The sequence below is a fragment of the Schistocerca cancellata genome, chromosome 2 (assembly GCF_023864275.1).
Source record: "Schistocerca cancellata isolate TAMUIC-IGC-003103 chromosome 2, iqSchCanc2.1, whole genome shotgun sequence".
Taxonomy (NCBI): Eukaryota; Metazoa; Arthropoda; class Insecta; order Orthoptera; family Acrididae; genus Schistocerca; species Schistocerca cancellata.
Genome location: NC_064627.1, coordinates 377,372,779 through 377,444,867, shown reverse-complemented (window position 1 = coordinate 377,444,867; position 72,089 = coordinate 377,372,779). Strand labels below are relative to the sequence as shown.

At 42.5% G+C, this 72,089-nt stretch overlaps 1 non-coding gene across 1 annotated transcript; it reads right to left on the bottom strand.

Moving 5' to 3' along the window:
* Positions 1–61,249: 61,249 nt before the first annotated feature.
* On the bottom strand, positions 61,250–61,324 carry Trnal-caa (transfer RNA leucine (anticodon CAA)). Its single transcript has one exon. It is a non-coding gene; the product is annotated as a tRNA-Leu (tRNA).
* Between the last annotated feature and the right edge of the window lie 10,765 nt (positions 61,325–72,089).

Sequence of the window (72,089 nt, the reverse complement as noted above, 5' to 3'; positions counted from 1 at the left end):
ATGTGATGTGCTAGCAACCAGGTTAATTTTCAGTGAACAGTGTTGTTAGTTTCAAACAGTTATTTTCTTCCAAGCAATGCGATAGTTTATTTGTTTTTGTGGATATTCCAAGTCAAACATTGCACTTCATATCACACAACGTTCACAATTTACTTCGGCATTGAGTTTTAGTCACATTGTTTTCACAGAGCGACAGTCTTGTCGCAGAAAAGAAACACAAACCAGAGTGATATATCTCTGATCTCTGTTGACGCGAAAGACAGCAAGACAGCAATAACCTTTCATAACGTAGTACGCCACTTCACTGGTTGTTCGTTCAAGAGCTGTCCAGACGTGACCCAGAAGGATACATTTTCTCTGTAAGTGTAGGTCACTGTCCCTACTTCTGACCACATAATTACAAACATTGTCAGTTGACTCATTCATCAATGTCGTCTAAAGGGAATAAATCTTCCGTGCGGGGAGGCATAGCACATCTGACGGCGGCTGATCTCAGTTAGCGAGCTATTGTTTTATGACCAATAAAGGAATCGAAATTTCAGAGAGCAGAAACTGAAACGATCAAATATTGAAACCTTATTCAAACTCAAGCACAAGCATCACATTCTCGGTAGTCTTTGCCATAAATACGTTGCTTAACGGCAATTGAAAGTGCGCACTCGAAAATGTGATAGTAAATAGGAAGTGCGTATTAAGCAGCAATTACCATGCGATTCTGAACCTTCCGGCACACCGCCTTTGTAACCTTTTGCAGTTAATGGAGTTAACTGGCACTGATAACAAGATGCCTCACAAGTACTGAGAGGTATACAGCTACATTAAACAAATAACTATTTAAAAACAAAATTAGTTATAGAAGACTGCAACATAGAATCTGATTGGCGGAACGGTGGGATTTGATCAAACATAATATGCTTCCGAATGCATCTTAAGTCCTCTTTCGGGATTTAGCATATAATATTAGGTAGACATCTGTGAGTAATATTATCGCCCAATTCTTTTTTGCTTCGAAGCTCTTCGTGATAGCTAACAATTGCATTAAATATAATTCTGTTAAATACGGTCTCTGGATGTTACCACCAGACAGATATGTTTTGTGATTATTACATTAATTATAATAGAATCCGAAGTCGATTATAAATATATGTGTTCCATATTTATGAGATGGGCGTTGAGGACAGATGCACAAATCAGAGGTTGGAGTCTTTGGGAAGGACGTAATGGAGGTGACAAGCCGTCGACGTCATCCGACCTGTTCTGAAGTGTCTACACGTAAATGGGCCGTGCCGATGACGGTGAGGATTGTAAAATGTAGTGTTGTATTCGTGTTGTTACGGATGCTCAGACAAAATATTCGGCAACAAGAGGTTAAAATCAACAAGAAAGCACACGTTTTTGTAGGTGCAATTCACACGGGTTTTACTTCCTTTTTCTCCTTTCTTGATTATGTACTTTTTTTATAAATTAATGCTGTGCGTAATGCAATATTTTCAAAGATGTATTGGTACAGCTTAAAATTTGCCTCGGTGTTTGTACAACATTGCAATCCATTATGTTTCAGCACAATAAAAAGTTTAGCCAAAAATTTCTTGACTGGACTTGTGATACGTCCTGAGTACTGTAAAATATTACTAGGTGATTACTGTGATATTATTGATGTGTTGTTTAAGCACGTCCTCAGAAACAATCGTCTTTCCTGTAATTTAACGTTAATTTTGAAATAATAACAGAGTACATTCCGGAGTTAATGTTCATATTAAGCGTATTAAGTATGTTCTGCATGCTTGGAACGTCAATATAGTACTGGTTAACAATGGGCGCAAAGCACGGAACAATATAAATTTTATTGCACACCTTTTTTCATTGAGGCAGCCCGACGTGCATTTTAATGGTTGCAGAGTAGAGTGAGTTCTTATCACACTACACATAATGTAGTCAACAAATCTGGAATGATAATCTGGATACATGTGATAAGTATTTGATGGTGGGCTTGTAAGCATACACCTGAGTTGTTCTTTTATTATTACTCATCGCACGGTATCTACAGCTTTGCTGTGGGACCTAAAGCGTTTGATTAATCAGTCACACCCAGAAGAATTTGATTGGAACAATCAATTATGATCGTGAATGAAAACCGTGTTTCAGTCGCCTTGTTTCAGATAATAATGCATGGAAGTTAGACTAGGCCTTAATGTCTCGTCGCCAGCGGCAACAGAGAAGGAACCCACGTTCGAATATTAATAGAATAGGGAAGAATATTAGATACCTTTAGAAGGTGCAATGAAGTCACGTAGTTATTTGTTGTATGTTTACCGGAAATCTATCGGATGATGATGAAGGTAAAATCTTCTGGGTTGTTAGGCTACGTCATATTTCTTCTACACTGCCAGAAGAAAAATTAGTACACCTGGAAAGACAAAATCGCATTTGATCTGATGACGGCGTATGCCATGTGGGGGGATAGTAAATGTACTGATAATAGTTTCGAAGCCGACCACCAACAAATAGCTTAGTTGCATAGCTAACAGAGTGCCATCTGTGCCTACCATTTCATAGCCCTTTAATCGGAAATGCTAACAGCCGGAAGGCTCACAGATTAGTGCAGACGTGTGAAGCACGCTGGCAACTATGCCACGGAGACGCACTCGTGCTTCCTACAGCCAACTGATCTAATTTGAAAGGGATGAAATTGTAGTAATGCGAGAGGCGGGATCGTCCTTAACTGCCACACAAGTTGGACGTTCTGCGCCATATGTGCAACGACGCCGGTATCAGTGGTCATGTGACTATACTCACACCACTGGACGATGTTCTGGGCGACCAAGTAGCGAAGATGCCCTCCAGGATTCTAGTGTTGTAAGGGCAGCGGTGGCAGGTAGCACAACTACCACAGCACAGGTAAGAGGGCTTGTGAGCCCAGCCGTATCAAAACGAATTGTTGCGAGCCGGTCGTTAGCATTGAGACCGCGGTCACGCACACCTCTAGCCCGTCTTCCACTCACGCCCAGCATTGACGTACACGGCACTACTGGTGCCAACAGGGAATCACTTGGAACATGGAAAGCAGATTCTGCCTGCAACCAAGTGATCGCTCTTTGTACCGACGTTATAGACCTGTCCTAGACACCCTGGCCGTACCAAAAGCCTTATGATATGCGTTGTGCTAAGCTTTTCTGTTTCTGGAATGAGTGCTAACCAGTGCTCCGTATATGCAGAATGTTGTTAGGCCTTTTTTTTTTTTTTTTTTTTTTTTTGCTTTACTTGCAACATGAGGGTGCTATGTTGTTCCAGCAGGACAATACTCGTCTCACACCGCCCGTGAAACTCAACGTGCTCTGCAAGACGTGCGTCGACTTCCCTGCTTAGCATGATTTCGGTCTTGTCTCCTGTCAGGAGTTCGTGAAATGTGACAGAACAAGAAGTGACTCATGGCGACTTGTTAGCTAACAACTTTTATTGAACTCCGTGAACAGGTCGAGCAGGTACGGCGTAACATTTGCCAATACAGTATTCGCCACCCGTAAGATCGACTGAATGCCAGAGTCAGCGTCTGCATTGGTGCCCATGGAGGCTACAGCACGTACTAATGTGGGTGTTTTACCAGCACCGGAGAACCACTTGTGCTATCGACCTGTAAACTTAATCATTTCATGTACTCCATACGCGCTGTTTGAACAATAAATCTTGAGTGAATTGAAAACTTCTAAAAGGGCTGCTATTTTTTTTCGGATGTGTATGTGATCAACATTTCGACTCTTCTGCTGAAATCTTCTCAAACATTGTTAAATTAACTGTGGATCCTCAAGTTCCTGAAGCAGAGATCACAGTTAACTGTGGATCCACAAATTCCTGAAGAAGAGACCACAATAGGGTCGAAACATGGATGTAAAGGAGAAATATGACACGTCCTAACAACAAAGATGACCACTTCCACAAAAGCCTGCAGACTTACATATTGAACGCTGCTTCCATCCTGCAGCGTACAGACCGCCAACAGGAAATGAAACAAATACGTTACAGGATAATCTAATAAAGTAGCTGTACTAGAGGCAGAGCACCAAAACCCATGGATAAGCGCCTGGAAATTACACAGCGATTCCGGTATGTCCGCAGGTAGTATTGTCACATTCCTGCATCGTCATAAGTATCATCCGTACTATGTGTCACTGCATTAAGAACTTCATGGCGCCGATTTCCATAACCGTTTAGTGTTTTCTGAATTGGTACGTCAACAAATGCAAACGATCCACGACGTTCTTTGCCGAGGCACTACTTTCCAATGAGTCCACATTCACAAACCATGGTAGAGCTAACCAGCATAGCATGCATTACCGTAGTTTAGGCAATCCCCACTGGTTATGGCAAGCTGACCATCATTGTCCTTGGTCACTTAACGTATGGTGCAGCATTATAGGGAACAAACAAATTGGTCCGTATTTTATCGACGGCATGTTGAACGGACGCACATATCGAACGTTTTGGGAACAGGAACTACCGGTTTTACAGCAGGATATTGGCCTGGACGTTCGACAACGTATGTTGTGTCAGCACGATGTTTGCCCAGCGCATTGCGCAATTGTAGCACGGGAGGCGCTATACCATGTTAACACCGGTCGGTGGATCGACAGAGGTGGCCCTATTAAGATCGCTAGGTCGCAGGATTGGACGTCGCCGGGTTTCTTCTGTGGGGATATTTAAAAGATAAGATGTGCCAGCAAGTGCCACCAGACCATGAAGACATGGTCGGCCGCATCAGAAACGCCTATGCTGATATTCCCGCAGCAATGCTTCTGTCCTGCTATGAAACGTCCCCTTAGAAAACTTAATGAATTACTGTGCTGATAAAACTCTTAAGCTATTTGATTTTCAAACGGCTGCGCAGAACTGAACTTACTCAGACATTTCGCTCTTTACCTATTCTGATCAACACTAAACTGACACACAATATTTTTAGCGCAACACAATCTGACTTTCAATAATCCCTACAAAAGAATAGCCCTGACTAACATTAACCTATACCTTTCACAAATCACTTACCTGACAAAAATCTTCGTTACTCCAACTACTGCAATACAGCAAGCGCCACTACTGCCAGCTTAATAAAAGATTCAAACTACTGATAGACATAGTTAACAAATAAAGGATTTTGATAGAGAACATACAATGTATTTACCTTAAAAGTGTTCAAAAGTCATTACACACACACACACACACACACACACACACACACACATATATATATATATATATATATATATATATATATCAGTTCATGGCATCCAGTCTTACAAATGTACTGTCTCTGATAGACACACGTCCAGATCATCCTCTCTCGAAACTCCGCCATCTCTCTCCCCACATCCACCACTGCTGGCGGCTCACCTCCAACTGCGCAATGCTACGCGCTGTTAACAGCCAACTGCCCAAAACTACAATAGCAAATATTACTCCAACAATGCAAACCAACCACAGCCTTCACACAGCACAGTCAGTGATTTTCATATAGAGCGCTACGTGGCGTTACCAACATAAAAACCTAAACATCCTACTTACGCTGCTTACGGTGATCAGAATAGCGGTACTACATTTGAGCCGGCCGGTGTGGCAGAGCAGTTCTAGCCGCTTCAGTCTGGAACCGCACGACCGCTACGGTCGCAGGTAAGAATCCTGCCTCGCGCATGGATGTGTGTGATGTCCTTAGGTTAGTTACGTTTAAGTAGTTCTAAGTTCTAGGGGACTGATGACCTCAGATGTTAAGTCCCATAGTGATCAGAGCCATTTTGAACTACATTTGAACACTTACTTTAATTGTAAAACTATAGTAGTTTTCTCCTCTAGCCACCGACAGTGGTGCGTCGAGTAGTCCACTGTTCGATATGTCAAAGGAATAGAACTTCGTGAATGTGGTTTCCAATTAGAATATATGGAATTCTGGCGTGTCCTACCCTCGCAGCATAGGAGTCCCACGTGCAATTAGATATTCTAGGACCATTAAGCAGATTGTCCTAAATCACGATTATGTTCTCACTTCTATTCCTCTCATTACGGCGACATCTGTGGCGAAACATAGAAAACGCTTCAGACAAAAAGTATGTAGATTTTGCGCATAGAATGGTAATCTGCAATAAAAATCGGGGCTTCCCACTGAAGATTTCAAAGTTGTCCCCCGGTACCCACGCACGGACTCAAACATAAGAAACTAAGTATGGCAGAGATCTGTGAGGTCATTGAGCTATTCGCCTTGATACTGCCCCACAATTATTTCAGTTTTCTTAACAATATTTACAGACAGAAAGATGGGTTGGCACTGCGTAGCAGCCTAGATGGGATGTTAGTAGATATTTACGTAAATCACTTAGAGCAGACATTTTTTAAGCTAATAGTCACATCAACAGCGAAAGGATCTACTACAAAGATATGTTGATGATACAATTATACTTTTTGATACCACCAATGAGGAAATAGACACATTAGCAACAAAACTGAATAGCATGCATAAAAACATTAAATACACCGTTGAATATGAGACCAACAAAAGCATCAATTTCCTAGATGTAAAAATCATCACAAAAAAAACCATAAGCATCATTTTGAAATTTATAGAAGACCAACATCCTCTGAAATATGTATCAACAACTCATCTTGTCATCCAAACTAGCATAAGATGGCATATTTTAGATCCACACTGAACCGCTTACATAAAATTCCTCTTGAACCAGTTAAAAAAGAAAAAGAAATCAGTATCATTAAAACCATAGCCTCAAACAATGGCTACAGCCCTATCTTGATAAACATCACCAAAAAAAATCCAAAAACCGTCAGCCGACAAAACTGTGCATCAGACAACCATGCAACTTACACAAGACAGAGTAGAAAAGAGCAGAAAATATGTTGCACTATGTTTCTTAGGGAGCATATCCTATAAAATAAGCAACCTATTTAAAATCACAATCATTAAAATAATCTTCCACAAAAACAGCAAACTCCAGCAGTTGGCAGTTCACGACTTTAAAAATAACAACCCCACATACAAAAAATCTGGCATATACAGACTCAGTCCTCTACAGGGATGTTAGTATAAAGGTTTACTACGTCAAGTGACGCAAATCTGGCTGTCGGTGGAATGTAAACATGTTTAATTTTGTCAATGAGTTCATGTGTGTTCTTAATGGACCTAAATTTCACTTCACGCCAAAAGTGTAGCTGAAAATATTCAGCGAAACATTGAAACATGTTAACATTCCACTGTAAGTTTAATGAATGACCAAAATTAAAATCACTCATGTGATACAAATATTCAAGAGTGATAACATATAGGGAAATTAAGTGGAACTAGAAAACGAGGAATGTTATATGATTAAGGAATGTCAACTTGCTATTGATTGGTTGTTTACTAGAAAACCATGGTTTTTCTTCTAAAGAGTTTGCTTGCAACATACTTTCACTGCCCAAACCTGTATACTGCTCACAGATATCGAACGCATTTCAGCTAGAACTAACAAGGAACATTGTGGGTACATAAAGAAAAGACTGTGCGGTTGGTCACTGGTTTATTTGAACCAAAGTGTTGAAATATGTAAACTGCCAGAGATTCAAAGAAAGGCGCCATGCATCTAGCCAGAATGTGTTTTAAAACTTAAGAACAGTCTTCCAAGCAGAACTTATAAATATTCTGCACCTTCGAACAGGTCTTTACGGGATAGATACGTTCGAAGGTGAAGAATATTTATAAGTTCTGCTTGGAAGACTGTTCTTAAGTTTTACCCCATTCGAAACCGGAACAAGAAGAGACTGTATTGTATTACTTACTTACTTTCTTAGCAGCGTACAGATGTAGATATAGGTGAGCGCAGCTAGACGACAAGAGCAACACTCCATAGCGACCTAAGTATTACACAACACGTAGCTCAAGCAAGTACTAATGCATGTGCATGGGTGTTGGCAAAAGGAAGGCAACTGAGAAGAAACCTTGGGTAACAGAAAAAAAACTACAATCTTTGGCAAAAGAAGGGTCTACGAAAATGTGCGGGAAAAGATAGCATACAACAATATAACTCACTTAGCAAAGAAATAAATAGCATGGGGTAGCCAAGGTGAAGTGGCTACAGGAATAAACGGGAAGAAATCGAAAAGATGGCCTTGGAAGGACTGACTTGCATACAGAAAATACAGAGCAACTCCCGGTGAAATTAGACGCCAAAAAGTCAACGTTAAGAGCGGGAACTAAGTTTCACTGATAAACGCAAAGGAGGTCGTCGATGGTTGGAAAGAGAACAATGAGGAGCTTTACGAGGTGAAGACTTGTGTGATGATGTAATGGAGAAAAAATGGGAGCCAGTATTAGAGTCATAGCTTGGAAGACCGATGCGATTGAATGACGCAGAAGGAATAAATCACATTACTTCGTAATTGCTAAAGTCATTGCAAGAAGTGGCAACCAAATTCAAATGGCTCTGAGCACTTTGGGACTTAACATCTGAGGTCATCAGTCCCCTAGAACTTAGAACTAATTAAACCTAACTAACCTAAGGACATCACACACATCCGTGCCCGAGGCAGGATTCAAACCTGCGACCGTAGCCGTCGCGAGGTTCCAGATAGAAGCGCCTGGAACCGCTCGGCCACTGCGGCCGGCAAATTACTGTTCACGTTAATGTCTAATATGTATGAAACTGGCGACATACCACCAGCCTTTTGGAAAAATACCTTATACATTGCAAGAGAAGATAAATGTGGAAACTGTCGCACGAACAACTTAACTGTCCATTCATCCAAATCATGAATAACATGAATAAGACACAGAAGGTCTTTACATGATTATCAGTTTGGCATTAGCCTACAAAAAAGCGTTCGACAGTGTAGAATGGCGCAAAGAGTTCAAAAGTCTCAGGAAAAAGGAAAATGGCTATGTACAATATGAGGGAAAAAAGTAAGAATGAGACACGAAGAGCGAGGTACTCGGAATATAACAGGTATAAGGAGAACAGCAATATTCCGCTCCTTTCTGTTCACTCTATCAATGGCCGCAATAAAATAATGGTTCAAAATTCAAGGTGAAACGATGTCCATGACACGATTAGCTGATAACATTGCTGTTAAATGTAGACTCTACAAGCCCATCGCTAAACAAACATTTTATTGGATACTGGTTTCGACGTAGCTATGCTGTCATCACTGTGTCTTATTCTTTAAAATTTTTACGGCGTGCATGTCAAAAGGAACTTTGCATCGTAATTCCGAATAACACAGGCACTGCAATATCGTATTTATCCTTCGACACCTGGCAAGTGACTTTCAAGTAAAACGTCTCTCATGTACGGGAATGTAAATAGTGGAAGTACGAGTACAGGTTGATGACGTACAGTTGTCGACGTATGGAAGTTTGGGTCTGGCAGTGAGTCATGCACGGAAAGCCAAATGGTAAGACGATCGCTCACGACAAGCAGGTAAATTGAGTTCAAGTCCCGATTTGGGACAAATTTTCAGTCGCCATGTAGTTCTACAGCTGATAGTTGTCCAGATTCACATTGCAAATAAATTTAACATACAACGTGAACAGTAGATTTGTTGCCACTTTCTCCAATAACTGTAGAAATTCTGATGAGTTTTATCGATCCGTCTCATCTTATTCGATCTTAAGTGTTAGCTCTTTTAAAATGTGTTTCTAATACTGGACTCCCTACTTAATCTATATTGACTCCTCTTCCCTCTTCTTTCAAGTCATCAGACAAGTCTTCTCCATCACAAAGGCCTTCAATATACTCTTTTTACCCATCCGCTCTCTCCTACGCATTTAAAAGTGAAAAGTGTGTTTCGAATAGTCGCAGTAGTACGAGGTGCATTCAAGTTCTAAGGCCTCCGATTTTTTTTCTCCGGACTGGAAAGAGATAGAAACATGCGCATTGTTTTAAAATGAGGCCACGTTCATTGTCAATACGTCACAGAGATGGCAGCACCGTACGGCAGATGGAATTTTACCGCCAGCGGCGAGAATGAGAACTGTTTTAAATACTTAAAATGGCGACGTTTTCCTTACTTGAACAGCGTGCAAGCATTCGTTTTCTGAATTTGCGTGGTGTGAAACCAATTGAAATTCATCGACAGTTGAAGGAGACATGTGGTGATGGAGTTATGGATGTGTCGAAAGTGCGTTCATGGGTGCGATAGTTTAATGAAGGCAGAACGTCGTGTGACAACAAACCGAAACAACCTCGGGCTCGCACAAGCCGGTCTGACAACATGATCGAGAAAGTGGAGAGAATTGTTTTGGGGGATCGCCGAATGACTGTTGAACAGATCGCCTCCAGAGTTGGCATTTCTGTGGGTTCTGTGCACACAATCCTGCATGACGACCTGAAAATGCGAAAAGTGTCATCCAGGTGGGTGCCACGAATGCTGACGGACGACCACATGGCTGCCAGTGTGGCTTGTTGCCAAGCAATGTTGACGCGCAACGACAGCATGAATGGGACTTTCTTTTCGTCGGTTGTGACAATGGATGAGACGTGGAAGCCATTTTTCAATCCAGAAACAAAGTGCCAGTCAGCTCAATGGAAGCACACAGATTCACCGCCACCAAAAAAAAATTCAGGTAAACGCCAGTGCTGAAAAAATGAAGGTGTCCATGTTCTGGGACAGCGAGGGCGTAATCCTTACCCATTGCGTTCCAAAGAGCACTACGGTAACAGGTGCATCCTACGAAAATGTTTTGAAGAACAAATTCCTTCCTGGACTGCAACAAAAACGTCCGGGAAGGGCTGCGCGTGTGCTGTTTCACCAAGACAACGCACCCGCACATCGAGCTAACGTTACGCAACAGTTTCTTCGTGATAAGTACTTTGAAGTGATTCCTCATGCTCCCTACTCACCTGACCTGGCTCCTAGTGACTTTTGGCTTTTTCCAACAATGAAAGACACTCTCCGTGGCCGCACATTTACCAGCCGTGCTGCTATTGCCTCAGCGATTTTCCAGTGGTCAAAACAGACTCCTAAAGAAGCCTTCGCTGCTGCCATGGAATCATGGCGTCAGCGTTGTGAAAAATGTGTACGTCTGCAGGGCGATTACGTCGAGAAGTAACGCCAGTTTCATCGATTTCGGGTGAGTAGTTAATTAGAAAAAAAATCGGAGGCCTTAGAACTTGAATGCACCTCGTAAAGAAACGATGAATTATAACGTCATGCCTGATTTTGAAGTTTTATTAAGCACGATTTTAAACAGTAGCTCGTTTCTTACATTTGTAATTGTTTATGACTAATATCTCCTGAAGTATGTGGTGTTGGTATTTTCGGTGATATGTGTGTATACTGTGCGCCAAGCGTTGCAGACAGAGTCGGTAGTAAAAAAGTAATAAATTAAAACGTGTTGCGAGTTACTACAGCTTTAGTGCATGAACAGTGATAACATAGTAAGCGATGAACATTTTTCCTTTCATCTACTGACGGTAGGGGGGTAGGAGTGGGCGTGAGTTAGCGAGAAAAACTTTCTGAAAGTATTCAGATTATTTATGAAGTTTCTTGGAAGTCGCTAAGTATTTCATTCTGAAATACTGGATGAAATATTTCCAGGTATTGGCGCGCAGTCAGTTACCCCGCCTCAATACAAATACTGAATTTCTAACTGTTGTACTTATTGTGTAAACCTCCTAAAATAAGACTGCACTCTTAAGAATATTAGATTCTGACAGCATTTAAATTTCTGAATTCCTTCACTTCTCTCGTGTTGCGACATGCTCAGTTGCTAGGAAACCATCAAACTTTGCAGAAATGTAAAAATAATCGTCAGTATGCGTCTTCAACGTCGAACAAGACAGTAATGTTTTATGTAAGCAGTTCTTCATATTCACACGGTGAAATATAAGCTTACTGAGTGCAAGCTGGTATGCTAATGATGTGTGTACGGAACCAGTGGATAGAATATAATTGTGCGCAGGGAAGGGTACAGAATGGACCATAGAATGTTGTTGAAACACGGAATGAGAACCTTTCCGTTCACATGGCGATAGCGGAAAACGCAAGAAAATCTCCATCTATGAAGTAACAGGGACTGACATTGACATGGATTATTAGTAAATCCAAGGAGGTCATATCAAAAAGAAAATAAATTATCTTTCGACTCCAGACCTATCCAAAAATCATTCCTGAATATCCTTTTACTGCCCATATACCACTACTGTCTCAAGCAGAAGTAGATTATGGATCTCGTCATTTATGTTTTGAGTTACGAGTCTCGCTTCAAACGGTTAGGGGTGTAAACGTATTGTAGAATGAAGGACAAAACCTAAATGCTTGACAGTATACTCGACAAATGTCACGTGCACAAATTCCATGCGATATTGAATACGAATTGGGTTCTGGGTTTATGAGTATTGAACGCAGTCTGAATAGAAGCAGCTACATCACGGAGGATGAACATAAAATGCTACCCATCCTCGAATCTCTTGGGGATGCCATATTTCAGAAGGACATTCTCTGACTTCATATGACCAGCAATATGTGAGCTTGTGGGTGTTCAGCAGTGTCATTCGCATAATATAAGTAAGTACTTAACAATGAAGAGTAAAGAGAAAGGACGCTTATTTTGGCATACTAAAATAAATTAAAATGAGCCACAGTGCTGTGGATATAACTAACGATTAGACAAGTGGCCTGTATTATGTCGCACATTTTGAAAAGTTTTCAGGGCTCTGTGAGCCTTTCTTTCCATACTTCAATTTAGTACCCGAAAACAAAGCGAATGACTGGCGTTATGGGTAACGCAGTGAACACTTATTAGAGAGGAGAGAAAGTCACCGTTGTACTCGTTTTCTTTAGGCTAATTGTGACTGCGAGGGTTCCGGTTGATTGCTTTTCCTTCTAGGAAATTATCTGAAGATGTGTATCTCAACATAATGTTTTATTTTTAAGTACATCCACTGTCTTTTAATTCCTATGTTTTTGGTATTATCTCTATAAATTTTAGCTTGTTCTGCATCTCTTCAGTTTCGTAATTTTATATTATGATAACGTAAACTATGTCTGAGTCACATGGTAGGTTTCATTCAGCTAACTGGTTTTCGCACATAATAGCAGTTATCTTCAAATCCACACAACTATTACGGAGAAGCGCAAGTTGTCTGCAGGCAATGACGACTCATTCCTCCCGCTACTGTCAAGCTGCGCTTCGCAGAAATACTTGTATGGATCTGCAGTTTATCCAAGTAAAATACAGGGCTATTACAAATGATTGAAGCGATTTCATAAATTCACTGTAGCTCCATTCATTGACATATGGTCACGACACACTACAGATACGTAGAAAAACTCATAAAGTTTTGTTCGGCTGAAGCCGCACTTCAGGTTTCTGCCGTCAGAGCGCTCGAGAGCGCAGTGAGACAAAATGGCGACAGGAGCCGAGAAAGCGTATGTCGTGTTTGAAATGCACTCACATCAGTCAGTCATAACAGTCCAACGACACTTCAGGACGAAGTTCAACAAAGATCCACCAACTGCTAACTCCATTCGGCGATGGTATGCGCAGTTTAAAGCTTTTCGATGCCTCTGTAAGGGGAAATCAACGGGTCGACCTGCAGTGAGCGAAGAAACGGTTGAACGCGTGCGGGCAAGTTTCACGCGTTCCACCGCACTTCCATCATGATGTTCGGCATTTCTTAAACAGGAGATTGGAAAACCGATGGATTGGTCGTGGTGGAGATCATGATCAGCAATTCATGTCATGGCCTCCACGCTCTCCCGACTTAACCCCATGCGATTTCTTTCTGTGGGGTTATGTGAAAGATTCAGTGTTTAAACCTCCTCTACCAAGAAACGTGCCAGAACTGCGAGCCCGCATCAACGATGCTTTCGAACTCATTGATGGGGACATGCTGCTCCGAGTGTGGGAGGAACTTGATTATCGGCTTGATGTCTGCCGAATCACTAAAGGGGCACATATCGAACATTTGTGAATGCCTAAAAAAAACTTTTTGAGTTTTTGTATGTGTGTGCAAAGCGTTTTGAAAATATCTCAAATAATAAAGTTATTGTAGAGCTGTGAAATCGCTTCAATCATTTGTAATAATCCTGTATACCAAGTCACCCAGACAGAGTCTTGCTTCATTATAATTACATTGGCTATGGCTTCGAAAATTTAATGTGTCTTACTACAGTCCGGACTTACTTTGTAATCCATTGTAATGTTTTTTACTCTTATTTATACGAGGCCATTTTCAGAGATATAAGACACTTTTGACTATGTGGATCCTATCAGCCATTGTATTTTTGGATAAAGTAATTGACCTACATATTAAAATAGTTTGTGTTAGGAACCTCTACTTAAACTAAACATAGAAGTCTTTTTAAACCGTCGAATAAAGACATCTCACACTTTGGTAAAAGTTTTGCGCATCATGTATAAACAAATTAAAAAATGCAAGACGTCGTTAATTCCAGCGTAAGTGTGCATCAGGACAAGTTTTCTACTTATCTTAACCCACCTTCATTTTACCAGTAAATGAATACATCTGCGCTACAGGAATTGTAAGCCCTATATATCAGAAATCCAGGAAAAACTTTTCGTCCCATGAAAACATTTCGTAATCAATTTTTTTCGAAACACATACGGTTCTAAATGCTGTTGCGCTCACTGAGTTGTTTATAAACAGAGGTGCAGAGGCGGCTACGATATTCTCAAGTGTACGTCATGTCTTTTATTGAAATCTTACTTATAAAGAGAAATTAATCAATTAACTTGCTTGACCATTGACTTTGACCCAGATGAGGCAGGTACTGCATTTAAAACTCTCTATTGATTTTTGCCCAGATGCATACATTATAAAACTTTTTACCTGTGTACTACAAACAATTAGTGAAAAAAATTGACTAGAGGTGAATGTGTTGTATTCGTGGCTGCTGTAAGGAGAGAACGGATTGGGTACAGGATGAGTTGGCGGTCGAAGGTTTTCGTTTCTCCGATTCTCAGAGAACGCCAGGCAAAGCCGGAGAAAACAGCTACAACTCGCGATAAAGATTCCGTCCCTCGTGGCAGCTAAAATACAGTCGTCGTAAGATGTTGTATAAACACTTTCAGAATGAGAAGTTTGAACAACAGCGGTAGTATGAAATCTTATGACTATCAAACTGTTCGTTTAGGGAACGTCTTTAACACGCATATTGACGGCGAACTATTGCACGTCGTTCGTATCGTGATACTGGCGGATTCGCTCTGTATTGTTAATTTGCGAAGGAATCACTATGCACTGTATTGCTGAACACATTAATCGTTTCATGGAGGTCCGGGTATGAAACGCCGAATAAAAGTTCGTAAACGATACTTACCTTCTTTTCCACAAATCAAATTTTTTATTCTTGATAATTACGATTACAAGTTGTATCTCTTTTGCGCTTCAAAGTTACTTCTATAGGCAAACTTATCTGACCACAAAAAAAGAAAGAAAGAAGACGATGTTCAATCCGCATACCTTATCTTCGACAGTTACAAAAAGCGTAGATGCTCATTTTTTTTTTCATTCCAAGGAGCGTTATCGTCACAGCAAAGAGCGTTGTTGACTAAATCACGGAAGCGCATCATCGCTGGTACTTGCAGCCGGAATATTGCAATAATATTACATTAGGTAGGGACATTATATATTCTCTTTGCTAGCTTTCATTCCCGAAATTTACTTGTTCGTAAAAAGAGAGAGCAAACTGTATCAAGAGTAATAATGTTTGTGATAAACGCACTTACAATCAGACGAGTTTCATCATTTCTCCAGATGCAGCAGTGATTCAAATTATTTATTACAGCGCACGTAGCACCAATCTCCACCAATTGCTGCAATTCTTCGATGTAATAGCAAAGTGTGCGATAGGAGGGACACCCTTAAGCCTCTTTCCCAGTTATTGTAGCTCGTATACACGATTACATCCATTCACAAGCACAGAACATTTGTACGGTAGCATCGTAGTGGATTCGCTGGGAAACCATGATGAGTTCTGAAGGATCGAGGTGAACTTGCAAAAACAATTCAAATGCGCCACTAGAGCAATATGTTACCTAAAATTCATATAAATTTCGAAAATTAAATTCTTACGGCAAACAATGACAACACAGCACGATAGCAAAAATAGCTTGTAACTAAATATTTAGGAATAAATAAGGATTTTGCCTGAATTACATGTTCTAACATTCTGCGTGGTGTCTGTTTGTTCTACGTCGTGTCTTCCTACCACTTTCGCGGAACGACGCTCTGAGCGAGGTTTTTTAGGGAATTGACTAGTTTGAACATGGGACCTGTTGCTGGTAAGGAGACGCCAGACCACACATGACATGCAGAGTTCAGAAGAGTTCAGTGCGACTAGGGATCATGTAATCAAATACTTAATGATTTCAGCGTCAGCTCCACTGCACTCCCTGTAAAAGAATCTTAATACTAACTAAATTTCGTGGAAGGGGTTCAAGGCTTTCCTATTTTTATTTATCTGGTAAAATAACTTCCAAAAAGCAGTTAAGTTTACCACTGGAATTTTTGTTCTACTCACAAAACGTTATTTATAAATTGTACTATTGATAAAAGGAAATATTTTAATACAGGATGATAAAAACCAACTGTGTTCAACAAAAATGTGAACGAATTTTCCCTGAATGAGTTTCCAAGTTCTACAATGGATCGAAGGATGACCTATGCCATATCACATCTATAAACTAGGTTTAAATTAAGTTTCATAAAAGAGAAAACTATCAAAAATGGTCTACAGTGACCCTCAATTATCTTAAGTTACTTATTTAACTTGTCGTAAATTACAGTGGCTGATGTGGCTTCTCAATAATTGTATAACAGAAAAATCATCGCATTTCAGATTTTAACTTCAAGTAGAAAATGTGAATACCACGAAACTTAACTGACGATCGACACTAGTATTACGTAAAAAAAGGGGATGTAACAGATGAGACTTCTGCAGTTCTGAGTGAAGCCTTATGTGCTCTTATGCGGCATCGCGTGCGTTCATTACCTTGTCGGTGGTCAGGCAGCGTCAGGGGCGGCTCGCAGCGCAGCTCCACACACCTCGCCATCTCAGAAGCAACTCTCTCGAACTTATCCGTACTGTTTACCGAAGCTGGTATAAGAAAAAGGCATCTGGCTGTGTTTTCAACTCACCAATGCGCGTCTCAGTGTTAACCTTAAGCTCCACCTACAAAAATTCTGTCTATCCAATGAGAAATGTTATACTTTTCGTGGTGGGGCAATGTTTTTAATGTCTGCTACGTAACGCCTATAGTCTCACGCTAAAACTTACAGCTGGTGTGGCCCTTTTAGTGTTATCGTAAGATCTATACTGTTCTTCTGGAGGGCTCTATCTTTTATCATGGGCTGGGGGATGGACCTCTTGGCGGTCGGCCGGCCATGTGGGCCTTCTAGCCTACACGGCTCTGCTCTCGGCTTCTGATCTCGTTTCTCCCCTCGGAACTGCGTCTGTTTCATGGTGGGAAGGTATGACATGCATTTAGACGTTCTTGTGTTAGTCTGTGGTATTCCATTTGCTCACTCATTGATCGTATAACTTTGGTTAATTTAATGTCAGGGTTTATTCGGGGCTACGTGACATGTTGCCGAATTTGCTATGATGACAGGGTTTTCATGGAAGGTGTTGGATTTGCCTGACACCTTACAATGTCAATGTGAAAAAAGTAAATATAAAATAGTATTTCATCATGTAATTGGAATCTAGAACTAAACCAATAGTACTGCAAGTTTGTTAATAAAGGAAAGCCATCCTGCTGTGTTTGCTTTCCACGACGGTAATTAATATAAAAATATTTTATTTTCAATCATCTGCGTGTTTTGGCCTCTCCAAATTGTCAGGATTTTCGTATATCAAGCAAAGAAGAATGACAGTTTTAATTCGGATACATGAACTGGATTATCGGCTTGTCATTCTCGGTGTCTGTGCGTGAATTTTCTCGCTATATAATATATCTTACTGTTGCATACGTAGACCACTTTAGCGTGTCCATAACACGAGGAGCATGCATTCATTTGCATATTTCTCGTTCTTTTGTTACATGAAAATATAGGTTCACGTTCTGGTTTATTACGATTCACAAACCCTAAAAGGCCGCGAGGTGGAAACTCTGTCACCAAATTTCATCTGTACTGCGAACTCTCATAATGTCGTCCAACTTTTAGATTCAGTACAGATTTATTCCAGTCAGTCTTTAAATACGTTTATGGATCACACTTTTGTTTCACGCTATCGCCAGAGTCGACAAGGATACCGCTCCACATATAATGAACCGTATGCATGTTGGGTGTATCTGTTTTCATAATGTACTGGTTTAAAAATCACTGAATTACAATACGACGCAAGCATTTACCTAATCCGTACAGTCAATTTTACTTTTTCAAAATTACTGCTGCCTCAAATATTTCACATTAATTTCGAGCCTCGCCACTGGAAACTCACTCTGTTACTCATGCGGCACATTCTGTGAAGTGCCACTGTACATATCACACCTGTTGAACACATACCATGAGAACATGCAGAAGCACATGTTTTGCATGGTATCACGTGAAATGGATGGTTTTAATTGAAATGTAAATGTAAGAAATATGATGTAAAACGGTGTGAGGCTACCTTGTTTACCTCACGTAGCTGCACCTCCGTCTGATCTGGCTGAAATGTGGCTGTTGTAGGTAGGCTATTTTAAATGATGTGGTCTGCACCAGGGTTGCAGTTCAAACACTGCAACACCTCTTTACGTTGAATAAACGTATGTCTCATCCATCATACTTTATGCACAGATAAAAGGTCAGCTACATGCTACACTCAGTTTACGTCGTGTAATATGGTTGTCCGAGTGCAGTAACCTAACACTGACGTAATGAAACTGAATTGTTAACGTTTGGCAAATATATTGTTAACAGTCACTGAATAAAGTTCTCAAAACACTGTCCTTCAAGAAAGTCAATCCCACGTCCGGCCATCCTGCTTTAGGTTTTCCGTGATTTCCCTAAATCACTCCAGGCAAATGACGGAATGGTTCCTTTGAAAGGGCTCGGCCTATATCCTTCCCCGTCCATTCCTAATCAGATGAGACCGATGACCTCGCTGTTTGGTCTCTTCCCCCAAACAATCCAATCCAATCCAATCCAAGAAAGTCAGTGCACTATTCGGAAATAATGCAGTTCACAGTCTGATCCTATTGTGACAGCAAGCGTTATTGTAGTTCCAAAATGTTCCTTTTATAAGTTGCAATAATTAAAACTGCATTCACTTGTTGCTCTTTGGTACAGTTTTACAATTTACACTTAAAACTTTACACTACTGATTAACTGAAGAGTAGAGAGAGATTCTTCAGAATGTGACTTTTTAGATACAACAATAATTGCTGTTGAATTGTGTTATTTTGCGGAAATATTGATTCTCCTTCAGTTACAATGTTTTAATTGAGAATACTAATTATTCCGAACCTAAATGAGTGTGAATGTTACTATAACGCTTCCAAAATTAACTGTGTAAATGTTATAAATATTTATATGTCTTTTGTCTCTACTAAATATAAAAGTTAGTAATTGTGTATATGTTTCCATGTGAATAATTATAACGAAGTTTGAAGTTCCTGATATTTGTAATTATTACATTTCTTGGGTATATTAATTAAATTTATGAGATCAAATTAACCAAAACAGAAGTAAGTAGGCTAAGCATGAGTTAATATTGAAGACTTTAGGTACTGCTTTCTTGTCATAGAAATAATATTATTGAAGATATTTGCAAAAGATATATAAAAATTTTGTGGGAAGTAAAACGAAACAGGAGGAAAGATTCCACCTGATTTGTTACAACGGATAAAAAGGCGCCATATATTACATGCACCATCTGGAAGCAAAACCAGCAGAGCATTGAGAAAAACTGACGTCACATATGCTGGATAGTTAAAACGTATCGAATACTGTCAGCATCAGAATGTCGATCAAAGTCAGCTTTTTTACGAAGATTTTTCAGCGCGGCTGATGTAATATTATTTTATTCATCACAACAGTGGTTTAGCTCGTAGCCTGTATATCAAAATACTGGATCGGGGGGGGGGGGGGGGTTCCAGTCATTGGTTCCGGTGTATATCGAAATAACCCATGGAGCTTGTTTTGAGGCGTTCAGTCGAACTGACTGTACTATTACACTTCACTGTTTCTTCTGAACTGATCTAATCGCCATTGTATAACTGGATCAGTCATCGAAGTATTGTGGAGAAAAATAGAATTTACAGTTCATATGGACGCCTGTAAAGATATCGTCAATGTGTAAATCGTTGAAGCTATTGTAAGCGGCATACTTGCAAAGCATGATAATGAGTCTCGGATGCTTTAACTATGATACATTAACAACACTGACTGAAAACTGATGCCATAATTTGAAAGATATATTTATTACTCCTGTATTTTAAAATAACGTCCGTTATTTTACAATCGACATGATATTGCAGTTTGAAAGCCAAAAAAATAATAGCTAAACTGTCGTAAGAAACAGAAACACGTTGAATATCCTAGTCAGACTGTGCCCACAATAAGCCCACAAGTGGTAACTTTAAGAAGTGTCACTTGGAGGTAAATAAGGACGTGGGTTTACAAACACTCTATGTGAGGATACTATGGATAAGTGTTGCAACAACCATCCTACCTGCTGGTAACTCAGAGAGAACCCGCGTCCTGCTTAATAAAAATGAGCTCATGTAAGTCATAAATATTGAATTAGCAGACAGAACAGTGAGCCAAAGATATTCCGCATAGTTTTGTAGCTAACATCTTGGTTCTCCTTGAAAAGATAGTAATTTACGTGAATTGCAAAACAATGACCATAAATCTTGAAAAACTGACTTCGCTGAATAACATTGCGGCGTCCAATGGACTCCAAATACTTCAGCAACATTGCGTACTCCTTTACGCTGAGGAATGGACAATTTTTTACGGAATCTTTTAGATCTTCCCTGCGTAGTTAATGACTTTATAACTGGCGGGTATACAATCGGATTTTAGTGTGAAAAGCGCATGGTATTTAGATTATCCACTACGTTGCCACTGTCAGATTTGCTGAAGAGAAAAGCACCCTGTAGTGTACGGAGCCCTCTAGCGAGCGATTCCTAACTTTGTGATGCTGGTAATGCAAATGCCCAGTTGCAGCAGCCAACTTGTATATATTCCTTATGTATACACTGCCTCGTAAAAAAAAAAAAAAAAAAAAAAAAAAAAAATTATGACACACTCAGAAGGGCAGTAGGAAAAGAAATGAAACTTAAGGGGATCAGAAGGTAAGTGACGTTATTTCAATGATGAAAAAATCGACTCAAATTAACGAAGAATTTGGCAGTATGAGTCACTCAACGTGACGTTGTACCCGCTCTGGCTTGAATGCCTGTGTTTTGGTGGAATATGGGACAGTGTTGGCAAGCGGAGCAGTTTCTTTTTTTATCAATAGCGTAACCTCTTACCAAAATTGAAACAGTGTCATCTTTAGTCAATTTATATATACTACGAAAACGGATTCAAATTGATTTTTTAGTGAAAAAAAGAAAAACAAGTACCCGAAGTATCAGTACGTGTGCCGGCCGGTGTGGCTGTGCGGTTCTAGGCGCTTCAGTCTGGAACCGCGTGACCGCTACGGTCGCAGGTTCGAATCCTGCCGCGAGCATGGATGTGTGTAATGTCCTTAGGTTAGTTAGGTTTAAGTAGCTATAAGTTCTAGGGGACTGATGACCACAGATGTTAAGTCCCATAGTGCTCAGAGCCATTTTTATATCAGTACGTGTCATTACTTTTACCTGAGTCACTACAAAAGATCTTTAAGCTAGTAGATCACGAGGTTGGAAACTTCCAAAGCTATTAGTCAATAGCATTATTGAATCAACACGAACCAAAGCAATGGTAAAGCACGCTGGGCCAGGTTTCACTTGACGTCAGTTAACGCAAAATCAAATCGACCACGACGAAATACACTGTGTCCAGTCAATACATCAGTTAATTTGGAGTCATACATGTTCATGTTATACTTCTTTTCCACAGTCAACACTCTAATAATTTTAATACATTTTTGGTTCAACGTAAGGAAGATTGTATAACGTCAATATACACCAGGACTCCGGCTATGCCATTCTTAATTCTATACTTTGAGATGAAATACTCGCTCCATTTGTGATGAAATACACATATATTATGAGATGAAATACTCATATTAAATCTATGCCAAGATCATTTGAGGTACCAGGGGCACCTCCTGGGATACAACACACTGATCTTGCGCGAAAGGCTGGGATGCTTATGCGTAGTGCATATGAGACAGGTATATTCGATTAGGATCGATGTGCTAAAGCTGTTGTATGCTTCCCAAAGACAAGACGGCCCATAACTGTTGTAAACGGCCTTTGTTATCCTAGATACTGGCACTGAGATTGATTTTACTTTTTGGCTGTTACCACACATATTGTATACGGGACATATCAGGGAGAACTGCTGACCACAGGGGTTTTCAGTATCTCGAAGACAGCGCGTAGAGACTAGTGCCATGTGTGAACGAGCATTGTCTTCTTGGCAAATGTCACTATGTTGCTGTCGCATTAGAGGTAACACTTGAGGACTCAGAGTGTCAGTGACGCACCGTTGTGTTTCCGGCCTTCCCTCAGTCACTACCAGCCGTTACATCAATCATACCCGATTGCTCCCACACCACAACGCCAGCAGTAATACTGCTGTGCCTCTCCAAAGTACTGGAAGAATGGAACCTCTTCCCAGATCACCGCCATTCTCACCGAAGACGGTCATTCACGGTACTGCAGATCCGTGCTTCATAGCTGAACAGAATGCGACGTCACTAGTCAGCAGTCCATGCTTTCTGGTCACGACACCATTCCAAACGCGACCATTTGTTGTAATGTTAATGGCACCTTGATCGTAGGATGGTTGTTCCCCAGTCCGTCTGCTGCTGATCTGTGTAAAACGTGCGGAAAGACATAGAATTCTGCAGGGATATCGGTACTTGTTCTGAGATGGAGAGTGGAAATATGGAGGGGCTGTGACGTACATGGTACCCAGATGTGGTCGACCACAACCTTAACGACCAGTTTACCAGCGCTCAAGTTCCCATACAGTCCAACATCAGGCCTCTGTCACAGCCGAATACACCAGAAATCTGCATATTGTATTCGACCAAATGTCCAAATGGAGACTCACAATGAAGCCCCTTTCAATTTCTGCCAGGTTCTGATAACGCTGTCTTACGCGAGTACGGGGTATCTCCATGACCTTCACAGTGTTCATTCAACACCTGGCGTTGTTCACGTCCCCTTATATAGCTCGTTAGGGGTGGTAACAGTAATGAACACGACCTACGGCCATGCTACTTCCTGGAAGACTGTGTGCCGGATCGAGACTCGAAATGAGGACCTTTACTTTTCGTGGAGAAGTGTCCTACCGATTAAGCTACCAAAGCACGACTGACGACGCGTCCTCACAGCTTTACTTCTGCCATTACTATATCTCACGCCATCTAAACTTCACAAAAGCTCTCCTCAGCGACTTGCAGGACTAGTACTTCTGGAAGTATAGATATTGTGGACACGTGGCTTAGCGACAGCCTGTGGGATATTTCTAGAATGAGATTTTGACCGTGCAGGGAATGTACGCTGATATGAAACTTCATGTGAAATGCTGAGACACCTGTAATAATTCACATACACGTCGTGGTGCGTGTGCTTTATTTGTTTTGTCAGGTGGTCTATGCGATTGTCCACGGGTCTTCTTTGGTTTATTCCGCAGCCGCTTTAGTCCGTGCAGTAAAGTGGTAGTTTGCACGAAACAACAATCTCTGGAAACATGAAACACTATCCTCAAGCGTTTAGGAGAACGACGTAAGCTTTCATAGAAACAATAAAAGAAAATCACATTTTTTATGCTAATGGTTTCAATTTTTCTCATAATATTATTGTTTAATATTTATGTCCTTTTCATTGGTCTGAATCGATCGTGGAAAAATTTATTTCACGTTTAAGTTCATACCTCAAAAACATGGTGTTTGGATGGTTCCACAGGTATTGAGGCGATGAATATCGTTGCACGTGTCTTTTTGTTTGACACGAGGGAACAAAAGACACCGTTAGGCAGTAAAACGAATGAATACTGGCCATATGTTAGCTGGCATTGTAATTATGAGTAATGGTTTTATGTTTCCGATGGTTTTTCCTTATTTAATCGAGATTAGTGTTATTTTAAACTTTTCGGAGATTATATGTGCGTCGCCGGCCAGTGTGGCCGTGTGGTTCTAGGCGCTTCAGTCTGGAACCGCGTAACCGCTACGGTCGCAGGTTCGAATCCTGCCTCGGGCATGGATGTGTGTGATGTCCTTAGGTTAGTTAGGTTTAATTAGTTCTAAGTTCTAGGCGACTGATGACCTCAGAAGTTAAGTCGCAGAGTTCTCAGAGCCATTATATGTGCGTCATCTTAATTAACAAATTTATCTGAGGTATATGTATACTGTGAACTGTTATGAGTACATTACAACTTCCTTATACAAAGAAATAGTTTGTACATTTGTTTCTTTTGAAATGGAATAGGGCAGGAAGCTAAGTACTTCAGATTAGAATTTCTGTCTGAAGTCTCCGTAATTTAGTGGATGACTGTCTGAGAAGCCTAGACAGCCAGCGATAATACATAATATAGAACTTAGCTGAATTCACTAGATCTCTGGATTGTGTGCTAGCACTGAAATACGAAATCATTTATGTTCCGCTATGTAGAACACTGTGGTTATTTAAAGAGTATTTGGTTAAGTAGGTTTGATTCACAGCATATTAACAGCTTTTTCTTAAAGAAAACATCGAACTTATTCAAGAAAATTTGCTGGGTGGTTTGAGTTAAAGTGCAGCTACTCACATAGGTCCACCGTTGTCTGTATTTATCTCATTGCAGCGAAATTTAGTAGACATTCTAATGCTCTAATGCAGAACCGCTTTACACCGGATACAAATAGTTCCAGTTTTGACCATCAGCTGCAAATCTGGCGCTGTGAATGTAAGAAACACGATAAAAACGTTTCCACATGTAATGGGTTGGGTTCGGAATGTCTATAGGAAACGTCAAACAAGTGAGATGGGCCTAATGTTGATTTTACTATCATCCACCACTTACACAGTTTGTTCAACATGGATACTATAGACGTCGGTGATATACTGTACTGCGCCAGATCTGCAGTTGGTTGCCAAAATTGGAACTATTTTTTTTCCAGCGTACATCGATTTCACATTACCGTATTAGCATATTTAACAAGTTTCGCTGCCATGCGATAATTACAGCCCATACGGGACCTCAGTCAGTAGTCGCACTTTAATTATAGCCTCCTGGTATCTTGGCGAACTATTTTAAAACCAGAGATATCATTTCTAACGTCACTTCTCAAGTTTTTAGTGCTCAGAATATAAATACTTCTTCCACTGGACTTCGGGACATCCATGTAGATATGTTAAGAGGTAAAATTCTTCTGCAGAGACGTTATAAAATCTTAATAATACAATGGCTGACTTTTATCTTCACAATAAATTTAAGTTGCGATATTCACCTCCAACGAATGCAGTACCACGCCAAGCCGTAAAATATTCAAGAACTGCAACAAAATAGTCGTTAATTTGATCGTGACCAGAAGAAAATCTCATTAAATTTTTTCATATCACATTGGTTTCACTAAACAAACTATTTTTGAGGAAAATTATACACAGCTTCAGTCTTCTGTTGTCGGTGGACGGCCGTCGATAAGTTGAAAGTCTGTGCGAAGAACTGCCGTCAGCTCTTGACGATAACCGCGATGTTCATACCCACAACAAAATAAAAGAACACAAGAACGCTTTACACGTTTACTTTAAAAAGTTATTGTTATAAAAAGTACACAATATGTGACAGTCTGTACGATATATCCTGCTGGTGGTCAGTTGTTCAGTGGTTCAACACAGAAATGTGTGTCACAAGACATTTCATTGTGTAGGATTCAGCATGATTTTTGTTCTTCTATATTCCAAGGCAACTGCCTTTCCTCTATCCGTTCGTTCACCGACCACATCTACTTCCAGAACAACAACAACGGCCAGCGAGTAGTCTGCTTGCGTGTTGTAGGGACTTTTCCTCCGGAGACAGTTCAGGCGTCTAGATTCGCTAGTATACCGTATCTTTTAGAATCTTTACTGTCGCCATAGAACGATATGCCCGTTGACACGCTGATGTATACCAGGCGCTACCAGAGGTTTCAGCCTCGTCCACAAGTAGCACTCGCATTGTCTACTGTACCGCTGAAATCGCAGGTATTATGTTGCATCTGCAAGTCAATTGCTCGCCATGCGCTGCGAGATGTTATTCAACCTGCTGCTGTTTAAGATATTGGTTGACCATTAGGAAGCAGGCTACGCTGTTACTCGAGGTGAACAGCACGGGCTCTTCCAACGAGCAACTGAAGTGGCTCCACTACACTCTGGCCAACAGTTTCCTTGCAAGTTCTCTCGACAGCTACGACGCAGATTATGCTCACTCTCTGGGCTTGCCACCGTCCGCACCCAGCTCTCGTCGGTCCAAGCCAGCGGCTCACTCCTTCCGAGCTCGCCGGCTCCGTCCCGTTCAAGCCAGCCTATGGACCCTACATACACCACCGCGGCACTGCTACCGAAGACGATATTTAGCAGTCACACCAAGTCACGGTATAGCTCCAAAAAATGTTCAAATGTGTATGAAATCTTATGGGACTCAACTGCTAAGGTCGTCAGTTTCTAAGCTTACACACTACTTAACCTAAATTATTCTAAGGACAAACACACACACCCATGCCCGAGGGAGGACTCGAGCCTCCGCTGGGACCAGCCGCACAGTCCATGACTGCAGCGCCATAGACCGGTCGGCTAATACCGCACGGCTGGTACAGCTCCCTCAGCACCTTCGTTTTCTGCAACACGGACCTCGATGCCACTAGATTGGTACTGTTTCTGTGGAATTTAGACGGCGAAATTGTATTTAGTAGTGACTGGCGCGATCAGCACCACAAAAGACTCTTGACCGTCTTCTATCAGAAAAGCATGGTCCTTCTGTTGTCTATCGGAGTCAACATTATTTTGAACTTTGCTTTTATGTGTTATGCTAATACTTATGCACTACTTGTCATTCATTAATTATTTATTTCTATGCATACTATACATGACTCAAGTCTAGACATATCCATTGTAGCCAAAGAAACAAGAGACCATGTTCTTGGAAGTGCTTCGGTAACAAATCACTATAACCGGTTTCGGTTAATCCCAAAGTGTTGATTTCTGCTTAGTTTCCGCCCCGTACGAATGTAACCTTGTTTTCTCTCCTGTTACGACGCTGCTCAAGTATTTTGCATTTCCTTAGTTTGTTTAGCATGCTCTTACACTAACCGAGAAAAGCTTCTTGGTGCTTTTCTGTCAAAATGTGTTCCCAGATCAACAGTTATCCTCAGTTGAAATGCAGTCTTCGGTGCGCCAATGGTTAACTGTCTCAGCGTGAGTCTCATGCTGATGCTATTGTTATGTTGCTTATAGCATCGAGGTTTTTAACAACAGCTGATTCTGACACAATTTCTCGAAATTAATCGCTGACGGAAATACGATGTAGGTGAAACATTTCAGACTAATTGTAAGCCGTCTTTTCGATGGTGATCCCCAAAAATCGCTTTTTGAAAATCGTAATAAACAACTGTGGAAACTTTCATGTGGAGTTTCCACTGTTTCATACCATCGTTCCTTTACACACATACCGTGAACAAACTAGTGACACTATTTCTGAGCCATCTTTCTTTTAAGAAAAGCAAATGATGGATTTTGAACCAATAACAGTGCCACATTTCAATACCGTCTTCTAGCCGTCGCGTCTAGGAGACGTACCGTATTTGAAGGTCGAACAATTTGTTCTTTTTTTTGCCATAAGTCTTTTGACTGGTTTAATGCGGCCTACCATGAATTTCTCTCCCGTGCCCAAATTTCCACCTCAAAGCAGCACTTGCAGCTCAAATCCTCAATTATTTGCTCGATGTATTCCAATATCTATCTTCCTCTACAGTTTTCATCCTCCACAGCTCCCTCTAGTATCGTGCAAGTTCTTCCCTGATTTCTTAACACATGTCCTGTCATCATATCCCTTTTCTAGTCAATGTCTTCCATACATTCTTTTCCTCACCGACTACACAGGGAACCACGCCAGTTCTCCTAATTTTCAACATTCTTCTGAAGCACCTCGTCTCGAATGCTATGGTTCTCTTCTCTTCCAGTTTTCCCAGGGTCCATGTTTCACTACCACTCAGTACTTTGCTCCAAACATATATTCTCAAAAATCTGTTTCTCGAATTAAGGCCTATGTTTGGCAGCAGTAGACTTTTCTTGGCCAGGAATGCCCTCCTTGCAAGTGCCAGTCTGCTATGTATGTCTTCCTTGCTCCATCCATCACGGGGCATTTTGTTCCCTAGCAAGCAGAATTCCTTAACTTCGTCTACTTAGTGATTAGAAATCCTGATGTTAAGTTCATCGCTGTTCTTATTGCCACTCATTTTCATTACCTTCGTGTTTCTTCGTTTACTGACAGTCTACACTCCTGGAAATTGAAATAAGAACACCGTGAATTCATTGTCCCAGGAAGGGGAAACTTTATTGACACATTCCTGGGGTCAGATACATCACATGATCACACTGACAGAGCCACAGGCACATAGACACAGGCAACAGAGCATGCACAATGTCGGCACTAGTACAGTGTACATCCACCTTTCGCAGCAATGCAGGCTGCTATTCTCCCATGAAGACGATCGTAGAAATGCTGGATGTAGTCCTGTGGAACGGCTTCCCATGCCATTTCCACCTGGCGCCTCAGTTGGACCAGCGTTCGTGCTGGACGTGCAGACTGCGTGAGACGACGCTTCATCCAGTCCCAAACATGCTCAATGGGGGATAGATCCGGAGATCTTGCTGGCCAGGGTAGTTGACTTACGCCTTCTAGAGCACGTTGGGTGGCACGGGATACATGCGGACGTGCATTGTCCTGTTGGAACAGCAAGTTCCCTTGCCGGTCTAGGAATGGTAGAACGATGAGTTCGATGACGGTTTGGATGTACCGTGCACTATTCAGTGTCCCCTCGACGATCACCAGTGGTGTACGGCCAGTGTAGGAGATCGCTCCCCACACCATGATGCCGGGTGTTGGCCCTGTGTGCCTCGGTCGTATGCAGTCCTGATTGTGGCGCTCACCTGCACGGCGCCAAACACGCATACGACCATCATTGGCACCAAGGCAGAAGCGACTCTCATCGCTGAAGACGACACGTCTCCATTCGTCCCTCCATTCACGCCTGTCGCGACACCACTGGAGGCGGGCTGCACGATGTTGGGGCGTGAGCGGAAGACGGCCTAACGGTGTACGGGACCGTAGCCCAGCTTCATGGAGACGGTTGCGAATGGTCCTCGCCGATACCCCAGGAGCAACAGTGTCCCTAATTTGCTGGGAAGTGGCGGTGCGGTCCCCTACGGCACTGCGTAGGATCCTACGGTCTTGGCGTGCATCCGTGCGTCGCTGCGGTCCGGTCCCAGGTCGACGGGCACGTGCACCTTCCGCCGACCACTGGCGACAACATCGATGTACTGTGGAGACCTCACGCCCCACGTGTTGAGCAATTCGGCGGTACGTCCACCCGGCCTCCCGCATGCCCACTATACGCCCTCGCTCAAAGTCCGTCAACTGCACATACGGTTCACGTCCACGCTGTCGCGACATGCTACCAGTGTTAAAGACTGCGATGGAGCTCCGTATGCCACGGCAAACTGGCTGACACTGACGGCGGCGGTGCACAAATGCTGCGCAGCTAGCGCCATTCGACGGCCAACACCGCGGTTCCTGGTGTGTCCGCTGTGCCGTGCGTGTGATCATTGCTTGTACAGCCCTCTCGCAGTGTCCGGAGCAAGTATGGTGGGTCTGACACACCGGTGTCAATGTGTTCTTTTTCCATTTCCAGGAGTGTATATTCTGTACCTATTAGACTGTTCATTGCATGCAACAGGTCCTGTAAACCATCTTCAATTTCACTGAGAATAGCCTTTCACAGTGAATTTTTAACCCACTCTTGAATCTTGCTTTTATTTTCTTCATAGCTTCTCCGATACATGTACTGAACAGCAGGAACGAAGTGTCACATCTATGTGTTAAGCCCTTTTTAATCCGAGTCTGGAGAACGAATTGTACCGTGGTCTGGAAGAACTAGCGGCTAATAATAAAGACAACATAGCACAATGATAAGTCCAGAGAGAGTGAATCAGATCGAAAGCATACATGTAGCAGTAGCAGGACCCAAACAACGATGGGTACAACGAGGGGAGCGTGGTCCGCACATAGTGCTGAGGCGGCGACAGCAAATATGAACAGTGTCACACAGTGGCTATCGTCTAGGTCCATGCATTCTGGTGGGCTTTCAGGCTCGTCAGGCTGGGCCACCAGATCCCTCCTCCCAGGAAATCGACGCTTAGGCCTGAAGTGCCCTGGACGACGTTTCGTAAGGTGGACTGGTGGCACACTTTGTGTCCCAGCAAAGGAGACCACCATCCGAGAAAGAGAACATGGGACGCTGGGCAAGGCATAGGGAAATGGCGATATGGGAGACGACTGTCGAGTAGTGGGATCCTGTGGTGAGGATTCCATACCTGCGTCCACAGGAACTGCTAATGGTCCCCTGGAGTGGAAATTCTACTAATGTGGTTGAGGGGTTTGCAAGGATGGGCACTCCAAATGCGAAAGACGCACGAATAGTTGACAGTAGGTGGGGATGGAGCTGATTATGCTGACATTCCGAACCCTTGAGATTATCAAGGCTCATAAGGCACTTCCCACAAGTGGCCACCACTGCAGCGAGCCTTCACGAAAGTTTTGCTCCATATCAACGTGCCCAGACCTCTGGTCCTGTGGGGAAGGGAGGGGGGGGGGATGCAGAATGTCTGAGCCAGGGTTCTGAGAGCTGTGGTGCCAGGATATTGAGGAGAGTACGTGGCTGTCGCCAATGAAGGAGCTCTGTTGGGCTGCAGTCATCGACAGGGGTGGTCCTGTAGGTGCTGAGGAACACTGTGAATGCCACTGCAGTGATGGACACGACCACTGCTTCCAACACTCATTGTTTAAACTGTCGAATCAGCCACTCTGCTTCGACGTTAGAGGGTGGGGGAAGAGTCGACTAAACATATTTTTATAGCGCTGGCCCTGCAGAATCGTTTAAAGGCCGTCACCCTTGGAGACGGGACTATTGCCTGACATGAGGGCGTGGGAAAGCCCTTCGATAGCGAAAATCTGGATAAGTGAATTCGGTGTGGCAGCTGCACTCGCGAACGACATGATAACCACATGGAATAAGCCTCTATGAGAATGCGGCACACAGAGCCCAGAAAGGGACAGCAAAGTCTAGATGAATGTGGTCCCTGGGGCGATTGAGAGTGGGCAGCGAGAATTTGGGCACATGCAGGTAAGGTGGTGCATCATGGCTTCCATGTCTATGTTGAGTCCCAGATAGTAGGGCGGGCGGGGTGGCCGAGCGGTTCTAGGCCCTACAGTCTCGAACAAACGATCGCTACGGTCGTAGGTTCGAATCCTGCCTCGGGCATGAATGTATGTGATGTCAAAAAAAAAAAAAAAAAGGTTCAAATGGCTCTGAGCACTATGGGACTTAACATCTGAGGTCATCAGTCCCCTAGAACTTAGAACTACTTAAACCTAACTAACCTAAGGACATCACACGCATTCATGCCCGAGGCAGGGTTCGAACCTGCGACCGTAGTGGTTGTGCAGTTCAAGACTGAAGCGCCCAGAACCGCTCTGCCACACCGGCCGACTGTGTGATGTCCTTAGGTTGGTTAGGTTTAGTTCTAAGTTCTAGGGTCTGATAACCTCAGAATTTAAGTCCCATAGTGCTCAGAGCCATTTGAACCAGATAGTAGGCATGTTTCCTGGCAAAGGCTTTCGTCTGTGACAACCCCAGTGCTTGATGGCAGACAGTTCAGAGACGCTCTCTCATTCGACAAAGGGTGCAGTGTGCCCATCGACCTGGACAGTCTGCAAATTGGTGCGTCATGAAACAATTGGGACAAGCTGAGAGACCTCACCGGTTATACTGACGAGAATTCCATCACCTTGGTTGCGGTTGAACCACTGCTATCTGGGTACGAGACATAAGGCGTTCTTATGCTCCCTGTGTGTCACGAAAGAGTGCGCTATTTTCAAAATGTCGTCCAAGGACAGATTGTCAAGCAGCAGTGCATATTTGGGACTGGGGGTCAATTCGACCACCAAGTCTCAAATCAAGGAAATCACATAAGAGGTTTTGCAAGACAGGCTTGTGAAATGAGATCACTGTGTCGACTCACTCCTGGCAAATCCGTCACCCACGAGCAAAATGATTGACCCAGTTGCTTGTGGTATCGATGGAACTCACTACCCTACTCAACCACTTGAAATTATTGCAAGTAAGGGGTCGACTGCAACGAACACATCAAATCGCATGTGAGTACAACATTGAGACGGGACATATTTAGTAACAAAATTGTCTCCAAGGAAGCCCAATAAAGGAAGAGCGAAAAGGAGCGTTGTGCTGTTTCAGCCATTGTAAATCCATGTTCCAGTCTTCTTTGGTGTCATTAAACGGTGGAATCCCAGGTGGGCGAGGTTCTGCCTATGAAACGACCATAGCCTGGACGGGTTGTGAAACAGAACGTGAAAACGTTCTGACAGATTCTGAATTTCCTGATGTAACACGTCGGTTTGCTGATGCAACTGTTCTTGGAACTGCTGTTTCAAATGCTGCTACAAGAACAGCTGTTGCTGTTGTTGCTCCACAAGTTGCGGAAGTTTCGCATCCATAAGACAGTGTTGACATCTCTTCTCATAGGGAATTACAGTAACCGGAATCAGACACGAGCAGGAGGGCGACGATTTTAAATCGCTAAAAAAACACGGAAAGACCTTAACACCGATGGACGGACAACGAAGACAAAGCGGTGGAAAAAAGAAGTGAGGAGAGCGATTCATATCGAGAGCCTACACATAGCAATAATAAGAACCAAACAAGGGCAAGTACAACTAAATATACGAGAGCGGACTCGAAACACGACTGATGTCCGGGCCCCTACGCTGTAACGCCGACAGGCCACCGGGGTGGGTGGGGGTGTGGGGGGGGGGGTGTTGGTTCACGGATAGCACTGTGGCGGCGTCAGCAGCGCTCGCAGATTTGTGGAGCGGCTGTCATCTAGGGTGATGCTTTTTAGCAGGTTCTCCGGCTCGTCGAACCGGGATACGAGAACATTTCTAAGACAAAACACAAACCAGATTTGTCCTTAAATTTTGGCTGTTGTTTATACTGATGGATTTCCATTTCTTTCTCCATCCCGATTATCCCGAAAACGCTGTATGTTGGCACCCTAGCGTATGTTATGCACAGAGAGAGAAAGTTATGTAAGATGTTACGAAAGCTCGATGGGTAAGTGTACATAATTTTTCATCTCCAGTACATCAAATAACATCTCGCAATGTCGGGTCGATTCAATAGGCCCCATCGCAGATGAAGCTTTTTGAGTGGAATCACAAAAAAGTTCTTTGTTGCTGTAGCTCTACCAAAGATGAAAAACCCTAGTACGGTTGCTAAACCCTTGTTATCTGGAAAAGTAAAAGCAGCACTCCATATTTCAGACGACTACCCCATCACTGTGCACACTATTCCATGTGAACGAGTAAATTATTCCTTCAACGAAAGTAGTGTCACCGTTGGCTGAAATGCTCTACGCACAGTCTCCCGTATGGCACGTGATATGTGTTTCAGAGACTTCCCAATCGTTCTTAATATATTTACTTGTGATTGCATACTCATTAAGTAGCACTTTCGTCTTTACTCTACGAATATTCATATGTCTTCGGTGTTCATATCAATGCTCACGTGTTTTAGAGTAAATAAACAGGCACGCCACAAGATAATTATACGAATATTTAGGGAGAACGGCTTCCCCGCATTCAGAAATATCCCTAACGCAATGCTGCGACTTCTTACAAATTCTCTGACAGCAGAAAAAACTGACAAGTTCCGATATAGTGATAATTTCATGCACTGGCAGATATTTTGGCGGCGGGTTAGTTACTACCACGAACGTAATATCAATGTTAAATAAAAAGAAGGAAAACTATGTGCACGATCGCATGCAATGTGCGAGTAAATGCCGGGAAATAAATTATTGTCGCAATTTTTGCTGATCGCTTCTGTGGTCAATGCAAAAATGGAAATAAAGAATCGAGCGTCAGGCACGTCATCTGCAGCGAACAGCTACGGGAAAATCTCTGTGTGTATCAGTTTCCCACCTGCGTCGGGCGCTGATATATTCGAGCGCAGTCCTCTTTCGCTTTGCTGTAACGTACAGACCCATATAGCTACGAGCATTATAGTGTGTCTGATTTCTGTTCCGTCCATCTTCGGCTTCTGTGTTGATAGAATCGACATTAATTAAACACTTTTTTCTTTCGAGTAATAACTAAAGTATTTTTAAGTGCTATGAATGTAAGAATTATACCGCATTATAGCAATCAAACTGTTGTTTACGTGTTCAGCTGCGAAGTACAGTGTGAAAATGGTTCAAATGGCTCTGAGCACTATGGGACTTAGCATCTGAACTTAGAACTACTTGAACCTAACTACCCTAAGGACATCACACTCATCCATGGCCGAGGCAGGGTTCAAACCTACGACCGTAGCGATCGCACGGTTCCAGACTGAAGCGCCTAGAACCTCTCGGCCACACCGGCCGGCTACAGTGTGAAGAACTGTTCCTTATACACATACAGGGCAGTCAGAAACACTTGTTTTGTAAATGAAACTGCCTTTTCCCGCTGCTGCTTAATTTATTCATTCCATACGCGTTTCGCCTTATTATATGGCATCATCAGTGGGATCTGTAAGGATACAGTTTTGTTAGTTTTAGATCATGAAACAGTTCACGTTGCGATTTTGTTGTAAAAACGTAATTATTCACGATTTGATGATCTGGTCTGGAGGTCGCACTACCACTTTTATAACCGCCATATAGGCACAACTTTGCATTCTGACCTTCTCCTCACTTCCATTTTTTTTCCACTCGATGTAACTATTTTGCCGGACATTGCTTTTCACAACGTAAATATTGCGACTCAATTACGTGTTTCCTCCTCTTTGGCATGTTTACCTACTTTTACCAACCTAACAAAGCACGAAGTATATGTTCAAAACTAACTTCCATTCATGATATTTATACCGTGTGTCTGTCTGAGAGATAGTTAGATAGAGATAGAGAGAGAGAGAGAGAGAGAGAGAGAGAGAGAGAGAGAGAGCCGACGAGTGCTTTTTCTTTGGGGGGGGGGGGGAGAGGTTGGTGGTTTGAATTGTACGGTGTTTACTAGCTGTTAGCGAGTAGTTGAAAACTTTGGTAACAGTTGATTTGACTTTTCGCATTGTGGAGGGGTTCCTGGATAAGTGAGTGTAAAGATTTTGGGTGGTATTATTTCATTGGACAGTATTATTATATTAATTACTTGGTATGTAAACTTGGTAATTCAGCAGGGTTTCTCTTTCTACTTTGGTTTTCTGTATACGTGGTAATTTTCTTGCAGTGTTAGGAGGTGTTTTTTATTGTCGATCCTAATTATTTTCATGTCGTCTTCTCTAGTGTTTGGTTTGTGGTCATGTTCTCTCAGGTGTTCTGCAAATGTAGTGTATTTTGTCTCCATGACCACAAACCAGCCACTATAGAAGGTGACATGAAAATGATTAGGATCAATAATAAAAAAACACCTCCTAACCCTGCAAGAATATTACCACGTACAAGAAATAAAGCAGAAAGAAAACCCTGTAGAATGACCAAGTATAAATACCAAGCCATTCATTATTTACACTAATAGACAAAATAATAGTATAACGCTCCCAGAGAGGATTAATATAATAATACTGTCCAATGTAATAATAATACCACTCAACATTTTTACACTCTCTTATCGAGGAACCCATCCACCTAATACTGAAACGGAAAGTAAAATCAGCTGTTACCAATGTTTTCAACCACTCGCTGACAGCTAGTACAACACCACATAATTCAAACCACCAACCTGCCCCCCCCCCCAAAAAAAACCTCTCGTTGGCTCTCTCTCTCTCTCTCTCTCTCTCTCTCTCTCTATCTCTATCTCTATCTCTATTTATCTATCTCTCAGACACACACAAGGTATGAATATCATCATTGGAAGTTAGTTTTGAACATATACTTGGTACTTTGTTAGGTTGGCAACAAGTAGGTAAACATGCCAAAGAGGAGTAAACACGTAACTGAGTCGCAATATTTACGTTGTGAAAAACAATGTCCAGTGAATAGTTATATCAAGTGAAACCATAGGAAAGACTGAGAAACATGGTGAACAATGTGAAGGTCAGAATGCAAAGTTGTGCCTATATGGCAGTAATAAAAGTGATAGTGCGACCTCGAGACCAGATGTGAGGTAACGCAGATCAGCAAATCGTAAGTAATTACTTTTTTACAAAAATTCGTCACGTGAACTGTTTCCTGATCTAAACCTAACAAAACTGTATCCTAATAGATCCCACTGATAATACCTTAGAACAAGATTAGGCGAAACGCGTATGGTATAAGCAAATTAAGTAGCAGCAAGAAAAGGCAGTTTTATTAACAAAACAAGTATTTATATGCTTGTTAGTCAGAAACAGTCTGAAACACTTGTAAGATTTAAAGGTTAGGTTGTGCTGAGAAATAACTGTTAAAAAAAGATTCGATACGTGGCACCGTGTTAATCCGAATTACAGTTAGCCAATCAGGCAGTTGTAAGCATAAAGAGACGGGTCGCTAAACGTAATCTTCGTTTGGTTTCCTAAAACTCAGCAAGACAAAAAATGGTTCAAATGGATCTGAGCACTATGGAACTTAGAACTCCTTAAACTCAACTAACCTAAGCACATCACACATATCCATGCCCGAGGCAGAATTCGAACCTGCGACCGTAGCAGTCACGCGGTTCCGGACTGACGCGGCTACAACCGCACGGCCACCGCGGCCGGCAGCAAGACAATGATACAGAAATTGAACACGGAACAGTGGTAAGGATCGAGCCCTAGTCAAAGGCCGGGCAGTCCTGTGTGACATCATGTAAGCTATGAGAACCACTAACACTAATTTTTTCCAGTGTGCCGCCTGAGTTTAAGAGCGTAGCGGCCTGATTGGCTAACTTCAATACCAACTGAATCGCAATTGGCGCTACGTATAGAAATTTTTCTTAAGTATTATTTATCGGCACAATGTACCCTGCAACACATTAACAAGCCTGACATTCTTTTGAGGACCACCCTATATACTCCTTTTTTCTCATTCTATGCATCTGCAACTAAATTCTAGTTCAGAAAAAAGCTCAATCTTTGCTTACAGCAAATAAACCTTTGAAACAAACTAGGTTTCTAATGTTTAGTTGAAGTAACGAAATTATGACGTAATAAAATAATTCTGTCGACCGGACCGTGGAATATCAGAACATCACACGAATCTAGGGAAAAATCGGCAGCAACAGGAATTGGTATAAGGAGAGTAGTATATTTTATGAATAGGAGGCTAAGTCATCAACTTAGTTATTACGAAAAGATCAAAATTTCGAAATTTGTGTTAAGGTCTTATGGGACCAAACTGCTGAGGTCATCGGTCCCTAAGCTTACGCACTACTTAATGTAACTAAACTAACTTCCGCTATGGACAACACACACACCCATGCCCGAGGGAGGACTGGAACTTCCGACGGGGCAGCCGGGAGGACGGTGACAAGGCTCCCTAGACGGCGCTGCTATCCCGCACGGCGAAAAGTTCAGTGATAGGGTTGTTCTCATCAGAATCTACAACAAACCAACGTCAACAATGACAGTTCAGGTGCACATACAGAAGTCATATGTAGAATTTGAGGAGAAAGATAAAATATATTAAAATACCGAACCTGTAATTCATTATGTTAAGGGAGATGAAAATGAAATAGTTATGGGGGACTAGAGAAAAGAAGAGAGGCAACAGGAGTTCTGAAATAACTATCAGTTAGTCATAACGCATACATCAGCCAAGGACCGAAAGGCATGGAGATTTCCTTGAAATTGGCTAGGAGATATGGTAGGATTCCAGCTAGAATACAGGTAGAGATTCTGAAGTCAGATAATGAATTGTAAGACGTACCCAGGAGTAGATACAGTCTCAGATCTGAGTTTAGCAATGATGAAGTGTAAACTGAAATTTAAGAGAATTTCGGAAACTGTGTGGAAGGAAGTGGTCTTCTAAAATACTGAAGAATCACAAGAGGCGTGTAACTTCTCTGAGGTTGTAAATACTACAAAGATGTATGACAGTAAGCAGTTCAGTTGAAGAAGAATAGATGTATCTACAACGGGTAATCACAGAAGTTGGACAGACCGGTATAGGAAGAAGGAAGGTAACTGCAAAACTGATTGCGAATTTAATGACTTCCGGAAGGCTTTTGAAACTGCTTCTCACAAGTAACTTGTGAAATTGCGAGCCGTTGCAGTATCGTCACAGCTGTGTGATTGGATTCGTAATTTCCTGTTGGTAAGGTCACAGTTCGTAATAATCGAAGGAAAGTCGGCGAGTAGAATAGAAGTGATAACTGGCGTTTCTCAAGGAAGTATTATATAAAAGGATAAGGAGACTAAAGGACAAGCCCATTCGTTATTGCTTACTGATGCTCCTGTTTTTCAACGTCTAGTAAACTTATCAAATCAAAACAAAATGCAAAATGGTTTAGACATGATATCTGTATAGTGTGGAAATGGGAATTGACTCTAAATACGGAGAAGTGTGAGGTCATCCATAAGAGTACAAAAAGGAATTCGTCAATTTTCGGTTACATAATTAATCACCCAAATATAAAAGCTGTCATTTCATCTAAACACATTGCAATCACAGTTGCAAACAACACTAGAACAAAGTGGAACATATATACTGTTGAGGGGAAGTCAAAACAAAGACCTGGTTTTATTAGCAGAACACTCAAATGATGCTACAATGCACTTGTCCGTCCTGCGCTAGAGTATCGCTGTGCGGTATGGGACGATTAACACACAGAACTGACGGAGAACAAAGTGAATGTGAAAAGAAGGGCAGCTCGTTTTCTATTACGAGAGAGAGAGAGAGTGTCATGCATATCATAAGCTATTTGGGGTGACAATCATTAAAACAGAAGCGTTTGCCGTTGCGACAAGATTTTTTAGCGATATTTGAATCTCGAACGTTGTCCTCTGAACGCCAAAATTTTAGATATTCGGTAACAAAATGAATACTTCAATAGATAGACGAAAGAAGAGAGTACAAAAAATTTGACATACATACAGGAATACGACAAAGCAAGTTAGAGCAGAGAAATAAACTGAAAGTAGAGGGAAGTTGAGGCGAAATGACTGCAGCAAAAATACGACGATATCGAAAACCAAATGGCCGCTGGAAGGACAGAATCAGCATACAGAAAAGTGAAAACCGCATTCGGTGAAATTAACAGCAGGGGTGTCAACATTAACAGGGCAATGGGAATTCGACTGTGAAACGCAGAAGGCAGACTGGGTTAAAGAGAGAGTGATGGAGAGCAGATAAATGGAAACAGTGTACTGAAGGCCTCTACGAGAAGGACGACTCCTCTGATGACGTGACATTCAAACATTGAAAGAAATGGAAGTCCAGTGATCTACTGTTAGAGTCACAGGGGATATAATATTAGCGTCAGATTTTAATAGAGCTTTGGAAAACATGGAATCACATTGGGCAGGAGAGATAGCTTCTCAAAATTGCGAAGTTGCAGGTTGATGTGTGCGATCTATGAGACTGGAGACATTGGAAATAATGGCCACCACACAATAGCAAGGATAGCAAGAGCTGATAAGTGCACGAATTACAAAAAAAAATCAACTTAACATGTGATGCATTTAAGTCTCTAGCAAGAATAATATACAGAGGAATGGAAGAGAAAATCAAGAAGCTGTTAGACGACGATGAGTTCAGTTTTCGGAAAGGTAAATGCAGGCTGTTCTGGCGTTGCACTTAATAATAGAAGCAAGAAATATAAAAGCACTTTCAGTGGATTTGTCGACCTACAAAAAGGTTTAGAGGAGGCAAAATGGTGCAAGATATTCGAAACGCTGAGAACAATAGGAGTAATCTGCAGGGAAAGACGGACGATATACGTAATGTGCAAGAATTTAGAGGGAACAAATAGAACGGAAGACCTGGAGCGAAGCGCTCGGATTATAAGGGGTGCCTATCAGAGATACAATTTTTCGCCTCTTCGTTCAATCTATACATCGAAGAAGCAATGACGGAAGTAAACGAAATGTTTAGGAGTGGCATTAAAATCAGAGTGAAAGGGTGTCAATGATCAGACTCGCTGATGACATTGCTATCCTCAATGAATTTGATCATTGGCTTGTTGAGTGGAATGAACAGTCTAACATGTTCACAGTATGTGTTGAGATTTAATCGAAGAAAGACGAAAGTAACGAGGAGTGATCAGTGATAAACTTAATAACTAAAGTGGTGACCATGTAGTAGTCGAAATTAAAAGTATAAAGTTAAGGACCAACTCTTAACAGATATACGTATATTAGTAACTTGGTAGTATTTCCTTCTCTCTTAAGCATGCAAACTGATAGTCGATTAGTAAGACATCAGTAAAACCCCACTCCTTAAAGAATGGAATCACACATACAGAACAGCTTCAACCGTATGATTATAAATGAGTCAATGTGTTAATAGTTTTCTTTACGCAGATATGGGACGAAAAGTTTATGAAAGGTTTGAAATTACGCTTAAAGTGTTTTAGAAGTCACCAAGTGCTCTCATTTTGAAATACAAGATGAATGAGAAATGGGTAATCTGAGCTGCAGTTTAAACAAAAGCTAGCCGGCCGGAGTGGCCGTGCGGTTCTAGGCGCTACAGTCTGGCGCCGAGCGACCACTACGGTCGCAGGTTCGAATCCTGCCTCGGGCATGGATGTGTGTGATATCCTTAGGTTAGTTAGGTTTAATTAGTTCTAAGTCCTAGGCGACTGCTGACCTCAGAGGTTAAGTCGCATAGTGCTCAGAGCCATTTGAACCAAACAAAAGCTAGTTTATCAAGCATTTCTATGTTTATGGCCGAGTAGGCCTACCTTCTGAACTATGGCGTACAATGACATAATTTTGCAGGTAAATTCAGTGGTGTATTTGGATACTGTGTATAAATTATGTTGTGAATACGTATAGTTGTAAACAAGTAATGAATTAAAGCTTCATGCCTGCCGGAAGCTGGCGTTTTGTGAAAAGCGGAAATGTAGTAACTGGTGATATTTTTTTCCTTTCATCAGTTTGTGAGGGGGGCAGTGGTGTGAGATAGAAAAAGTCTGGAGTTACGTGTTTGCTGGAAATCGCTATATTCGTTCATTCTAAAATAATGGATTAATAAATTCCGCGCACCTGCGCGCCGTCACTTAAGCTGCTTCAAGACAAGCACACGGTTTCTACCGGTAATAATTGATTTGCGTTCAACTTTTAACACAATATTATACCTCTTAATGAGTAGATTATGACAGCATTAAAATTATAAAATTCAGTCAATAATTTGCGAAATATTGAAAATTATGTCTTTATTACTCCTGGAAGGCGTTAAATTGAAGGCTACAAATGGGATCGGGTACTGTGCCCCAAGTCGCAGGATTGTTGTTCAGTAATATAGATTTCCTATATCAGACAATCATAGTATCTAAGAAAACTAGTGTAAAGTGTGTGCAGTGAACTACATCGAAATCTATATTGATACACCCTAAGCCAATGTACTGTACAGTACATGGCGGAAGGTACCCGTTAGCAACACTAAACATTGGGGAGAGGTGAGTAGGGCTCGTAAATTGAGGGTTCAGTACCAAATTACGTCTGATTAGAGAATGTCGAACGTTTTTACATGTTACCGACATTAGTTCTGGCAAGGTATACGTCCCAGGGATTCCAAAATTATCGAGAATGTTTTAATTTCAATAATATAAATGTGACAAAGTCATGCGCGAGGCAGACTACCGTCATTATAATAATCAGTAGATCTTCATTCGCGCTGACTGAGTCGCAACGGTAAAAGGCAAACATAAGGCAGAGAATGAATTTGTTGTTCATATGACGCTTTTCGGTATTTATCCATCTTCAGATATCCAGGAGCGATTACTGCACGTAGATATGGCGTTCCAAGTTCTATGTGAAACAAACATTTGTAGACCATTATGCGAATGTTTGTTTCACATACAACTTGAAACGCCATATCTGCGTACACTATTCGCTCTTGGATATCTGATGATGTATAAACTCCAAAACGCGTCGAATGAACGATAAATTGATTGAATTTTACCGTTGCGACCCAGTCAGTGTGAAACAAAATCTACCGATAGTTTTAACTTCTCAAGTCCGACGAAGGATAACAAACGATAAAAGAAATATTTTTTTCGTATGACTTAATTAAAAATTAGCAATTTTCGAATATTTACCATTGGTTATATTGTGAAACGTTCCTTTTTGCCAAATTTCATGATTCCAGGCCAACGAGAAGTATCTTACAGGTTTTAATGTGTGAATTTAAGAGAAGAGACCATAGACTTCAATATGTGTGACCAATTTCGACTTGATGTCGACCCATAAGTTAGAAAAAGACTTTTTAAAAGTCAGACAGACAGACAAACAGACGGAGAAAATATCGGTCCCATAAGAGTTTCGTTTTTACAAACTCTGGCACGGAATCCTAAAAATTTTATTTCCTATTCCATTCGTATATTGAGCAAGCGAAAAATACTGTCATCAAGCTTCAGAACGCGCGTTATTATGCTTTTCTTCTGATTTGTACACGAGACACATTGGTGACAGTGAAACCGACAACTAGTGGTTCTTTAAATTTACCCGTCAAGATTTGTCGAGACCTACGTCGTTCTCCTTCCAACAATTTCTACTTAGGTTTCTGGAGTATTTCTGCAATACTTTCATGTGGGCTACACCAAAATATTACGGTTCTAGTAGCCCGTCTCTGAATTCATAAGTTAGTTTCAGTTAGATAAAGTAGTCTCTAAGCCTAGGAATAAATGACTTTAGCAGTTTGGTCCCATAGAAACTTACTACAAATTTCAATTTTCTGAATTCGATCTCTGGTGTCATGCTTACCTGACAGCCACTGAAACAATTTTCTATAGTTGGTTTCACTGGCGGCTTGTATCAGATGTCCTTTAAAGATACACCGCATTTTCCACAAAAACCTTCAAACAAATCTGCCTCCTGTTCGCCTTTCTTATTGCTGCTTTTGTGTGCTCTTTCTATTTTCCTTCGTTAACCATTTGTTATAAGCATTACCTCACATTTAACAGAGTTTAAAGTCGCCTAATCGTTCAGTAATTCCTTAAGATTGTCTAACGATAATACTTGCCTGTATAGAGAAGCTCGTCAGCGAAAATTTCTTTCTTACCTTGCATTTATTTTATCGTTTCCTTAGCCTTCCTTCCTCCTCACGAAGTAGCGCAGTGCTGTTTCGCAGCCAATGTTATAGCTAACAACTGTATCGACCAAGGATGCGTTCCAGCGACTGCTAAGCGCGCTCGTTGCACCTTTATGACCGCCTATGAGGCTTAATAACAGCGAGGTAAACACCACCTATCGACGCGCGTTTTCTTTTGCCTGTGCTGTTATGATTTAGAAATCGCACCAATTCGACAGCGGCAAATTCTCAACTCGCTACACATAATCGAAGTCAAGATACTCCTGCTTAGAAGAGCAACGTGTTAGGAAATGGGTGTAGCCTTACTGCGTAAATGATCTCGCACACAACTAGAAAACCCAAACCAAAACACAAACTCGGATTCCATTGAACCCCCATAAATTTTCTGCAAGTGTGAGTTAGGAAGTAGCAATGTTTGTGTAACCATAAATGTTAACTGGAACACTCAGACTTTTTCAGGGGTATTTTTCTTTAAGATGCCAATTTCTGGTTAGTGGCTTGGGAAAAAAGAAAAAAAAAAGAAAGAAATCGCAGCCATGCGCTTGCAGCCGGAGAGATACATAACTGTGATTGGTGACGTGACAACATGTTATATGGTCTCCTAATACAGGCTAAAAATAATTTGGTGCCACAGGAACTACACACCATATTAGGGATTCGGGCTGGAAAGTAATGCCTCCAAATTTTTTATGTGAAAACTCTTAAGGTTCTCCAAATAAGACAAACGTTTCTAGAATGAAATTTTTGCTCTGCAGCGGAGTGTGCGCTGATATGAAACTTCCTGGCAGATTAGAACTGTGTAGCGGACCGAGACTCGAGCTCGGGACCTTTGCCTTTTGATATCTGAGCAGGCATCGTCTTTAGAACACGCAGCTGTTCAGCACGTCGCCAGGTGCAGGAACTGGTGCAATCAGTCTGAAAATGACCTAATGTATGTGCCGAAAGCGGTCATTTAAATAAATTTTATTTTGCAATCTTGACTGTTTTCTCATAAGTAAATAACTTAAGAACCGTTATAACCAGTCACACTGTCAAGTTATCAGCATTTTTAGAAGAATGTTTCACAGTTTCTCGAAAATTCCATAGAAATTTAAGAAGTGACTTATTCTCCAAAGGAAGTATACGAGTATATATATATATGTGTATACAGTAATTTATGATATCTGTGACACCTAATAACTACCCTTTCACATTACCAATTTGGGCAGTTTATTACCGTCACCAGACTTCATTTATCCACTAACAGCATATGTATAAAGGTTCAAGTTTCGCACTTTGAACGCCATGTAGTGGATAAAATATGTTAATGAACTATACTTCATGCCGTCACATAGTAAAAGAGAGTCACAATATTTCTGTGTGTGGTTTCCATAGGACTTGCGGAAGACAGACGTGAGGAACTTGGGGTAGAGATGAAAACTAAGGTTATTGGTGAAGCGGGACGGACAACACCTTAGACTGCATTCACTTAGATGTTTGGACAACATGGTTGTGGAGTAACAGCGATTGATATAAAATTAACTTAGTGTTAAGAAAACAATCTTAATCGCGTTAAGACTGTTTTCTTAATATGAAGTGCATTCACTTACGATTTGTAAATCTGTATGCAATGTTTGATGGTAATTCATTAAAAGTAGAGTCACGAGAAGCGGTGCGTTGCGTCACGGTATCGTTTTTTCGACGCGAGAGCGTTAGAGAGATGCCCGACAAACCGCAGTGGCAGACATCACAAAACAGACAGTTTTCATCATACCGAGGTTTCCTATTGAAATTTCTAGAGACCTGTTATAAGACTCTATAAAAATTAAAATTTCTTTAAATAAAAGATAATATAAAAAAAGGCATGAGACACCGTCTATCAGATCCAAAGATCATAGTGCTTATAACTTTTTGCGTCTAAGTTAACCATGAAAGATAGTTAAATAAAAATCTGGAGTGTGAAATCAAGATGTACTATAATAAAAAACGGTGATATGCTTATAAATATTAAGCAGTTAACACGACCTTAATCAAATAAATTTAAAAATTTCGAGCAAGAGGAAGTCATTATTATAATACAGCTGTGAAAGTTATATGTAAGATGAAATTAATGCAACCATTTGTTTTTAAAACCGCTAAAATGAATTTTTCAATAAAGTAGGTTGACCCTGGTGTAAGCAGCTTCTTCTACGGATTGATAGGATTAAAACTGTACTAGTCGCACCAGCATCGTCACTATTGTATACTTTCGTCCACTTCCCTCCTAGTCAGTATATTTCGCTGGAGATTCAGATTGTCGGAAACACTACAAGAAGAACTCTACGAGAAACTATTGTAAGCATTACATGTACAGGATCCTGAATCTCCTGTTGATAAATTTCGTTTTCTAATATATCTGGTGTATGTAAAAATTTTAAATTTCTTGATAGGCATTGTGCCTTTAAATTGAAATTCGCGGCATGACTGACTTCCTTCCCACCCAACTGGTCGCGAATATGCTAGTACTGAGTTTTTACTTTGGTGCAGTCGGAGGCGTTTTGGGCTGCCACGGTGTCACGACGGGCCAGGATGAAGTATGCTCCACGAAAGAAGGGAGTTCGTTGCAGCAAGCGGAACCAGCAACATCTTCTAGTGGCTGGCGTCATCGTCCCTGTCGAAGCAGGGAGCTAGGCTGCAGCACGCCACGAGGACAGGTGTTCATAATGGTCGGCTGGGCCTGAACATGTCTGTGTCAGCAGAGTCTGCAGCACAGAGTGGTGATGACAACCTCACTTTGGAGCCAGGGTCACCACCGTTGTGGAAGCGGAATACGAGCCTGTTAGGCGTCATGAGGGAAAGAACCGGCTCGTCGGCCGAGTTTGTCTGGGATGGATGTGCTACTCAGCAGACAGTGAGATGCGGCGACTACAGCTTCAACCTGCACCAAAGACGACAGCGGCTAGTGGCAGATGCGTCATGGGCTGGTGCCGTCCTGCTATGAGATACTGTCTAGACACGTTTTCAGTGCGACATGGCAGGATCAAGTCGTCACCGTCAGCGGCCTTGGAAGCAGGGAGTTGGTTAGTTGCCAGCGAAAGTTCAGCTTGGTCATGGTGTGCCAATGGGACGCTTCGCCCTTTCAGTTATTTTTCAACACGGTAGCTAGAGAAGGCAGAAACCAAAACCAGAAGCACAGAAGAGCTCTCTTGTTATAACTTTAGTGGATTAAAATAGTGTGCTTTAGAGGCCTGCAGTGTTTCGTGGCAGCTGATAAATTGTCAGATTGAGATTACTGTACAGCAACTGCTGTGAACAATGAAGAATGCCAGTGGCTGGTTTTTGTGTTTTGAATGCGGAGTCTTCAATAAAATTTTCGATTTACATGACATGCCAGTGGGGGGCACAGTACTGTTCTTCTAGTATCATGTCTTATCTCCATGCTGAGGATGAGTTCTACTGCTGTGCTGACGGTAGAGAGTGTAAATATTGTGCTTTCTGTCTTGTTGTTTTTGGTTGGTGTCCACTTTGTCACAGGATTTGTATTTGAGTTTTAAAACATATATGTTCTATCTCTTATAAAGCTTTTATTCATTGAATTACTAATCTTTTCCCTGCAGTGTCGCCAGCGTATGTATTAGTCTCATATAAGACACACACCTCCTCATACCTCCTCTCTGTGTCCACCTCGTTCTCCCTCCATCTCTCTATCTAATGCTTTAACATCTGTTTCCTTAACCGCATTTTGACTTTTCATCTCCTTCCCCTCCTCTATGTATATTTGCCCATCTCCTCTCCCCCCTCCATTCGTATCCTTCTCGCTCTGGCCTCATATTCACCCCTTCCTCCCCCTCTTCCTTTTGCACCTGCTCACTGCCCCACTACACATTCCATCTGCTTCTTGCATCTCCCCATCGTCCTCCATCTCTGTGTCTATCTCACCCTCTCTCCGACCATCTTCTTCCCCCTCTTTCTGTACATTTCCTTTCCCTTCACCCCTCTGTCCGGCTCCTTGGCTCCTTTCTTCTCATTCTCCTTGTCCACAGTTACTCTGTTCAACTCCTCCTCCCCTTCTCCTCACTTACTTTCCCTCCTCCCCTCTCTCTGCCCTCACCTACTTCCCCCTCTCTATGGCCTTCCACACCTGCTTCTACCCCAACAGTCCATCCCCTGCAGCATCTCTATTCACCCCCCCCCCCGTCTGTCTGTCCATCCCCTCCATTATCCATCGCAGTATTCAGGCAGCTGTACCCATCCACAGACGTAGCCCCTGAAAAACATGATAAAGCCACAAAATGCCAGTCACGCAGGTCAGCCTACAAGTCAGAGGCGTGAAGATCATACACTCCTGGAAATGGAAAAAAGAACACATTGACACCGGTGTGTCAGACCCACCATACTTGCTCCGGACACTGCGAGAGGGCTGTACAAGCAATGATCACACGCACGGCACAGCGGACACACCAGGAACCGCGGTGTTGGCCGTCGAAGGGCGCAAGCTGCGCAGCATTTGTGCACCGCCGTCGTCGGTGTCAGCCAGTTTGCCGTGGCATACGGAGCTCCATCGCAGTCTTTAACACTGGTAGCATGCCGCGACAGCGTGGACGTGAACCGTATGGGCATGCGGGAGGCCGGGTGGACGTACCGCCGAATTGCTCACCACGTGGGGCGTGAGGTCTCCACAGTACATCGATGTTGTCGCCAGTGGTCGGCGGAAGGTGCACGTGCCCGTCGACCTGGGACCGGACCGCAGCGACGCACGGATGCACGCCAAGACCGTAGGATCCTACGCAGTGCCGTAGGGGACCGCACCGCCACTTCCCAGCAAATTAGGGACACTGTTGCTCCTGGGGTATCGGCGAGGACCATTCGCAACCGTCTCCATGAAGCTGGGCTACGGTCCCGCACACCGTTAGGCCGTCTTCCACTCACGCCCCAACATCGTGCAGCCCGCCTCCAGTGGTGTCGCGACAGGCGTGAATGGAGGGACGAATGGAGACGTGTCGTCTTCAGCGATGAGAGTCGCTTCTGCCTTGGTGCCAATGATGGTCGTATGCGTGTTTGGCGCCGTGCAGGTGAGCGCCACAATCAGGACTGCATACTACCGAGGCACACAGGGCCAACACCCGACATCATGGTGTGGGGAGCGATCTCCTATACTGGCCGTACACCACTGGTGATCGTCGAGGGGACACTGAATAGTGCACGGTACATCCAAACTGTCATCGAACCCATCGTTCTACCATTCCTAGACCGGTAAGGGAACTTGCTGTTCCAACAGGACAATGCATGTCCGCATGTATCCCGTGCCACCCAACGTGCTCTAGAAGGTGTAAGTCAACTACCCTGGCCAGCAAGATCTCCGGATCTGTCCCCCATTGAGCATGTTTGGGACTGGATGAAGCGTCGTCTCACGCGGTCTGCACGTACAGCACTAACGCTGGTCCAACTGAGGCGCCAGGTGGAAATGGTATGGCAAGCCGTTCCACAGGACTACATCCAGCATCTCTACGATCGTCTCCATGGGAGAATAGCAGCCTGCATTGCTGCGAAAGTGCGAAAGGTGGATATACACTGTACTAGTGCCGACATTGTGCATGCTCTGTTGCCTGTGTCTATGTGCCTGTGGTTCTGTCAGTGTGATCTTGTGTTGTATCTGACCCCAGGAATGTGTCAATAAAGTTTCCCCTTCCTGGGACAATGAATTCACGGTGTTCTTATTTCAATTTCCAGGAGTGTATTTGCTTGGTCGATAAAGCGTGCGGATTCCTCTCCAATGGAACATTATCTGTGCAGGGCAGACAAAGTTCGGGGCTGTTCCTAGCACTTGACTTGTAGGCTCCCTAGGAAGCAGATCGATAAGGCAGGCTAATAGTATTCCCACGCAACATGTCTGTTGTTAATGGTGAGGTGGCGTTACACGTATTCGTAAAATATATAGGCGCAGTTAACGGGAGATGAGGAGCTTGAAAGGTGGCTACACTGAGCCACAGCGCCAAAAATCGCGCCAGAGAGAGTATTGTTCCGCCGCCTCCACTGGCAGTGCTCATTGGGAGGTAGCGGCAGGCAGTTCTTGCCGAGAAGTTGTGGGGGACACTGCTTGTAGCTGAAGTCAGAGTGAGATGCGGTAGTGGAGAGTGTTGTTCCATGTTTATGCAGTTATTTGATGGGAGAGATAGCAGATGTTGTTCCAATGGAGATATTGTAATGATCTGAGTGCTTTTCGTCAATATAAATTAAGGTAACTAACTTCTGTTCTTTATTTTCTTATTATTTGTGTGTCCTGAATAATGCTTCATTACAGGTTCAGTCAACAAAGCATCTGGCGTGTGTTCTTGTATTAGAGTACTACTGTTCTTTATTATCTTATTATTGTGTGTCGTGAATAATGCTTCATTACAGGTTCAGTCAACAAAGCATCTGGCGTGTGTTCTCGTATTAGAGTGTAATTTTGGTTCTCTTGTACAATTATAGTATTTCTAATTTTCTTTTATCACGTCAGTATAAATGATATTTAAAAATTCTTGTCCTGTTGTAGAAGAACCGTGCCAGATGTGCGTTGAGTCATACTACCACATACAGAACAGCTACACTTGTGCTTGTTGTTCGTAGGTTTTATAGTTGCTGGGGGCTTAATTAATTAACTGTGTTAACGAAGAGTTTCTTTCACGTGCATGGGGGCTTAATAATATGTAATGCAATTATTTTTAGTAGCTGTCTGTCCAATTACGCAAGTCTCGTAAACGGCTGGCCCTGACTAGTTTTAGTACGCAATCTGACTGCACAGAATAACAACAAACAATGAAAGATGCCCAGGCGTATCAAGGCCGTTATTACGAACAGAGGTGGCTGTTCTGGGTACTGATTTCTCATTATCTATGCACCGAAATTGCGTGAAAATGTAATCACATGTAAATTCTAGTATAATATATTTGTCCAATGAATAGCAATTTTAATGGCCAGTACTGTATCTATGAGAAAGAGTTGGTATCTTTGGGTTGTGTCCATAGAATGTCTTTGCTTGCTGATATATAGATACGGGGTTCGCTGGCCCGAGAGGGAGGCACGAAGTTTGGGAATTGGGGGGATTGGCGATAGCGTCGCGAGAAGATGGGTCACGAGATCCGAGCGGCGGAAGCCACGAGGTGCGCAAGGAGGGCCTGCGCAGAGCAAAGATACCGGAGTGTTTCAACGGGGTCAGCGTAGACTACAAGCAGCAGGCCGGCATTCCATCGGTTGGTTGGCAACATTCGTGGCGGACGACCGCTCGTAGCTTGGCTGCCTTCTTCTACCTGTCTTTCATCGGGACCACTCACAACCGCTGCGACGCACCGTGGATCAAAAAAATGGTTCAAATGGCTCTGAGCACTATGGGACTCAACATCTTAGGTCGTAAGTCCCCTAGAACTTAGAACTACTTAAACCTAACTAACCTAAGGACATCACACACACCCATGCCCGAGGCAGGATTCGAACCTGCGACCGTAGCAGTCCCGCGGTTCCGGACTGCAGCGCCAGAACCGCTAGACCACCGCGGCCGGCACCGTGGATCCGTGGAAGTGCTCGCTGATAAAGCGGAGTAAGATTCTGTAGTCCTCGTGGTGATTTGCCGTAGTATTGTACTAAGACACTAGTTTTGTTGTTTGAAAATATGCGCCACTGTTATATTGCCTTTCCGTTCTCGTTTGTACCCGATCATTAATGTTGTAATTAATCATATCTTGGTCGTAAATACAGCCGGAAAAATTGTAGTAAGGCACAGGTTGCCGATAACAAAAGAGGGACCTTGTGGTTAGATTTAGCTGTCAACCGGTTTAATTCTTCGATTTTTATTGCATTTCTCAGTCATTAGTTATAATCTAAACAACCTGTTGTACTAAGATATTCGTTTCCCTGTGTGAAAGACCCGGTTATTGTTGGTGTACTTTAGGTAGATCTTGTGGTGCGGTCGAGTGAGTTCTCTTATAATAAGTGTTCACATGTGATGATTTAAGACGTTCCTTCAGAGTGATCGTAATAACTGACAATCAGCTCAACCTTGAAAATATTAACAGCCAACTGTCACAAGGGCTTGCATTGAAGTAAGCATTATCATTGTCATGTTGTTCGCTAACCTGTTTAACCTTTCCGCACAGATGCGCATTTTAGCCCCTAACCAAATGGTTCAAATGGCTCTGAATACTATGGAACTTAACATCTGAGGTCATCAGTCCCCTAGACTTAGAACTACTTAAACCTAACTAACCTAAGAACATCACACATATCCACGCCCGAGGCAGGATTCGAACCTGCGACCATAGCAGCAGCGTGGTTCCACACTGAAGCACCTAGAACCGCTCGGCCACAAAGGCCGGCAACCCCTAACTTTCGACATGCAGCTTTAGGTTAAGCCACTCATCTTGAGTTACTGAATCACTCTTGTCATCAATGGTGGTTATATAGTTTTCATGTGGTTCAGAAGGGCATTTAATGAGACAGATTGTGTGCTGCGGGGTAGTGATAACGGGCGGATTGCAGGTCCGGCCGTCTTGTAATGATTGTTATATTGTTTGCTGTTTTGCAATACAGCACTTCAGATTTCCTTTGGAAAGATTAAAAGCTTATTTAACTTAAGGTTTAAAGTCAAAAGAATACTGAAAACATGTTCACTTTGTTAAAGATGCTTCGATTACCTGTAAAACACAGTTAATACACGCTTCAAAGAAAGTTTTGCATCAGCCCAGTATCCAGAACTCATAAGCGTTGACTGTGGATATTGGATCACAGATACAGTCGCTTTGACTGTTCAGAGATGTCACTAAACCCATCCAAAGCAGTAAACAACCACGCATGAGCAGCGCCTATTAAACGGACGGGGGCCGACAGCCGATCAGTTCCAGTCATTCTACCACTAAGGCGATACACGGCTCGTCTTGTCTGTAGTTCAACCATTCCTGGGTAGTCAATACCGCGGTTACATCGCGTCCGCATTGTTACTTTGTGCCAGAAAGGGCTCTCAACAAGGTAAGTGTCCAGGCATCCCGGAGTTAACCAAAGCGATGTTGTTCGGACATGAAGGGGATACAAGAACTGCCGATGGCATGCCTCGCTCAGGCCGCCCAAGGGCTACTACTGCAGTGGATGACCGCTAACTACGGAGTATGGCTCGGAGGAACTCTGACAGCAACGCCACAATGTTGAATAACGCTTATCGTGCAGCCACAGGACGTCGTATTACGACTCTCTGTACGTAATAAGCTGCATGATACGCAACTTCGCTCCCGACGTCCAGGGCGATGTCCATCTTTGCAACCACGACACCGTGCAGCGTGGTACAGATGGGCCCAACAAGATGCCGAATGGACCGCTCAGGACTGACATCACGTTATCTTCACAGATGAGTGATATGCCGTCAATCAGACAATCGCCGGAGACGTGTTTGGAGGCAACCCAGTCAGGCTCAACACCTTAGACACACTGTCCAGTGAGTGCAGCAAGGTGGAGGATCCCTGCTGTATTCGGGTGGCATTATGTGGGGCAGACGTACGCCGCTGGTGGTCATGGAAAGAGCCGTAATGGCTCTACGGTACGTGAATGCCACCCTCCGACCGATAGTGCAACCGTATTGGCAGCATATAGGGGAGACTTTCGTCTTCGTGGATAACAATTCGCGCCCACATCGTGCACGTCTTGTGAATCACTTCCTTCAGTATACCGACATCGCTCGACTACAGTGGCCAGCATGTTCTCAGGACATCAACCAAATCGAAAATGCCTGGTATCGATTGAAAAGGGCTGTTTATGGACGATACGACCCACGCCGAATCGCCGTTGAGGAGTGGGATAATCTGGACCAACAGTGCCTTGATGAACTTGTGAATAGTATGCCATGACGAATACAGGCATGCATCAATGCAATAGGACATGCTACTGAGTATTACAGGCATCGGTATGTGCAGCATTCTGGACCACCATCTCTGAATGGCTCGCTGTATGGTGATACAACATGCACCATGCCATGTTTCAGAGTGTTCGGAATAATGTTCCTGAATTTACTGCCCTCCAGGAAGCGTGTGGAGCGCAAATTATTCTCTTTACTGAGACCTGGCTGAACCCTGAGATAGGAAGTTCTCAAATATTTAGTGAGGGTGGAACGTGTATCGGAAAGACATATTAGAAACTGTAGGAGGTGGTATCTTCATTGCAGTTGACAAAAATACTGTGTCTACTGAGGTCGAAGTAGTGTGTGATTGTGAAGTTATCTGGACCCGTTTAATAGGTCTACGGGAAATGAAGTCAATTGTGTTGACTTTTTCTATGTGTGTTCACCAGTATTGTTTATTCTGTGTGGTAACACATACTGATATTCTTCGGAGTCGCATGATAACGGTAGAATATGGTGCTTCCTTCTTCTTATTACTTCAGCTATAGAGTCATGTTTTAATATAACAATTGTTTTTTGATAAGCTTTTTTTTTTTTTTTTGGTCATCAGTCTACTGACTGGTTTGATGCGGCCCGCCACGAATTCCTTTCCTGTGCTAACCTCTTCATCTCAGAGTAGCACTTGCAACCTACGTCCTCAATTATTTGCTTGACATATTCCAATCTCTGTCTTCCTCTACAGTTTCTGCCTTCTACAGCTCCCTCTAGTACCATGGAAGTCATTCCTTCACGTCTTATCAGATGTCCTATCATCCTGTTCCTTCTCCTTATCAGTGATTTCCACATATTCCTTTCCTCTCCGATTCTGCGTAGAACCTCATCATTCCTTACCTTATCAGTCCACCTAATTTTCAACATTCGACTGTAGCACCACATCTCAAATGCTTCGATTCTCTTCTGTTCCGGTCCATTTTTCACTACCATACAATGCTGTACTCCAGACGTACATCCTCAGAAATTTCTTCCTCAAATTAAGGCCGGTATTTGATATTAGTAGACTTCTCTTGGCCAGAAATGCCTTTTTTGCCATAGCGAGTCTGCTTTTGATGTCCTCCTTGCTCCGTCCGGCATTGGTTATTTTACTGCTTAGGTAGCAGAATTCCTTAACTTCATTGACTTCGTGACCATCAATGCTGATGTTAAGTTTCTCACTGTTCTCATTTCTACTACTTCTCATTACCTTCGTCTTTCTCCGATTTACTCTCAAACCATACTGTGTACTCATTAGACTGTTCATTCCGTTCAGCAGATCATTTAATTCTTCTTCACTTTCACTCAGGACAGCAAGGTCATCAGCGAATCGTATCATTCATATCCTTTCACCTTGTATTTTAATTCCACTCCTGAACCTTTCTTTTATTTCCATCATTGCTTCGTCGATGTACAGATTGAAGAGTAGGGGCGAAAGGCTACAGCCTTGTCTTACACCCTTCTTAATACGAGCACTTCGTTTTTGATCGTCCACTCTTATTATTCCCTCTTGGTTGTTGTAAATACTGTATATGACCCGTATCTCCCTATAGCTTACCTCTACTTTTTTTCAGGATCTCGAACAGCTTGCACCATTTTATATTGTCGAACGCTTTTTCCAGGTCGACAAATCCTATGAAAGTGTCTTGATTTTTCTTTAGCCTTGCTTCCATTATTAGCCGTAACGTCAGAATTGCCTCTCTCGTCCCTTTACTTTTCCTAAAGCCAAACTGATCGTCACCTAGCGTATTCTCAATTTTCTTTTCCATTCTTCTGTATATTATTCTTGTAAGCAGCTTCGATGCATGAGCTGTTAAGCTGATTGTGCGATAATTCTCACACTTGTCAGCTCTTGCCGCCATCGGAATTGTGTGGATGATGCTTTTCGAAAGTCAGATGGTATATCGCCAGACTCATATATTCTACACACCAACGTGAATAGTCGGTTTGTTGCCACTTCCACCAATGATTTTAGGAATTGTGATGGAATGTCATCTATCCCTTCTGCCTTATTTGATAGTAAGTCCTCCAAAGCTCTTTTAAATTCCTATTCTAATACTGGATCCCCTATCTCTTCTAAATCGACTCCTGTTTCTTCTTCTATCACATCAGACAAATCTTCACCCTCATAGAGGCTTTCAATGTATTCTTTCCACCTATTTGCTCTCTCATCTGCATTTAGCAGTGGAATTCCCGTTGCACTTTTAATGTTACCACCGTTGCTTTCAATGTCACCAAAGGTTGTTTTGACTTCCCTGTGTGCTGAGTCTGTCCTTCCGACAATCATATCTTTTTCGATGTCTTCACATTTTTCCTGCAGCCATTTCATCTTAGCTCCCCTGCACTTCCTATTTATTTCATTCCACAGCGACTTGTATTTCTGTTTTCCCGATTTTCCGGGAACATGTTTGTACTTCCTCCTTTCATCAATCAACTGAAGTATTTCTTCTGTTACCCATGGTTTCTTCGCAGCTACCTTCTTTGTACCTATGTTTTCCTCCCCAACTTCTGTGATGGCCCTTTTTAGAGATGTCCATTCCTCTTCAACTGTACTGCCTACTGCGCTATTCCTTATTGCTGTATCTATAGCGTTAGAGAACTTCAAACGTATCTCGTCATTCCTTAGTACTTCCGTATCCCACTTCTTTGCGTATTGATTCTTCCTGACTAATGTCTTGAACTTCAGCCTACTCTTCATCACTACTATATTGTGATCTGAGTCTATATCTGCTCCTGGGTACGCCGTACCATCCAGTATCTGATTTCGGAATCTCTGTCTGACCATGATGTAATCTAATCGAAATCTTCCCGTATCTCTCGGCCTTTTCCAAGTATACCTCCTCCTCTTGTGATTCTTGAACAGGGTATTCGCTATTACTAGCTGAAACTTGTTACAGAACTCAATTAGTCTTTCCCCTCTTTCATTCCTTGTCCCAAGCCCATATTCTCCTGTAACCTTTTCTTCCACTCCTTCCCCTACAACTGCATTCCAGTCGCCCATGACTATTACATTTTCGTCCCCCTTTACATACTGCATTACCCTTTCAATATCCTCATACACTTTCTCTATCTGTTCATCTTCAGCTTTCGAAGTCGGCATGTATACCTGAACTATCGTTGTCGGTGTTGGTCTGCTGTCGATTCTGATTAGAACAACCCGGTCACTGAACTGTTCACAGTAACACTCCCTCTGCCCTACCTTCCTATTCACAACGAATCCTACACCTGTTATACCATTTTCTGCTGTTGTTGATATTACCCGATACTCATCTGACCAGAAATCCTTGTCTTCCTTCCACTTCACTTCACTGACCCCTACTATATCTAGATTGAGCCTTTGCATTTCCCTTTTCAGATTTACTAGTTTCCCTACCACGTTCAAGCTTCTGACATTCCACGCCCCGACTCGTAGAACGTTATCCTTTCGTAGATTATTCAATCTTTTTCTCATGGTAACCTCCCCCTTGGCAGTCCCCTCCCGGAGATGCGAATGGGGGACTATTCCGGAATCTTTTGCCAATGGAGAGATCATCATGACACTTCTTCAATTACAGGCCACATGTTCTGTGGATACACGTTACGTTTCTTTAATGCAGTGGTTTCCATTGCCTTCTGCATCCTCATCATTTAAAGGAAGTCTACATTCTGTGTCGCAGAAGTACCCGGATCATGCTATATTAGTCTGAGGGCACTTAAACCTACCTAGTGTAGACTGGGATGTCTATGGATTCATTTCAGGTGGTACAGTCAAGCCGTCGTGTGAATTACTTTTTAACATATTATCCGAAAACTGTCTTGAGCAGCTAAATCGACAGGAAACGCGTAATGGAAATATTTTAGATCTGGTAGCCACGAACAGACCATACCTCATCGACGGTGTCAGTGTTGAGACAGGGATTAGTGATCCTGATGTTGTCATTACGACTACGGCTAAAAAGTCGGTCAAGAAGGCTAGGAGAGTATTCTTACTAGAAAGAGCAGATAAGCAGTTGTTAGCATCCCACTTAGTAAACGAATCGACTTCATTTACTTCCGCTACGATGAACGTGGAAGAATTATGGGCAAATTTTAAACACATTGTAAATCACTCATTGGAGAAATATGTGCCGAAAATGTGGGTTTCGGACGGAAAAGACCCACCGTGGTTTAACAGCGCTATTCGGAGAATGCTCAGGAACCAAGGCAGTTGAACTCGCGGTACAAGAAAGATCGGAAGAATGAGGACAGGCAAAAGTTAGTAGAGATTCGTGCCGCTGTAAAAAGAGCGGTGCGCGAAGCATTCAATCTCTCCCACCGTCATACCTTAGCAAAAGATCTTGCTGAAAACCCAAGGAAAGTCTGGTCTTACGTAAAATCGGTAAGCGGGTCGAATGCTTCAATCCAGTTACTCACTGATCAGTCTGGCCTGGCAACGGAAGACAACAAAACGAAAGCTGAAATTTTAAATTTAGCATTTGAGAAATCTTTCACGCAGGAGGATCGTACAAACATACCGCCGTTTGAGTCTCGTACAGATTCCCGTATGGAGGACATAGTGATAGACATCCGTGGGGCTGTAAAGCAGCTGAATGGATTGGAAAGAAATAAATCGCCAGGTCCTGATGGGATTCCAATTCGGTTTTACAGAGAGTACTCTACTGCATTGGCTCCTTACTTAGGTGGCATTTATCGCGAATCTCTTGCCCAACGTAAAGTCCTGAGCAACTGGGAAAAAAGGGCAGGTGACGCCTGTATATAAGAAGGGTAGAAGGACGGATCCTCAAAATTACAGACCAATATCTTTAACATCGGTTTGTTGCAGGATTCTCGAACATATTCTCAGTTCGAATATAATGAATTTCCTTGAGACAGAGAAGTTGCTGTCCATGCATCAGCACGGCTTTAGAAAGCATAGCTCCTGCAAAACGCAACTCGCCCTTTTTTCACATGATATCTTGCGAACCATGGATGAAGGGTATCAGACGGATGCCATATTGCTTGACTTCCGGAAAGCGTTTGACTCGGTGCCCCACTGTAGACTCCTAACTAAGGTACGAGCATGTGGGATTGGTTCCCAAGTAAAGAGTGGGTCGAAGACTTCTGAAGTAACAGAACTCAGGTACGTTGTCCTCGATGGTGAGTGTTCATCGGAGGTGAGGGTATCATCTGGAGTGCCCCAGGGAAGTGTGGTAGGTGAGCTGTTGTCTTCTACCTATATAAATGATCTTTTGGATAGGGTGGATAGCAATGTGCGGCTGTTTGCTGATGATGTTGTCGTGTACGGGAAGGTGTCGTCGTTGTGTGACTGTAGGAGGATACAAGATGACTTGGACAGGATTTGTGATTGGTGTAAAGAATGGCAGCTAACTCTAAATGTAGATAAATGTAAATTAATGCAGATGAATAGGAAAAAGAATCCCGTAATGTTTGAATACTCCATTAGTAGTGCAGCGCTTGACACAGTTACGTCGATTAAATATTTGGGCGTAACATTGCAGAGCGATATGACGTGGGACAAGCATGTAATGGCAGTTGTGGGGAAGGCGGATAGTCGTCTTCGGTTCACTGGTAGAATTTTGGGAAGATGTGGTTCATCTTTAAAGGAGACTGCTTATAAAACACTAATACGACCTATTCTTGAGTACTGCTCGAGCGTTTGGGATCCCTATCAGGTCGGATTGAGGGAGGACATAGAAGCAATTCAGAGGCGGACTGCTAGATTTGTTACTGGTAAGTTTGATCATCACGCGAGTGTTGCGGAAATGCTTCAGGAACTCGGGTGGGAGTCTCTAGAGGAAAAGAGGCGTTCTTTTCGTGAATCGCTATTGAGGAAATTTAGAGAACCAGCATTTGAGGCTGACTGCAGTACAATTTTACTGCCGCTAACTCACATTTCGTTGAAAGACCTCAAAGATAAGAGAGATTAGGGCTCGTACAGAGGCATATAGGCAGTCATTTTTCCCTCGTTCTGTTTGGGAGTGGAACAGGGAGAGAAGATGCTAGTTGTGGTACGAGGTACCCTCCGCCACGCACCGTATGATGGATTGCGGAGTAAGTATGTAGATGTTTTCAGAGGAATAAAAAGGGCTAAAATGATGTTTAAATTGATCTCTATTCCAACTTTGTGTACAGGTTCCGGAACTCTCTGGACCGAGGTGATGCAAAATTTATTTTGATGTGTGTATATCGTTAAATAATTCGGTTGTGTGAAAAGAAAGTTACATTGGTGGGTCCTCCCTTCCAAGTTTTATTTAATTCCAGTAAGTACCACGATTTGTTGTTATGGAATATGAAAGACTCTATAGCTCCAAAGAACAACAAATCATAATGATTTCAAATGTACAGTTAATATAACCAGGCTTGCCAATAGCCCTAGGTTCTATTGACACAGAATGTGTTCTGAAAATACACTACATGCCTCTTCAGCACTTGAGATACCACAAGGCACAATAACACAACAACTTCTGACAGTGTGAGAAACTCCAAATTAGCCTACAAACAATTAATGAACATGAAATAATACTAAAACCGGTCTGCTTACAGCCTAGGAGTGGGGCAAAGTTATGAGCAGCTCGTGCATATCAAATAAACTTCTTTCCCTTGGAAATAAGTAATTACAAAGGTGTGTGCCAGTGGCAGACAGCTATGTTAGCCAGAGTTACAGGGCTTACAATTACGTAACATACTTACACCAAATTCATTTCATTTTCATAATTTCCCCTCAACCTTGCCACAGGCAAAACTTGCTATAACAAGAAAATAAATCAAGATCCAACAATAATGCTCGTTTATGGGTCAACAACTCATAATTAATGTCAGGCACCACCTTCACAAAAAAATCAATGGGCATAATTCTGAACCGTCTGGCGAAAGAAGTTTTAGGAAGGGCACAGTGTAAATGAGATACACAGCTGTTAACGTATTGAGAGTCAACACTGTCAGATAAATAATTGAGCATTTTCTAGAAGAAAGTATTTTCTTGACGGCTCCACTGCAGATACAAATTGACATGGAGACGAGAACGTTTCCACGCAATCCAAGGGTCAACTTCATCTACAATTCTCTCACAGCCTCAACCTTTCAAAACATCCATCCATCGCTCCCATACAGCCAACAGGTTGCAGGAAAGTGTTCGTGAGAACAAAATGGTTCAAATGGTTCAAATGGCTCTGAGCACTATGGGACTTAACATCTGAGGTCATCAGTCTCCTAGAACTTACAACTACTTAAACCTTACTAACATAAGGACGTCACACACATCAATGCCCGAGGCAGGATTCGAACCTGCGACCGTAGCAGTCACTCGGTTCCGGACTGAAGCGCCTAGAACCGCACGGCCACCGCGGCCGGCATCGTGAGAACCCCCACTCGTCTCTGCGCGTGCTTTGGTCGTATTGCTGGGCTACCCTCTATATTTATTGCTTGGCCAAAACCAACTCACTTCCACTGTGCTCCGTCACTCACCGCAGCGGACACCACCATCACGATGAACTAAAGATAAGCAACCGGAAATACTGTCGAGAGATCGACGTGGAGCTGTCACGGCTCGGCAGCCTGTGTGGCAGGGGCTGCGGAAACGTATTTACCCTAACTCTTCTACTCTTGGAGCTAGGAGGGTATAAACTCCATATTGTTGACTCTGTCCAAATCAGTAATATTTCCTCATGATGATATCTGCAGTGTGCAGAATTGAGCTTGCCACTGAAAAATATTGGACCAACGAGGACATCCCTATGTATGCCACACCAGGCCCTTGTGTGAGTGTATGCTGCGATAGTGAGATGCAGGTTGTTGTTTACAAATAGACAGTGTTATGAAACTTCCTGACAGATTAAAACTGTGTGCCGGACCGAGACTCGAACTCGGGACCTTTGCCTTTTGCGGGCAAGTGCTCTACCAACTGAGCTACCCAAGCAAGACTCGCGACCCATCCTCACAGCTTCAGTTCTGCCAGTACCTCGTCTCCTACCTTTCGAACTTCACAGAAGCACTTGCTTGCGAAAGGCAAAGGTCCCGAGTTCGAGTTTCGGTCTAACACACATTTTTAAACTGCCAGGAAGTTTCGTACCAGCGCACACTCCGCTGGAGACTGAAAATCTCATTCTGGAGACAGTGTTATGTTCATATAGCCTCCCATTAAAATGGAAACCAGAAAATGTGAGGTTTAGGGCTCGACTGGTGAGTTTGTCCTTTTTCAAGCCATTCGCAGAACTGCAGCCACCTTTCAGTATCGTCACCGTGAACTTACTGAAAATTATGGGTTTCATAGGGATGAAAATGAATACTGTATGTGGGACATGGAGGCTTGGTTGGTGCTCCATTCCTGTGCCACATGGCTTGTTGACCTAGTTGGACTCAATACCACCTTAGTTAGCATATCTGCCAATTTTATGTCCTATTTTGCTGTACGTGGCCATATGAACCGTATTTTGATGTGAAAGCAGCCTGTATACCTGAACTGTTCCATTAAACAGCCAGTAGTTCTGTAATTAGGTTCATGCTGGTTTGGATATTGTCTGTGATTTTCGGCTATGGCTCCGATTCGAGTCATGTTTGCCACATGGGTGGGATTCATATATGTCGTCTCCTAATGCGTGTACATCGCTGTGTGATCCAGTACACTGCACAGAGGCAACCAACCAGGCTCTGCTTCTGACTAATAGTTTCGGTGGAGTGATGATGAGGGATCATGGCTCTCGTTGTAGTTTCTGCTAACTCAGTAATACCGAATTTGTCGTATGGCACATAACTTTTGAATCAACCTTTATGTAGATTGTGTTACGCTCATTTTTACGTGTCATTAGCTGTGTGCGGAGTATTATTTATTTATTATGAACTGCGTAACATTCTATCAATGAAATTCTGCTTGCTTGAAAACACTTATGTTGCTAATAAATCCATTTATAAAATATGCCCAGTCCTGCATAAGGCACACTCCACCAATATTCTGCACTACAGCTTTCGACACAGTGTTTCCATAATTGTATCCATCGTCATAAACGTGGATAGTAAATCTCCAGCAGTTGCACCAGTTTACTTCCTCCCTCCCAACATGCACAACACCCCCATCCAAAAGTAAATAAAACTCCAGCTGTCATCCTAGTATAAACCTTCTAGGACTCAGCGGAAACCCTGGATCCAATCCCATCCTCATCACCATATCTTACTCCTCAAGTCACATCAATGTCCACTCAAAACTTGACCTAAGTCTACTCTTGCACCAAGTGGAATGTCTGCCATGAATCTGTAGACACTCATACCAGAAGCCAACCAAAAAGTTAGATGTAATACAGAATCATATGTCTGTCAAACCTATTCTAACAGCTCTGCCCTCCTTTCACAGGTTCTACTTCTCCATTGAGAATTCCGTCGCTTTTACTGCTCGTTCCTTCAAACATCGGACTAGGATAGACTCATGCACTCAATGCAGTTGCTGTGTCATACTAGAAACTTAGCGCCAGAAAAGTTCTGGACTGGCACCAAAATACAGGGTGTTACAAAAAGGTACGGCCAAACATTCAGGAAACATTCCTCACACACAAAGAAAGAAAATATGTTATGTGGACATGTGTCCGGCAACGCTTACTTTCCATGTTAGAGCTCATTTCATTAATTCTCTTCAAATCACATTAATCATGGAATGGAAACACACAGCAATAGAACGTACCAGCGTGACTTCAAACACTTTGTTACAGGAAATGTTCAAAATGTCCTCCGTTAGCGAAGATACATGCATCCACCCTCCGTCGCATGGAATCCCTGATGCGCTGATGCAGCCCTGGAGAATGGCGTATTGTATCACAGCCGTCCACAATACGAGCAGGAAGAGTCTCTACATTTGGTACCGGGGTTGCGTAGACAAGAGCTTTCAAATGCCTCCATAAATGAAAGTCAAGAGCGTCGAGGTTAGGAGAGCGTGGAGGCAATGGAATTGGTCCGCCTCTACCAATCCATCGGTCACCGAATCTGTAGTTGAGAAGCGTACGAACACTTCGACTGAAATGTGCAGGAGCTCCATCGTCCATCAACCATATGTTGTGTCGTACTTGTAAAGGCACATGTTCTAGCAGCAAAGGTAGAGTATCCCGTATGAAATCATGATAACGTGCTCCATTGAGCGTAGGTGGAAGAACATGGGGCCCTATCAAGACATCACAAACAATGCCTGCCCAAACGTTCACAGAAAATCTGTGTTGATGACGTGATTGCACAACTGCGTGCGGATTCTCGTCAGCCCACACATGTTGATTGTGAAACGTCCCCTTAGAATATAAAAATCTAAACAGCCTACTTACAATTGTGAAAATTTACAATTTTATCACGTTGGAATTATGCCTCATCCGTAAAGAGAACATTTGCACTGAAATGAGGATTGACACATTGTTGGATGAACCATTCCCAGAAGTGTACCCGTGGAGGCCAATCAGCTGCTGATAGTGCCTGCACACGCTGTACATGGTACGGAAACAACTGGTTCTCCTGTAGCACTCTCCATACAGTGACGTGGTCAACGTTACCTTGTACAGCAGCAACTTCTCTGACGCTGACATTAGGGTTATCGTCAACTGCACGAAGAACTGCGTCGTCCATTGCAGGTGTCCTCGTCGTTCTAGGTCTTCCCCAGTCGTGAGTCATAGGCTGGAATGTTCCGTGCTCCCTGAGCACGAAATTGCTTCGAACGTCTTCCTGTCGGGACACCTTCGTTCTGGAAATCTGTCTCGATACAAACGTACCGCGCCACGGATATTGCCCCGTGCTAATCCATACATCTGCCAACTCCGCATTTGTAAACATTGCACTGACTGCAAAACCACGTTCGTGATGAACACAAACCTGTTGATGCTACGTACTGCTGTGCTTGATGCTAGTACTTTAGAGCAATGAGTCGCATGTCAACACAAGCACCAAAGTCAACACTACCTTCCTTCAATTGGGCCAACTGGCGATGAATCGAGGAAGTACAGTACATACTGACGAAACTAAAATGAGCTCTAACATGGAAATTAAGCGTTTCCGGACATATGTCCACATAACATCTTTTCTTCATTTGTGTGTGAGGAATGTTTCCTGAAAGTTTGACCGCACCTTTTTGTAACACCCTGTATAAAGCTAGATATAACGTCATAGTCTACATTAACTCCTGCAAGTACGGTAACACTTTTCACCGACTCACAGGCAGCTCCTACACTCTTCATTACTCATTCCTACCCAATAACCAACTTCTACCTGACGACCTGAGGAAAGCTGCAACCTTTCATGTCAATCACTCCCTATTCCCTACCATTAATGAACTTACTGCCACTAATGTCTTACCATTTTCTACCAGCTTTCATTACATGTTCCTACACTCTGAGATAAACACATCTATCGCAGCGTATGACACTAGAAGGTATTATGTTTATAAATTATAGTGCGCAACAATCAGTCGTCCTTTTTTTGCAGGTTTTATTTGGTAAGTCCAGATTTCCGCGCTCTTGACGTATTTAATTATTATAGAGACTTGGAAAATTTTGCCGCAGTATTACCAGTTCAACGCTGTTATGAGGAGCGTAGCATATTACAGTCACTCAGCAAGCGGTGACTGAAGCATCAGTCCATACTTCCCATCTGATAGCGTTTCTGTGATCATCGCAGCGTTAGCGACCCGCAATATCGCCAGTGCTCTGGGTCAATATATTCGACATGCAGCCCACGATACGATTCGGCAAGCTTAGTACTCAGAGCACGCGGCACACAGTTCAAATGTTTATTTTAAGCTAAGCTTCTCCCGCCGGCTATTGGCACGGACCCCGATGTGTTTGGTTATCCGCCACCTGCACCGGAGGGGTCGTTACAGTTTGCATCGGACGATCACTTCGCATAACCGAAGGACAAGCTCCGAATACAAATCCAGCGACCTCGGCCCATTTTGAAACCGTACTTTGATTGCTTCGAAGGAATACTATTACATGTGGCAGAGTCTAATGAAGAACATGAAGTGGTGTGATAATATACTCATGACAACACGCATCGACATCCACATAAATTTATCTAGGAACATGAGAAATTCTAAAACTGGCATGTTTTATGAAAAGATTTATGCTGTAGGAACATGACACTAAGAACGAGGAAGTTCTTGTATTTTAAACGTTTGATTGTTATCCTCTCAACACATTTTAGTGCACAATTTATTTATCTCTCTTTTAACACCGAAAGTGCTGTTTCTCCTTGATCCTAATGCTTCTGGGTCCTTACATAAAATTTTGATGAACATACCTAACGAGGTGAATGGCCCTGTTCTTCAGAATCATTTAAGCTCGTTCTGCTTGTAAAAGAATCAGTTCTCTACATCTCCTGGCGGGTTTCTTAACTTAAAAGTATACGGTAATGCACTAATGCACTATTGTGGAAATTGGATGTCTGGCAGTTATACTGCAGGCATATTTACTTGGTGCTGGGTGGCGAAACTGTCCCTTTCTGGAGCTCGATAAGGGCTGTACGAGGAAGCTATAGATAAACTATGGGCTCCATTCTTTACTGATTTGCAACGTTACGCATGTGCAATGACTGAGAGACCGCCACCGCATCAAGGAAACGGTACAATTTCCCGCCAACTGTCTGACAATAAAACGCAAGTTCCGTAGTGCTCGCTAAGATCACGGGGTTTCCCTTTACACTCTGCGATTGGCGACATGTCCAAATGAATATCATCGATTACAGTAATCAGTCATAGAACATCCAGCAAGACGCAATACTTTCGGCCATATAATGAAACACTACATATTCTCTAATGTCAATGGCTCCAATGGACGAATGTCCGTTGATTTTTGAAATAATATAGCCTATGCATTCTTGAGAGTTATTTACTGAATCCTGGGTTGCTGCCCAAAGGTGAGTGTGATTACTAATGTTTTTCTGTAGACTGTAGCTACAGTACGCTGTGCACTGGCCCTTTAGTGGATGGTTATTCATGTCATATTTAAGGTGTTATTCAAACTGCCCTTATTTCTGAAGGCATATTTATCGCCATATAGCCATGATTCTTGAATTTCTCTTTATCAACTTTACGGCAGTTTTTATCTGTGAATAATTGGTAGTTATTATTATATTTTATTATTGTTTGTTAAACTTAGATTGTATTCGCCTATACCACACACATATTTCCGTTCTGATGACATAGCGTGGACCGATGGTGATGGCAAACAGAACTATCCACGTCAACTAGACTTCCCTAGCACGGTAGCTTCTCTCAAGCTTTCTTAATCATTGTCTTCAATACCTAGTACAGGAATCACTGCGACATGCTCTTTGCTTTCATACTGCTGAGGTAGATTTGGTGATTAATCAAGGAAAATGCTTTTTCGAAGTCTAAAACAAAAACATCTGCTTTCTTTCAGGCGTACCTTGTAGTCATGTGCAATTCTATAAAACTGTCTTATCGTGGACTATATACGTTTGATATTAAATAGTTATCGTGTTCGTCATATTTAAAGCCACTTTATTGGAACTTAGGTGGATATTTTGTAATCTCTGGTGAATAAAATAAATATTTTTAGTTATTCTGCCTGTTTCAAAAAGGGATTCATAGTTTAAGTGCTTTGAATAGACGCAACCATCATATAATACAAAAACATCAAATGGCAGAGAATGCTAAGTCAGAACTGGACCCGTAGCCTGCGACTGTTAATTTCGTTCCAGAGGTCTGTGTGAGATCCATGAGACAGCAACAAATACAGAATTTGGTATTCGTAAAGGAAACTCGTACACTATTTAAAGACTAATCTTACAATATAAATAATTTTAATTTACAGTACCACAATCGTCTGTTCTTCAGGTCCACCCTTGTTAGCCATACTGTGTTACATCTTTCCACACTCCAAAACGGTAGGCAAATGAATGAAGTGACATGTGTGTTCCACGTGTCCAGCTCCAGTCATGAACTCATGGAGCATGTTTAAATTAGTACAGAAAAAGAACTCAACAAAATCGCCTTTCAAGCTTTGTCTTCTATACCCAAAGCCTAAAAATTTAATTCGAATAAGAAGCAGCACTGCCCACACTGCAATGAATGCAGACTGCAGTGGTTTTGTTAGCAGCAAAAGCATCTGTAGATAATTTAATGAACCACTGAATATTTTACTAACAACTTTTTTAGACTGTTGTAGCAAAACCAAAGTAAGTGAAGCTGGTCTCACACCGAGGCTAATTTAAACACGTACTTGCTTGAATACGCATGACAGTGATGGTAATGGTATTGTAGCTTTTATGGAACACAACACCAGGTCTGTAGATCTGATTGTTACATTAGCTACATTAGATATATATAATTGAATAAATGCACCGCAACAGAATGATTTCAAAGAGACAATCAGATGAAATAGTGAATTAATATTTATGGTGATTATACCACCTACTGTTCTAACTGCTACTTCTTCCCCTATCTACAGATAAATAAAGACTTACCTGAATATCTTCTATCGCCTTGTCTGAGAAAGCTTCGGAGATTGTAGCTACAGCAGATGTTTCAGCCAGAAAATATTTTAGAATAGGGCACAAGGGAGATGATATATATAATATAACACCATGAAATGCCAGGTAACCTTACCAAATTGGGCAACAGCAATCCACAGATCTCGTTTCTCTGACGTGTCACTAATCTCCACAAGAATTCAAATATAGGAGAGAATTTTATCAACGGGGAATTAAAATACTCGTCTAGCCCATAGATATTTCTAAGTGACGTAAATGTGGGAAGCCACCTTGAGAGTAAGATGGAAGAAGTTGTTGACTATGGCAAGAAGAAGATTTGAATACAAAGTCTGGCACGTGCGACAGCTCATACCCACGTAGCACTGGCGTATCATGTACGGTCAGGGTGAAGAACAGACAGCAATACCTCACAGTTTTGAAAATGATGGTGATCGCGTGCATCCTCTCTCAGTGGGAGCTGATCTTTTTGAGATCACTTTAAACACGACAGGCCACAAAGTACATTCACATCTACATCTACATTGTACTCCGCAAGCCACCTAATGGTGTTGGTGGAGGGTACTTCTTGTATCACTAACTGAGCCTTCCAGCCCTGTTCCGCTCGCGAATAGCAGGTGGGAAGAATGATTGTCGGTAAGTTTCTGTACTGGCTCTAACTCCTCGAATTTTCTCCTTATGGTCATTATGCACGTCCTGTGTAGGAGGATGTAATAGGTTGTCCGACTCTTCACGAAAGTGCTCTATCGAAATTTCAATAGAATATCTCTCCGTGATGCACAACGCCTCTCTTGTGACGTCTGCCAATGGAGTCAGTTGAGAATCTCTCTAACGCTCTCGTGCCGACTAAACGACCCTATGACGAAACGTGGCGCTCTTCGTCGGATCTCATCTGTCTCTTCTATCAGTCCTATCTGGTAAGGATCTCAGACAGATGATCAATACCCAAGAATGGGTTGAATAAGCGCCTTATAAGCCATTTAGCTACTTTTCCTTTTCTTCGTACGAATCAGAGTCAGACACCTGCTCTTCCCACTATTTGTTTCATATGGTCATTCCACTTAAGGTCGCTCCGGTACAGTTTCCAGCGGTTTGTCATCAACGGCGTTGCTATACAGTAGCGGATTTCTTTTCCTACGTATGCGCAATATGTTACATTTATTTACGATCAAGGTCAACTTCCAGAGCTGCACCATTCGTCAATCCTCTGGAGGTCATTATGTAAATCGGTACTACCTTCTGGCGTTGCTATTTTGTTATAGATCGCATCATTTTCTAACAGCCTTATAGAGCATCCGACGATTTCTACCGGGTCATATATATATATATATTCACACACACACACACACACACACACACACACACACACACATATATATATATATATATATATATATATATATATATATATTGAAAACAGTATCGCCGGCCGGGGTGACCGAGCGGTTCTAGGTGCTACGGTCTAGAACTGCACGACCGCTCTACGGTCGCAGGTTCAAATAATGCCTCGGGCATGGATGTGTGTGATGTCCTTAGGTTAGTTAGGTTTAAGTATTTCTAAGTTCTAGGGGACTGATGACCTAAGTCCCATTGTGCTCAGAGCCATTTGAACCATTTTACACAGTATTGGTCCTTTTTCTTGGAGTACATCGGAGAACATCTGTTGATTTTGTTCCGTTAAGATCGACGTGTTATGTCTGCAAGTGCTGCGAGCTCGAATCTTTTTCACTAAACGGCAGGGTGGATGGTAACAAATGCATTCCGATCTCAAGTACCACGATAACAACCTGAGCACCATTGCGTACTACACTGTGGATCTAATGGAGGAACAGAGCGAGCTGCTTTTCGCAGGATCTCTGTTTGCAGAATCTACGTTGATTATTTTTAAGTACTATGGGACCAAACTGCATAGGTTATCAGTCCCTAGGACCAAACTGCATAGGTTATCAGTCCCTAACCTTACACGCTACTTAATATAGCTTAAACTAGCTTACGCTAAGGACAACACACACACACAAACACACACACACACACACACACACACACACACACACACACACATCGACATGCCCGAGGAAGGTCTCGAGCCTCCGACGAGGGGAGCTGTGCGTTGATTTTTGTAGAGGAGATTTTCCTTCTCGAAGGAGGTCATAATTCTTGAGCATAAAACATGTTCCATAATCCTACAACAGATTGACGTTAACGATATAGGTCTATAACTGTGTGCATTTGACTTACGGCCCTTCTTAAAAACGGGAATGACCTGCGCTTTCTTCCAGTCGCTAGGTGCCCTTCGTTGCTCCGATGTACGATAATTTACTGCTAGAAAGAGAGCAAGTTCTTTCGCATAATCTTTGTAGAATCTTATAGGTAGCTCATCTGGTTCTGACATCTCTCCACCACTATTCCATAATTCCACGATCGGTTATCTCAATATCTGCCATTTTTACGTTGGTACGGCGATTGAAAGGAGAGCCCGTGTTACAATCTTCCGTGGTGAAACAATTTTGGAAGACCTAATTCAGTATTTCGTCCTAGTCTCTGTCATCTTCCCTTTCGGTGCCAGTATGGTCACTGAGTGAATGAAGAGATGATTTTGACGCACTGACTGATTTTACATTCTACCAAAATCTCTTAGGAACTTTACTGATATCGGTAGACAAAGTTTTACTTTCAAACTCATTCGACGCTCCTCTCTTTGCTCTCTTCAAGCTCATTTTCGCTTCGTTCAGCCTTTGTTTGTCAGCTAGGTTTTTACTTCTCTTGAATCTTAGGTGAAACTCTCCTTGTTTACGTAGCAGTTTTCTAACATGGGTATTATACCATGGTGAGTATTTCCCATCCCTTACACCCATACTAGGAATATATTTGCCTACGACATATTTCACAAATCCTTGGGGGGAAGCGACAGTGGTACACAGAGTACCCTCTTCCACACACCGCAAGGTGGCTTGCGGACTATAGATGTAGATGTGCATATACGCCATTGTAAATGCTGTTGAACGTGTACATGGAAAAGGATGTGGGATAACATCAGAGTCTGTAAGTTCTGCCCAAATACAAGGGAAAATTATGATTAAACCATTCTACCCCAAAGCGTGGTAAGACATATTTTCTAACCGGACTTGGTCGATATCTAACATACATTGCCCGAACTTAGACCCCAGCTAAGAATTCCCATGTGGTTAAATTGGTTCCCCTGAATACTGCACCGCGCTTACACAGTCCATACGACAAAGATTGACATACAACAACATTGTGAACGTGCCTAATAGCCAAAATGTTCGCCTTTGGCATGAAAAACAGCGGCGACGTGAAGATGGCATGGAAGTAACGAAGCCTTGGTAGGTCGCTGGAGGGAGTTGGCACCACATCCGCAACACACACACACACACACACACACACACACACACACAAACACACAAACACACAAACACACACATGTGCGTCACCTAATTCCTGTCAATTCCGAGGAGGGGGACTATGTTTTCGATCAGGTTCAGACCTGGCGAGATGAGGTGCCAGCAGATCGATTGTAAAATGGCACTGTGTCCCTCGAATCATTCCATCATTCCTTGCCATGCGACGTGGGGCACTATCTTGTTGAAAAATGCCGCTGCCGTCCGGAAACAGCATCGTCTTGAAAGCGTGTACGTGGTGCCTTGAACGAGCTCAACTGGACGCATGGACTCCCAAGTGAATGTTCTCCAGAGCATAAAGGAGTCACCACCAGCTTGTTTCCATCCCACCGTAGAGGCGTTAAGGGTTTGTTTCCCTGGAAGGCGACGGATTCACGCCTTCTCACTGATGAAGAAGGTATCAGAATTCATCAGACCATGCAACACTCTGCCACTGCGCCAACGTCCAATACCGATGGCCGCGTTCCCATTTCAGTCGCAGTTGCCGATTTCTTAGTGTTAACATTGGCACATACATGGTGAAACGTCCCCTTTGAAGAATTTTACATGTGAAACGTCCACTTAGAATAATTTTACAAGACTGTGCTTAACCTGGCACACAATAATTTTAGCGCAACGCAATCTGACTATCTAAAAATCCCTGCAAAAGAATGGCCCTGACAAACATTAAACTATACCTTTTACAAGTCACTTACCTCACAAAAATCTTCGCTGCTCGAACTACTGCAATACGGCGAGCGCCACTACTGCCAGCTAAATAAAAGATTCAAACTACTGAAGGCACTAACTACTGATA